The sequence below is a fragment of the Homalodisca vitripennis genome, chromosome 2, assembly GCF_021130785.1.
Source record: "Homalodisca vitripennis isolate AUS2020 chromosome 2, UT_GWSS_2.1, whole genome shotgun sequence".
Taxonomy (NCBI): Eukaryota; Metazoa; Arthropoda; class Insecta; order Hemiptera; family Cicadellidae; genus Homalodisca; species Homalodisca vitripennis.
The window spans coordinates 124,248,137-124,320,225 of NC_060208.1; the positions used below are offsets into that span (position 1 = coordinate 124,248,137).

The following is a 72,089-nucleotide window of genomic DNA, read 5'->3' on the forward strand; positions in this document are numbered from 1 at the left end:
ATAACTAATCAGTCACGTTCGTATGAATTGATAACTATCATTACTAGTTTAATAATTGAAGTGATGTTAATCCAAATAAGAAACCAAACATTGTTTAAATTATAAATGCTATTAGAATTTTACTTACAGGTAAAAAAATATTTTGGAACTTAATGTTATGCACCAGATAATAATTTGACTTTCAAATAAATTTGAAATTTTTTAATCTGAAACAATATAAAGTACTGGCTAACACAAAGCCAGTACAAATCTAGCTGAACTTTTTAATAGCTAAGAAGATATTTTTAAATTATACTAAAATTAAATAGAAACATTACCTGAGCGAAAGTGGAGCGAAAGTTATCAGTTTTGTCCTTGTTGTCGTAGACAGTCATGATGGCTCACTGAGGTGGCGGTTGACCGAGTCAGAGAAGGGGCACTGGCGAGCTCTGACTGCCAGTGAAGCTCACCTCACACCGAACTGATTAGATTATATATAGCGCAAGCAAAGTCACGGATTATACCAAGCAGTGATGACTTGCTACTTTCTGCAGAAACGCGATTAGAGTATAAGTGCTTCCAATCTACTAGAGATATTATATATATCTAAATCAGTTATTGCAGTTTAATCCAATACCTTACAAGATACACGAAGTTTACAAGTGATGCTGTCTCATCGTTCCTGCTATTACACTTCATGGAGCTGACGAGCCAGAAGTTTCAATGGTCCTCCTGTCATGAGTTTACTTATATCTGGTATTTGAGTTTTTAGGAATTGTTATCAATATTGAAGAATACTTCAATGTAGTGACTATTGAAGAAACAATGAACACTACATTTGAGGGAGTTTTTGAGTTCAAAGTTTGGTTTTCTAAGTACATTTCACTCTTCAGAGACATGAATGTTGAAAGGGATCGTTACAATCTTCTTTGTTACTACTAACTTTTAGACCTTTTAAGACGGACGTCGTTTTCAAATTTAAGAATTCAATTCTGCGATAGTGTTCGAATTCAGTCGCTTCATTAAGTGGAAAGTGAAATGGAGCTTAACGCAACATTCACATTTAACATATCCCTCCCACCATAACTTCCTTAGCCTTAGATATGTACCTTTGCCAAATAATTAAGTCAAATCCACGTTACGCGCGGCCAAATACATGCACAAATTGTAATGTGCCAAGGATCAACAATGCGAGGAGCATCGAACTTGTCAAAGACCTAGCAAATTAATAAACATACCAATTAGTGTTGGCTAATATTGCAATTCACTCGTATTTGGTAGTGAGCTGTAATATTCTGAACGATAAGTTTAGCAGCCTCCTAAAAATAAATGTGTACATAGCATTTCACCCTTAGTTGCGACTTGTGATATTTGTGACTTTATAATATATGACATATGATTATGAAATACTTGAAATTACTAGAAAAAACAGGACTAATTTAATAAATATTTGTTCACAAAAAGTACTTCCTACACTGGGACACGAATTTGTTACTCTGTCTTGCTGACAATATACACATCCATAATCTTTTTGATTACATCATTTTGTTATATGTAAATTACTAATAAAACATAACTAAACTAACCTTTTAGTTTGATATGTAAAAGAGCTTGCAATTTTCTTCTTTAGAAGTTCATTTTTTCAATACTTTGGTAATTATTATTACAAATTAGCCTAATAGTGATAATTTTTAATTATTATTCATTAATAAAAGATAAAAATTATGCTAATAACTACAAATGTTTATTATAACTAAATTTTAAGATTAAAAAATATAAAGGTAATACGATTACGCCTTTGATATTAGTATATAACGAAAATCTAACCTTATACCGAATTATACACTCAGTCATGTTTTATACTTAATTTGACAAATTCCGTTAAAGACCGTATGAAACACCTTTACTGGTACAAACTCCACTGGAATTACGAAACTTGACACTTTAAAATACGATACACATTTGTGCACATTATGGTAACTATCATCCACAAACCCAATGAAGGTTCGCCCCTGTCTGGTTTATACCTGCCAGTAGGAACGATTATGGAATACATAGCAAAACCAGAAGCATTTATTCTACATTTGGACATATCATTATATGTCCAGTAGCTCTAAGATTTTGCAACGTGAATAAGTTACCAAAATATAACATTGAGTACTACATGATTGTTTGCCATTTTGCCCTATTTCTTTTATAAGATTATATTTTGGAATTATTTCATTAGATGGGATATCAATATTTCACACATTAATTATGCTATTTTCTGTCGCATTACATATAAAATCACCATTCCTTTAGTTATTTTGCATGTATAAAAAAGTGGGACTTTTATACAGTTGGATTTGCTTCGAGTTCCTAAATGAATAATTTAAAACAATTAAAAAGTAAAATAATTTAAATTTTATTTTACATTAAAACGTTCTACAAATTATATTTCTCTTAAACTTTTCTATAACTTAATTCCTTTTTGCGTTACCAGCTGTAACATGGATTAGGCTGATAGTTTTGTATGGACTCCTAAGATACATTTGAGTAACCTAAAATAGTTTTTACTAGATGAAGTTTTACATTTACACAACATGTTTTATTTGCGTACGACTAGATTTGGAAAAGCATTGTTTGAAGTTAAAAAAATTATAAACCACTTTCTTGATGAAGTTTAACGACTTTAATGTATTTAATGCTTGAGGGTGGAAGAGTTAAATGTATTACGTAACAAAACGCAGGTATTACATACTGTGTTATAAGACAACAATATTCTTATATCTGATTACTCTGTTAAATTGAATTTTATAAGTATAATTGTTTTTAAGTCCTATTCAACAATATTCTTAAAGTAACATTTATTTTACTACCGTTATGAAGCTGAAAGTAGTTTTGTAGCAAAAGCTGGAATAGTGGCCCTTCATGTTCCTTAATGGATAATTATTACAGTAATTGTCAAAGACGTAGGTTCCTTTGTTCTCATTTTATTCATAACTTAAACACTGAGAGTAACACTTTTGCTTCGAGTTAATGCTCCACATTTGTTTTCTTCTTCTTCTTAAAATTATTAACGATACTTGATTTACAAGCATTTAAAAAGAATATGCTAAATAGTACTTTGATGTTTTAATATTGTGGTGTAATAGCTACACACGGCCTTGTACGCAACTTTTTTAAACATAATTACTTAGTCTTCTTAGTAAAATCATTTATGATGTAATATAATTGAATAATATAAATAGGTAGGCCTATGTATCTGAATACTTATTATTTCAGTGGACATGGTTAAGAAATTCAAAAGGTTTCCGATACAAATTTACAGGTTAATTGTTGTTCTGCGAATGTATAATGCAAACCATTCAGAGGTCTGTTCATTAAGGGTTAATAACAGAGTTGAAATAGTACTTATAACGCAGTAAGATTGTTTAAGTTTGTAAGTATTATAATTATTTTTAAATCTGCAAAATATTTTTGCATTTGAATATTGATTTCTGGATTGGTCTACCCATTCTCGACATTAGCGTTTGGCAGCACATTTTTATTTATAAGAAGATTAAAACATGATTAGCGAGACTTAAATTTTTAGTCCACTAAAATTTTACTATCCCTTTTATACTGATGTACTAAAACAATTTGCCTAACATAGATATGAGGCCCAGAAACAATGATCTTGCGGAACACAAAGCTGACTCTACCGTGCTCTGCCCTTAGCTCGGACAAAATCTCTTATATTTCTATTAATTACGAATTGAATTTACCATACAGTTACACTTACTTGTAATATTTCTCTCTACACATACTAAGCAGTTGTATGTTCATAAAAAAATTAATTTTTATGTTCTTCACTTTTGACGCAGCACTGCATGCAGGATATTCTGCCTATGTAGATAGCAGAATCAAGTTGATTCTAGAAGTTATTGAAATATTTTTGTTAAATTAAAACTATCTTATTTCTAATATTTGTATTCTGTTTTACTGTATCAAATATGATGTAATGCCACATGAAAAAAGAATAAGTTGACGTTTTTATTTATAATGAAGTTATATATATATATATATATATATATATATATATATATATATATATATATATATATATATTTAGTCTCTTAGAGCAGTTTCAAAAGAAAACTACAATTTTTTCATACATTATTTCGTTGTAATTAACAACTTTTTCAAGTACACTTTTAATACATACACAGAATAAAATAAACAAACAAAAGAAGTTTTGTTTTATGTATATATATATATATATATATATATATATATATATACACCATATATTTAATATTATATACACACCAGCTAGAATTATTTGTCGCTTACTAAACAATTTGGTTTTCTTTCTTCATCATATTTAATACGGTAATTCAAATAATACATAAAGCGGGGAAAATATATATCTCCGTAAATTTTTGAACACTTATAATCTGTAGGGTATCCTTCTGTTCGCAAAGGTAAAAGTTTAGATGAAGATATATTGAAAAGTGATAATTAAATATAAGAATAGCCAAATAATTCCTGAGGAAAACGTGTTGTGGATGTGATTTTAAAAACAGAGAATCATCCTTATGAACAAGGCTATTTAGCTTAATGTTTTGCTATTTATCTAACTCAACACAAAATGCTGCAAATAAAAGTTTTATTACAAATAGTTTATATGACAGTATACATTTAAGCATTAATTTTTATTGAGTGTTACTGCATTTAAACTGTCAGTGTGAACTGGGATTCCAACCCGGCTCTCTGTGGGAGATGCTTTAAAAAGAGAAATTCGTAGCATTCATCTCCTACTCATCCGTGACTTATAGTTAAATAGTAAAATTGAGGGTTACTGTGAGGAAAGTTTATTTTCTTTCCAGCTCATAATTTTTCAATGGTTACTGACCACAAATGTACTTGCTACCATCTCGGAAAAGTAAAAAATATCGATAATTAAAATATAACGTTATAAACGTAGCATTTATTTAAGTTTATAAATTACTTTTAAAAACAATATATATTTGCCTAGTAGTAAGAGTGTATCCAGGGACGGAACAAGTTTTAGTAAAAATGCAACTGTAAATAGTAGCAAAAATTAAGTATGCATTGCTTGATGATTGGTATAGTGTAGATACCAAAGAAACTTTTACAAATTTATACAATGTTATAAAACACATTTTATTTGATTGGAATGAAGCAAGCCTGTTAGAAAAGCTCAACATGGCACTTATCTCGGATCAACAGATTTCAATAACCAAATGACCCATAGCTGTTCAATTTGATATCTGATTCTCAGACATCAAATAGACAGACAGGCTTCTTAGACCTGTTTATGTGTATATAATCGGGGTATAAAGTCAAAGCCAAATTTCGTTCCAAAATAACATAGTCCCATTATGCTTTATATAATAAGACTATGTTATACTGTTAAGCTATGTTATGTTAGCTGATACTGGAAAGTTAATAACTTAGATTTTTTGCATCCTCTACAGTTTTAATTACTAAAGAACTATCTACCACAATATATTGGACTGAAGTTTGAGCTATGCCATTTTATTTGTAAACATATTTTCACTCTCCAACTTCAGGGCTAAAAATAGTGTTCTTAAACATAACTTTTAAATAATTAAGAATATTGGAATATGTTTCTGTCATTATCACCTAACCTAGAGTGTTTACAATGTAATTGTGAAAGAATATGCTTATGATGTCTGTTTTCCATCAGGTTTTTTCGTGCATATCGCAGGTAACTGATAGTATATAACAATTGGTAAACGGGTGAGGGATGCCACAAGAAGTTTGTAAGAAATTGTGATTTTAATGTTATACATCCTAAAGGAGGCAAAGTTAAAAAATAATGATATATTATAATGTATATACGTGCGTCTAGTTACGATATTAATTTTTTTTTATACACTCAGGACCGTGGTTATAACAATAGTCTCTGGTCTTAAATTTATCCTGGACCTCCAAATGTATCTTAGATATGACATAAGTTTTTGCTGTGCGCAGTGCACGTACAACTTGAAGCCATAAGTAGACCCTTTTTAGGAAAGGCATAATAATTTATTGGAAAGTATATTTTTATTTATAATGTATGCTTATTAAGTTCAAAATATTACAGCTGTATACCCGTACATGTTGGTTATAAACAAGAAATTTGACGTTAATATTTCCAATGGATAGGTTGATAAACTTATGTCTTTTTGTTTGTATATATATATATATATATATATATATATATATATATATATATATATGTATACATCGCAGTATGCGTATGTGCTTTCACAGACTGAAAAATATTTGTATGTGTACTAAACGCAGATCATCTGAGCGGGATGTTTTGTTAAAACATAACTTTTGTTCCTTGCAAATTTAGTTTAAAACTTATATATATATATATATATATATATATATATATATATATATATATATATATATATAATGGTATCAAATTACATGAAATATAATGTTAAATTCTTTTTATTTACTCCCGATTGACCTAACCAAGTATTTCTAGTCGATTCCGAGAAGGTATTATAAATTTGATACTGAATTTGAACTGCTGTTTTTTAAAAACGTTTATTTAAATAAGTATCAGTGTAGAAAGTTTTGAAAGAACTCCTTACGAAATAGTTTTACAAAAATATTTATATTTTATAGTTATTATTAAAAATAGGATCCCACATTAGTTAATTAAGTAATAAAACTAAGTCTTATTACAATATATTTAAGTTTTAATCGCGTACCCTTGTTTCTTCGTAATGGGTAAACAAATAGAATATTTCCGACTAAATAAGATACTTAGGTGTTGTAACTCGAAATATTGTATCCTAGGTAAATGTTATAAAATTAAAATCCATTATTTATTCGTATAACTGATATAAATTATTTTATTTGTGCATAAAATAAATTATAAAATATCGGAGTGCTAATTTTTGTACGTAAACAGAGCAATGATGCTTTACAAATTATTATGTTGTACGGTATGGTTAAAAAATATCAAACTTCTTTCATATCCATGGGTCTGACTGTATGTGCTTATTCTACTATTGCTTCTCCACTAATTTGTCTGGTATTGTATAGAGTTCCGCCTTCCTCTTATCTTCCGCTCGATCTCCTCTAAACTAATGCCCTCTGTTTCCGGCAAGTCCCAGTAGAAGTAGATAAACCCTAGGACTCCCACAGCACCGTAGAAGTAGCACGCCCCTGAGATCCCAACCAGATTCACCAGATTGTAATAGGTCTTAGTAGTTGTAAAGAAGATTCCGTGAGCGCAGGCGCCGCAAATTCCACTGGCCATTCCTCTCGCCCTGAGGAGTAACAAAAAAATATATGAACGTTACGACTCTCTCAGCATTGTAAAATTAGCACGTCGTTATGATGCCTGCAAAGGTTACCAGGCAGTAATAGGTACAAATGTTAAATTAGCTCTAGTTTACCTCCATCTTAACGCAGTGGTTTTATCCGACGTCACAAGTATAACTCCTGGAATTTGATGTCATGTTCATATAAAAAATAAAATAAACTGCTAATAAGATGCCCAAGTTTCTGTATAGTGTCGGTTTCCAGACACTGCAGTAAGAGGGAGGTGAGTTGAAGCTAAATTCAATCCTTCCCACAATAGTTACGTTATGTTTAGGTCTTGGTAGTTGTACAAAATATACGGTATTGAACGCACCAATGGTTCTGTTACCATATATTACTGCTTTGTAGTTCTTTAAATTAAAACTCACTTAATATATCTTCAGCAAGGTGCAACTCTGAACTTAAGTCTAGTTATTACACAAAAATGTGTGTTTCATGAACTTAGCAATACGTGCTAAAAATAAGGAATTCCTAATTGTGCAGCTGATAACACAATGAAAATACTTTCTCAGTAGATTACACTGGATAGCTACTGGGCAACCGAACTGTTTGTAGCCAACGTGCCTCTTTTATAGAATAAATGCAACGAGTTCGTATTCCCAAACGTCTTTGTCACTGAATGTTTCAGGATTTCTTCAGACAGACGTAGACTCCAGATTTTAGGAGCTAATATATAGCAATAAAACCCTTTATAACTAACTCTTCACAAAGAACAAAGAATAATATTAGGAACTGTGACGAACTTATCTTAATTCCTGCTTTTAAGAAGTTTCACTATCTAATAGAAGCCTAGTTATAAATTTTATTATTATTTTGTTACATAAATATACATACAAAATTCACCTGAGGGGAAACAATTCCATTATGAGGACAAAAGGTATTAAGCCAATACCCAAAGGACCTGCAAAATAAGAGAGGAAAAAAAGAGTGACAGGTATCCAAGGATAGTTTGGCTGGAACGTGAGATATCCACCGAGACCAAGGCACGAGACTGTGCTCAGCCCGAGGGAAAGGAAGGATAATCGACGTTTACCGATGAGTCTCATGCATATACCACAACATATCGCTCCAGCTGTTTGTAGACCTCCACATATTGCCTGTAAATAAAGCACATGAATAAACCCGCTTGCAGATAAACATTGACATTATGTCATAACTTTTTTAATGACAACCCTTTCAGTTCCAACGTTTTAAAAAACATGTGTAAAGTGCCGACGTCCGTGTAACCGTAGATTATATATATATATATATATATATATATATATAATTGCTATAAAAATGTAGGCGGCGTAAAAAAATACATATTTTTTTAAATTTGATATGAATTTGTGGACATGTTTTAAAGAAAGTGTTCTTTTAGTGTGCTTGACTTTATTGAGCATGAAACTACTTTTGGGTAATTATTTACGTGTCAAACTTACAAAAAAAAAAAAAAAAAAAAAAAAAAAAAAAAAAAAAAACGGTTGACATTTTATTGTTGTTAATTTTGTTTTGCAGTATAAGAATTTTGAGTATATTTAGTGTCAATATAAACATATTTGTACTAGAAAACAAATGCTATAGATATTCACCAATACATAAAAAGCCCTGAACTTTATTATAACCGTATGCAAATTCCCAAGAACTGTTCGGCACTTTTGGATAACACTTGCAAAAATACTTTTCGCATAATTGCCTAACATTCCAAAAAATGTCTGGAACTGAAAGGATTAAAATGTATTATTTATTTATTATAATACGTATGTATAAATAATTAAAATATGCTCAACAGCATTATATCATTACAAAATGGTCATCAGTAATAATGGATTCAAGCTGTACCGTATCACATTGGATACCTAAGGAAGAATTAATTACAAAGTATAATAATTCTATATTTTCAAAGTAGTAACTTGTAAATGATCGATCTATTAGTTTACCCTCAACGTACTCCTGACTCGACTACTTGTTTTTAAATCTAAAAAACTTATTATGGTAATTGAAATTCTACAAAAGTTGTAGTATATTAAATCATCTAGTCAGAGTAAAATTTAGTCTCTTACTTTGGCTGGGTTGGTACTGGAAGACAAAGCAAACTTTAGACCTTCGCACGATCTAACTGAGTGATAACTGGATACTGATCATATTGTGGAGAAAAGTATAGGTTTACCTCATCAGAGTTAATGCGGAGAATTCCCCAAAAAAACTATACAACGTCAATAACTTTGGCTGCTAAGGCACCATGGGCAACACACCTGTTCTATACACCTGGCTCCCTCATGAAAGTATAGACGAGCAATGTAGTCCTTACTCAATATGGTAAAGTTGTTTCGTCGTTATTTCGCCTGTTTAGGCACAGATTGACAGACGATTACTGTTGACACTGTATTATACCGTGCTCAGTTGAAGATCAAGAGCTTTCTTTATCTCTTCGAGTACCATCCCAGCCAGTGTAGAAGAGAGAAATCTACAACAAAAACTATACTTCACACTGAACTGAATCGTAGAAACATGTAACGTAAATAATCGTACATAACTTACTAGGACTGCGTGAGATCTTATAGGAGATCCAATCGTCTCTAAAATTTCAATGAAGAAAGGTTTCATTGCCAGGAGTGAGGCACAGGCCATGGTGATAAGGTACAGAACGATTATACGGAACGGCCTCGTCACTCCCGGGTCAGTTAGCAGCTGCAGGCGGTTCTTGACTACTGGGTATTTAGGATCCGCTGTAAAGTGGGTAAATAAATATTCACTATGTAAAAATGCATCATTTTAGTAACAGCTACATAATATGTACTTTAAAATATCCAAACACAAATTTTACAGAGAATCATAGGTCTCTCCTTAACCTGTTCAAGTATTACTCCAGGACAAAAGGCAATATAAAATATCGCATTAACAAGATGCAACCTTTTCTATCTTATTAGAATACCTATCCTTCAAGAATAAGGCAGAAGTGAAGGTGTTTAACTTTCGAAAACTAATTAATTTCAACTCAAACTGCAGTTTCTCACAATTTTTTTAAATTTAGGAATGGCTAGTTATTACATAGGTTAAAGTTAATACAGCTGATTTGTAGTGGCTTACTAGCAGTGATATCACATAATAGTTGTTACTTACTTTTATATGAATTCACTCCATACTTTATCAAATAAAACTCACTTGATGTCAGTGGATATCTTTTTAAAATGTCTAAATAAAACGTAACGTAACTGCACCATATGCCAATTTAAAGTTATTTCAGTCAAGTTTTAAAAAGGCAGCGAAAAGAAGCACATATGTTTTCTTTTCTGTAATAGATTTTGAATAATCAAGTAGAACGTTAGTTATACCAAATTGATTCTTTTTGCAATAGACCTTCCTAAATATAAAAATCAATAAGTGAAAATCTAGTGCTATCTTGTAGATATTTATCTAGTAATTGGTAGTTCTAATATTACATTCTAGTATGTATTTGGTAATAGAAAACACCCTATAAGGTGATTTTTATTTTATAGATACATTTTAGAGAGAATTATTAACATTCAGTGTTTAATTGAACCACTAATAAAGGATAGGTGCGCTGGATTGGAGGTTACGTTTAACGATGAAAATCTTCGACTAGTGGCTAGAATGCTATATGATAGTTTACTTAGATCAAAAATGCTTTTATACTAATGAACAATGTAAACTATCCTCTTGTAGTAATTGCAAACAAATCACATACGTATTAAAGTATATATATATATATATATATATATATATATATATATATATATATATATATATATATATATATTAAATAAATATTATAATAAAATAATTATACTAATGTGTGTGTGTTGGCTCAATTTTGAACTAAACTTTTAAGGAAAGTTGCACCATTAGTACCATTAGTCTTCACGGCCGGGTTTTCTGTGCTACGTGCGAATTTGGGGGTCTGTGTCGCTTTGACGTAGTCGACTATAGCGGCCAGTTCGTGCTTGACGTCCTCTGGCCGCACCCAACCTCTGAGCCACTGGTAGGCCTTCTCCGCGTCCCTCACTCTTCCCTTAGTCACCAGCCAAGCGGGTGAGTCGGGCACCTGTTAGTGGTTAGAATGTTAAAAATACTCATATATTATTTAAAATGATATAATGTATTAATTTTACTGGTAGACTAGTTCACAACTTTAAAAGTATTAAATTATGATTTACATAAACACAGTTTTTGCTTCACATAATCCTTTATATAAACCAAGTCTTGATGATAACAACAATTTACGTACCTGACAGATATTTGGCAATTTAAAAACTAATGCTGTAATTTTATCTATCACTTGTATATATTCTAGTGTTGCTAAGCGATAAAATAGTGGATATTATCCTGTCCACGTAACTAATTTAATAACGTACAATAGTATTTTTTCTTTTAAATACATAATTTATTTTAGCGTGATTATTTTTTAGTGATAAGTATAATATATTTATTACACAAATAAACTTCAACATTGCATCTTTCCGTTTTGATTATAAGACACATACACAGAAACAGCTTAGCAACTAAGACTGATACATTTCACAATAGTTTTAATAGTCATCAAAATAATTAATCTAAGATATATAAATCAATCGTGTGCAAATAAAAGGATGTATAATTTTTGTTCACAATTACATACAAAAATATTAACCTCCATACAAGCATGCGCGCCCTTCTATTTTAATTATAAACTATAACAATGGAATAGTTTATCTATTTCAAAAATCAATTTACAGTAACAAAAACTGTAACAAAATGTGTCTTCAAATATATACACAATTTCTACGTTTATTTTAACAATATTTCAGAAACTACTTACAAACGCCAACGTAGACAAAGCTACTAATGGACCAATCATGGCTGTACAAAACCACCGCTCGCCAGTCCATGATATTCGACATGGAAGTAATCACCATGACTCCCAAATTGAAGAAAATGCCTGAGAAACTAGTCAGTACACCTCGGAGTCTCGGCTGAGTAATCTCTCCGATATAGGACAGGACGGGGGCTTCCAAAAAACCCATGGCGATACCCATGATAGTCTGAGCTATAAAGAGATAAGCTGTTCTTGTTGCAAAATAGATGATAATCCAAGCGATCAGGTTTAAAATGTTGACGGCCATGAGGCACTTCTTTCTACCCAACACGTCTTGGAGGATGGCTGATGCACCACACCCTAGAGGCTGCACCACGTATGCCAGGCTTCCTGTACATACATTTAAAGATAAATTTCAACTTTTGAAGTATTAATGTTACAAACCATATGTGCTCATAAAGGAAGTGCTATACGAGTGCTCATTATAAACATCTAACGAAACTACAATGTAGTGAAGTTGCAGTTGAAAAATAGAATAAGAAGTAACTAATAGCTCCAAAATCCATCATTAAACCTACCTGTGGACTTTCTGAAGCATACCTTAAAGCAGTAACAACAGCTCCAACAGTCATCATTATGCCTATCTGTAGACTCTCTGAAGGATACCTGAAAGCAGTAACCGACAGCTCCAATAGTCTTCATTATACCTACTTGTGGACTTTTTGAAGGATACCTGAAAGCAGTAAAAACAGCTCCAACAGTCATCATTATACCTATCCGTAGACTCTCTGAAGGATACCTGAAAGCAGTAACCAACAGCTCCAATAGTCTTCATTATACCTACCTGTGGACTTTTTGAAGGATACCTGAAAGCAGTAAAAACAGCTCCAACAGTCATCATTATACCTATCCGTAGACTCTCTGAAGGATACCTGAAAGCAGTAACCAACAGCTCCAATAGTTTTCATTATACCTACCTGTGAACTTTTTGAAGGATACCTGAAAAATATAGAACTTTAGGAGTATTAAGAGTATTTAAGTACAGGAATCTGGGTTATTGTGAGTAGATCCGGCTTTTCGAGCTCTGTAATGAGGTTAAGATCCAAGGTCAGTTAAATAACGCCAACGATGTAGGGAAATTATAAGTCAAGAATATCTTATATTTTCAGATTATATGATCTACAAAAGTCCACATTTAAGAGGTATAATCCGTTGTTTAGATGTGGAGGGAGTGTGACATAGAAACAACATTTTTCACTTAAAAGTTAGATACTAGTTATGATAGTGTCCTTGGGTTACATACGTTTTATTGGCTTCGTAAAATTCTTTCCTGGTACTAAATTCTTTAACATTTTTAAAGGCTATGCTCAAAGTCTGTAAATACAAATAATTTTATACATTTCCAGAGTTGGTGAATATAAGGTTAGTACGAATACATCCATATAGGCAACTGAATCAGCTGTCCTTGATTCAGAACTTGATACCTGTGACGTGGTCACAATGGTAGGATAAAGGCGTTTATGAATATACAGGGTATTGTTTGATAAATGTTCAGTTTAAAACCAATCTGGGCAATAATATAGCTATTCTATAATATACAATAAATATTAAAAATACATAGAAGTTTCATAGATCAATTCTAACTAGTATAAAGCAGGTCTAACTAGTGAAATAGAACAGTATTGCTCTAGAGGACATCATTTGCCTCGCAAATAGCTAAGCTTAGAACTATGAGTTCTGGTAAGTATGTACTTAGACATTTAAGAGGTTAGGGTAAATTGTCGTTTCTGAATATTAACTGAACCAAATTGTCAACAGAGATGCATTGGCTCTAGGAATTATGAGAGTATTAGCCATTCTTCACATGTAATTCGGATTGATATTCATCTGTTTTATGGGTGCTAGAGCCCACTGTGTAATTCTTTGTTTGTTTAAATTCTGAACCCTTTCATTTTTTAATATAACATATAATAACATAAAATACTTCATTTAGAAAATACATTTTTGGAAAAGTGCCATTTTTATTGTACAATTTATTAGTTTAGGTAATAATTAACACTACATACGAGTAGTATATATTTTAAAAAATCAATAAAAACCTAATCTGTAAGTATAGCCACAATTTCGCAATTTTTTTGAATATGTATTAGAATACCTTTTGGGAATAAATTAAAGACCGAAACAGACAGCAACCGAATTTAAAATGGCTGCATTAATACGATTGTTTCAGCAAGTTTAATAACGTCACTGTGTGACAACACTGTTGCTAACAGAGCAAAACAAATTTCAAGATTGAAAACAGCTATTCTCTTTGTTTGAAATAGTATGTAAATTGTATTGTTTACTTATGTTTTATATGAACTTTCATAACTAGTGCATGTCTAATCGACCATTACAATGTCCATTTCCAGGTTTTTTTCAGGCAGTGCTAATAAAATATATGATTTGCTCATATCACTGAGTTGGAGAGAAATAGAAAATTTTAATATAAAGGTTAAACTTATTTCATGTCTTTTTTAGAAAGCATATAGCAGAATATGACACTTATAGGTTTGTGTTACGTACAATTGACCTTATGCGTAGTAAACAGAAACATACTTTAAGCGATTTTGTCGTTCTGATTTGTGACCGAAATAATTTTAACTAAATACAAAAAGTTCCTTGTTATTCTAGAGTCAACCCTAAAACTTTTTATCGGTGGAAATGTTATTTAATTGCTTATAGTATTATATTTCCTACTGTAGTAGATTGTATATATTGTAATGTAAATTTTATTTTGAAATTGATATTTATTAAAGAATAAGGAGATAAATATTTAACTATTTATATTTATTTGAAGTAATTAATCACTCTAGAAATAAACTTTAGAAGTCACACTGGTGAGGGCACCATAGCTCGTTCTCTTATTTACAACGTTAAAGTATTTTTATATGGAATAAAAAACTATAAGATAAAATAATTTTGCGTCATGATATTGAAAACACTAAATAAGAGCTCTTTAACGTACCGAACCAAGAGGCCTCGGTTTCGTTCATCCCAAGTGGTGAATGATCATTTCTCAGTGCACCAATGACAATGGTCGACATTCCTATGACAAATCCAATAGTGAAGGACAATAAGCTGAACGTCAAGGAGGCCAACACCTGTAAGATAACTCAACAGGTAAATTTAATATATAACTTATGCTAGTAATAGAGAAGCTGGAAAAACAATCATATTGTACTTCTAAGAGTTGCAACTTTATTTCAGTTTATATTTGTGGTAACGTATAAAAAATCTTTACTCTGCCTGTTGATACAATACGAATCAAATCAAGAATCATCTTTCTTTCAAGGACTCTCGGAAGTTTACAACAAAAATACAGATATATTATAGGTATCACAACATCTATTTGATTTTCATAAAAATTACACAAATTCAACTTAACGAGATATCTTCAGAATTACTGGTTTGTGAGTGAGGCAACTCAACAACAACCTAGCAGCTATCTGTTTTACATATCCGGTAGTATAACGCTATGTCAAATGCTAGGAATTACCCTCCGCTTTGCACGCTGATTCCTATTAAATTGAGTTACATAATAGGTAAATAATTTGTAATGGCATAATAAATGATCCTGAAAATAATTGATTATCAATGGAAGGTATTAGAATCTTTTTAGCAATAACTGAAATGTAAGTTTAAAGAGCAATATCTTGAGGTCATGCAGTTGGATTGAAACAAAATTATCAATACCAAAGAAAGACAACACTTTTTCTGCAACATTCCAATATATATGAATTAGTAAATCAAACAGTTTTAATAACACCTGAGAATTATTTCAGGTCATCTATATGAAAACTAAAAGTAGCAATATAGTGAATTACGTATGCAATATGATGAAGTTATACAAAAATAATTTATAATAGGAAGTAAAACCTTTTTATGGTACAATTTATATTACATAGTGTTAATTGTTAAAAGGCTAAAAATTCAAACAACAATTCCTCAAGTTCTTATATTAATGAGTGAAGGAGCTACAAAAAGATTATATGTAACACGCCGTAGTAGAGCTTTCCTCAAGATTAAAAATGTATATTTTATGTATGTAAATGTACACCTACTTTAACCAAACAGTGTACCTTTAGTCCTTGTAGTCTTCTATCGGTATATTATTATTCCCAGTAGCATGGTAGTGGTGGCATCGTTGCATTGATCAGGGAATTATACTCATATTAATGCTTTATGAAACACACACACACACACACAGGTTTGAAAGGACTTCGTCGGAGAAAACGAGCCTACTTTCGGTTAAAGTTATTTACAGCATCATGGTAGCGTTTGCGTTCGACTTATTGTCCCGATGAAAAGAGAATACACATAAATTGATATGAAACCACTTCGGCGAAACAACAAATTCCTGCAGACGATTCTTGAAGTTCTCAGATAGAAAATGCTCTTTTGCAAGTCAAGACCCTCAAGGATTTTGGAACCTCCCGACATCTAGAAATTCCAGCCTTTTAACTTTTACAGTCATTGAGATTTTGGGGTTGCTGTGAAATCGTGAGGAATGTTGATGAATGCTAATCATAAAGATATACCATTATGTAGAGGCCTCTAGATCATTCCAGCCTATTACATATATAGTCTAATCCTTTTAAATACTCGGTGCTTTCCGTTTCTAACCTTTCTATGCTCTATGGTAGGTCCTGCTTTTTCTCGAATATACCATTAAAACCTTGACTGTTGACTATGCAAGTTATGTATGAAAGGGGTTTTACATTTGCAATAATGCATATGCAATGGTAAGACTGAAAAAGCTCACGTGTATATATTAGGTATCAGTATTATCCCTTGCAATGTATCAAATTTAGTGTATAAAGTATAAACCAAAATAGGTTAGTGTAAACTGTTTCATTACATTTTGATTCCATTTGCAAAATATTGGAAATACATGGAATTTTAAATGAAGAATTTGCGACAACGAAACTATTCCAAGGGTTTTGGAGACTTTTTAACTTAATCGTAAATTTACAGATTCTTTCCATCCAGTACACTGCATAAAATGTACATTAAAATTAATGTTCAAGTTCTTAAAATAAATTAAAAATGTTGGTGTACTGTTCACAAAATCCTTATGTACTATGAGTTTTACCCTTCAGTTTATTGCATAGGTGTTTGAATAATACCTATAAAAAGTGCAGGATGGTCGTCAGGAAAATAGTTTAACCTTCAAGCTTTACCACTGGGATTTCATTATGTTTTTGATTATGCAAGTAAAACCTTTATCTTTCCTGTTAGTATCAAAGTGACTCACGAACAATGACGGGTTATCATTTGTTATGTATAATGTTGAAATCAAGTTTCTATCATATCATCTAATTCACAAGTTATAAGTTTTTGGAAATCACTTTATTTCTAAATCTCCGTTCCCAAAGCTGAAACGGCACTGATTATATTTAATCATCAATTACGTTACGCAAAGTTCAAATTTAGTTAAGCATTTGAATATTACGTAGTATATTCTGCACTTTCCACTGCCACTTTCCAGTCATTGAAACTTACCCTTCTATGAAGCACATAACTATGGCAAATAAAATAAAATAAAATAATATCTGTAAGCCTCTTATTTATTTATGTAATTCGTCGTCAGTAAAATTATTATAAGACCGCGTAATAATATACGTTCTAAATTTAAAGAGACACTTTTTTATTCCTTAAATAAAAAATGTTCTTATGTAGTTTTAATTGTGCTAAGTTAGGTAAAATAAATTTTAAATTAAATTTATTTTTAAATTCATGGAATAATTAATAATATTTGAAATCAAATCTTTTACTGTTAACTACTCATTCTACGTATTTATAAATTAAATATTATTTAACAAAGTGCTTTTTATTAGTTTTATTCCTGGCTGCCTAAAAATAGACATAAAGAATTTATTCACAAAAATTATGATAAAAACAACTGTATTTGACACGCCATTTATATTTCGAAATTTCTAGTTTAAAAAGGTAGGTTGAACATTTAATGCATTTTTTTCATGAGTTATAGGTTACAAAGGTCAAAGTTATTTAGCAGCTCAAAGTAAAAGCGTAGTTTTTCTATAAACTTCACTTTAAGTTTACATAGGCATTACTTTATAGATCAATAACAATTTTTTTTATTCACCGTATTTATTAAAAAGTAACGTAACACTTATCATTAACAGGTCCATTTGTACATTATAAGTGTGTACCAATAAGTGACAATCGTCTATATTAGTTGTGATAGTTTTAAGGAAGATAAATACAAAGCTTTTGTGTTTTTTTCTATACCATTCTCAACATTATAACTAAAGATGATAATAGCTAGAATTTTGCCAGAACAAATCAATAATTTATTTATGTTAGATCAGTTAGTTGATACGATCTTCGTCTCGGGTATGTAAAAATGGCTGTTAATAGTACTTTTTTATTGAGTTTACACTTCAAAAAGTTTACTTCACAGGCTGTAATTATAAAGTGAGCGGAACATTCTAAACTCTTAAAATAGCGTTCCTGTAGTTTACCATCCTCATATCAGCAGGGCTTTATATTTAAATGTTAGTGTGAATAGTGGATTTAAGCTTTGTAATATAAATCGTGAAACAGTTTAATTATGCAAATGCTTACCTGGTAGATCATTCCTAGTTACAAAGACTATCGCTTAAATTTTATTTTTACAGTCTAATTAATAATGACAAGACCCTGTTTGGTTACTAATATGAAGTCATCTCTACAAATAAGTGTAGCACTATGAAAAGTGTTATTAACATTACCTAAATCCGTAATACTTGGCGTAATGCTCTTCAGATAACTTATATCTTCCTATCGCACATTGCCATGGGATAAATGTGATAGAGCTAAAATTAATATTATAACATACAGCTCTGGCTTGGCTGGCTTGGAATCTTTAATGTTCACGTAAGAGCAAAGGCAATTCAAACCTAAACGTTTCACTGCGGTTAGTGACTGTATAGTTCTGGTTTTCAATGGTGTGAAGGGATTACGATGGTTTTAACGCATTATCGTACCAATGATTCCGAGACACGTCATGGAGTCGTGATTTCAACAGTATTCAAATGAGATTTTAATATTATATTTATTTTATATAAAAGTTTCAGAATTTATATTGTGTTATGAACTGCTTTATGTTAGATCAATAAAACCAACATCAAATCATGAGGTAATTTTTATTTTATTTATTATTTAACTAGAATATTATACGTAACCTCAATTCTTTACCTAATTGCTAAAACTTAACAAAAATAAATTAGTTTACTTGTCAAAAATTGTATGAATGATATAAAACAACATGAAAATAAAAGATTTAAATTTTGTGATTTTCATAAACACTCATACATACAATGTCCTGAACAATGAGTAACACTAAATTACCAGAATCATGTCGATACGATAGCTAAAATTTTGTTTTGTTACACCAATTTATAAATCACACAAAATTACATAAAAATGTAATAGTTCCAAGAGATAAATTTGCCTTACCTTCTTGAGAGTGTAATCCATATAATGTAATTTCTTATTAAGTTTTACCAATTCAACCTGTGTGGCATGTCTCAATATAGTTCGCTTAGTAGTGGATACTTAATTGAACACTATATTAATATGTTTATTATGATTATCTATTATTAATGGTAAGTAAGGTTAGGCTGGGTAAAAATATGTACCTGTAAACATGTGACATAATGAGGAACTATGTAGACTAAAAATAATTTTTGTTTTATTTACTTTACAAAATTTAAAAAAAATCATATCAGGAAACAAGGTACATTTATGGATAGCCATTTTCTTATCAATCACATTTAATATGAATAACTTCCTTCGAATGATTACCTCTTTTTATAATATTTACTAATCATAAGATTAGTTCATTCATTATAAAAATAGTTTCTATACTGAGAGCTTAAATAACAGTTTCATAAATAGCCTAAACTGTGTGATTTGGTAGTAATGTTTTGGTGTTAGATATGAAGTTTTTATCTAGTAGTCATGTTTAGCTTTATATTACCGGTTGATACGGGGTTTCACTGGGTTCTCTTTTTTGAGCGAAATTTTCATAAGTTATACTTATGATCTACCTTCTAGGGTTTGATACAAATCATTTTCAGTAATTATGTCTGGTGATCTGGCCCTATCAACTATAGAGAAATTATTCCTTCGGATTGAGACTGATACAATACGAGACTGTTTTAATTATAACTGGCCGAGCATCTTGCTCAGCACAGATTGAAAGGATTTTCATTAACATTAAATAATTAAAAAGTAAACATAATATTTAAAATAAGATGTTATTTCATATGAATTTCACAACTGTGGTTGTTCAAATTTCATAAGGGGCCATGTGTTAGTTTTGCGTTTCGTGTACCTCATATTTTAAACGTTATGAGGTAGGAAGAAAGATTACAAAGGTGGTTTGCAATGACTTAACGTTTACTTATATGAATTCAATAATTTTTCAAGGCATTTTATGGTGGAACTACTCAACTTATTATTAGTAATAAAAACATCTTCATTTGCTACAGGCGGAGACATCCAAGTAATTCTGTGAAATAGTTACAAAATAGAAAGGTTATAATCACGAATATGTGGTACAAATTACAGTACATACAAATACAAGTAAAACAGTAAAACAAGTTTATATTGAATTAGGTGTTGACAGATGAAGAGTTAGTAAATAAGACAATAATAAATATATACTTTATCAACATAAACTAATAACTTTTCAATGATAAAAGACTAATTTTATGGATTTGCATGCAAGTAGACAGCTGTGAAGTTATTAGGGAGCCAAAAAAGTTATATATTGTATAGTTTTATCAATAGTATTTACTACAATAAAGCTATTCATGTTACCTTTAAACTCTTCTAGCCAAATCTTTAATAACCTAGGGAATTAAATAATGCATTTTAAGGACAACAAACTAAAATATCTTTAAGATTTTGTTGATCATATAGCTGAGTCTGCGGATTTCCAAGTTAAATAATCATTGGAGGAAGAAAATGTGTCAATAATAAATTGATCACGTGTGACAAGCAGTGGTCTGAAATACTATGTAGGTTAGTTCCACATCATATTATAACAATTTTGTATTGCAGAATTAATAATTTGTTTTATGATAAATTTCTGTCCCATATTATAATTAATGTCATAGGATTACTATAAACTATACAATGACATTTTTAAATTCTAGCAATTATTTTTGTAAACATAAATATACAAAAATTAGAATAAAAATTAAATTTTCGCCGCATGGTGGCTTAGACCAAAAAATGGCTTAAGATAGAACAAAAAGCAGTTCACTGTCTTAGTTTGAGATTTTAAAAAATATCTACAGGCTAAAATAACTTCATCTGTTTTAGCTTAATGAGAAGCAATATTTATGAAAAAATTATATGCAATATGGAAAATAGTCTGGACGAATAAACATTTATATTGCATTTGTTATAAACCAAGGCAAACTTAAATTATCATTACAACGTTGGTATGAATATATTAAAAGTTATAAAAATATAATACGTGTATTACCTGAGCTAATGTGGAGCGAAAATTATTCGTATCATCCTTATTCTCAAGGATAGCCATGGTCTCTGTCAATTAAGCTGTAGTTATCCTAGAAACATGCTGAATAGGACTACTGTATGGCAACTAGCACTCTTTACAAAATTAAAAGATTAACTAATGTGTTCTAAGGTCATGTGAACAGTTAATTGTTATATGAATAGGTTGTATTAACTAAATCCACCTCTGTAAACAATGATACTTATCTTGCTGATAAAATGTAAAATGGCTTCTTTTTCATCCAAGTTCATTACAGATTTAACTTAGACCTTGTTAAAGTCAGGTTATTGTCTAAAGTCTAATTAGTTCTCTTTTTGTAAATGCACAATTATTCTCTTATATACTATTTATATATATATATATATATATATATATATATATATATATATATATATATATATATATATATATTATATTATATTAGTATTGTTCTCCGAACTACCTAAAAACTATATACCATAATAAAACATTGCAGCCTGTATTAGGGGGGCTTTCTCAAATGAGACTATATATAATGTATATTTCGAGCAAAGAATTTACGTAGCAGAGAGTCTGATTTGTCACATTATTTTAACACTCGAAAAATTAAAATTATCCCAACAAATTTGTAACAATGAAACAAATGAGCTAATCTATTTTAATTGTACAAAAACATTTCCTCTAGATGAACCTACCTTTACTAAAGAATTCCGCCTCCGACTTACCAAAAATAAACTCTATAACAAAAACTTTATAATATATTGTGAAATCGTCATAAAAAAATTAAGATATATATTCTTTATTACCTCGGGTCACCTTTAGAAAAGAAAAGATATTTAAAATATATTAGTCCAACTCAATCTTAAATCTTCCCATAAACCTGTATATAAAAAACCTATTGGTCTGAACATTCGTAAATGTCGAAACTTTGTTTTTATGAATCTTTGGCATTTCTGATAAAAAATAATGTGTGAGTATTTGTTCACGTATCCCATTTATAAAAAAATATTAATTTCTGCCATCGAAAATCATTTACCTTTAGTTTAAATACGTTTTCTTAGGTATAATAAAATATATTACAATAACTGCTTAGGTTGCTGTAAAACTTTATAAAATAAAACTTAGAAATTAATTCCCAAACTATTTAAAAACTTGTGTTTTGGGAATGAGTCTCTAGTAATATAAAGCACTGTTTCTTAATATTTTATTGTAGCTTAGTTGCAACAAAAAATAAATAGAATTACTGTAAAAATAATTAAAATTGCTGTAAAAATAAGTATATAAGTATTTAATAACAAAATTCAATTATTGATTATGTTTATAATAATTTGTAAGGAATATACTAAAGATTTGTTTGGTTACAAAGAAGAAGAATATGGCAGCTGCAACCCTCCTACCCCAATCACCCCACATAATAACTCGTACGTCCCCAGTCACTCGCACTCACATACACCCAATACACACTCACTCCACACATACGTTCCACTACATTCTATTACTCCACTTTATAAAATTGACTGTACGTACGTGCAATAGGCGATTCTAATTTTCTCTATATTTAAAAAGTGACTAATTTGTCTAAATGCATAATGAAATTTTGAAGTCTTTTATTTAAATAATCTATATGTTCTGTCCACCGTAACTTGCGATAAATAAAAACACCCAGATATTTATAGCTCGTCACACTTTCAATTTCCTCACATATACACCTTGTGTTATCGAAATTTCTACAACTATATAGTTTAATGTTTTGGATAGGTATGTATCCTCTGTCACTTAACGATATCGGCAGGAAGTTTGTTTTTGGATCATTAAGTGTAATATATAACGCTTCTATATATTTCGTGGTATTATACCCACATATTCAGGAAGCTAAATAAAAATATAAAGAAAAAGAAACACAAAAGTACAACATAGTTTTGTTTAGTTCATAATATGTAACAGTCCAAATGTAACGTGTAATTTTGTTACAGAGTTTAGAACTTTTACGGGAGTTACTCTTACTGGCTTACAATATTAATATAAATAATACTTCGAGAGATATTAGGACTACGTCTGTTCCTTGTAAGGACCCCATCAATACTTTGTCAGCATGGTGAATATTAAAACATTAACTTAATAGGGGTTTTAATGTTATCAAAACGTTTTTGGTTAGGTTAGGTTTTTCATCTCATTAGATCCGTTCTTTTATGAGCTCATTTATTTTAAAATTATTAACATTCCTCTACAAAGCACCTATTGTCAAAGTGCAAAATAATTTTTAATTAGTTATTAATATATGTGTGTGTGTGTGTGTGTGTGTGTGTGTGTGTGTGTGTGTGTGTGTGTGTGTGTGTGTGTGTGTGTGTGTGTGTGTGTGTGTGTGTGTGTGTGTGTGTGTGTGAAAAATTACAATGTTATGAAATTAACAAGAAAAAAACATAAATCATATAATATAGTAAAAAAAACATTTCTTACTCCCCTGAAGATATTGATCTCTAAAAAGCATATTTTGTGTTCTAATGGGAAAAATATATCACTTGAAACACTTTGAATTGGATAGAAATTTTATGAACCCTTCGAAGAAACATTTTAATTTATAAAAAAACTCAAAATATATAATTAAGAATTAGGAAAAGGTAAATACGTAGTAACGCCTTCATTTATCCTAGGCAAATTACACGTCGTTATTGTTTCTTTTGCGTTCTAAATTATAGTAGGCTGTGCAGTTTACTTGACTGTTTGAGGTTTGATGAAGCCTCATGCACCAGTTTCTGACGAACGTGATCTGACATCTTTCGCTTAGTACTAAGAAAAACTTTAGAGTGAATGTTCCTACATGGTAGAAACTCCGTCTCAATTACCAATTTATTAGTTCTAAACAGTGTAAACATCGGTACTTTTACAGTTTCATGTTCTGTCTGAAAACATTTACTCTATTTTATGTTTGGTCTTAAGGGTAAACATTTATGCAATGCTGAATAAAAATGCACAGTTAAAATATAAATAAAAAAGAGTTGTTAAATCTGTAATAAACATATCACATTTTAAGTAACATGAAATAAAGGTACTTTATTGAATTGGTTATGTTAATAAAAGCTAGATCACTACAAATGTATAACTAAAGATCACTACTAGATCACTACAGATGTATTACTAAAGATCACTACTAGATCACTACAATGTTATATTATCAGACAGTTCAATAAATGCTTATTCCACCTGATATTATTTGTTTCATTTTGTTATGATATGCTACCAATGTTCCATTATAAAATTCTTTATTCATGTAACAGTAATTCTTTTAGAAATATTACTGCTAATATTTCAATAAACGAACAATATTTTCATATTATTTGTGTACTGACAGATACACCATTATCGTTGTAATTTTCATCTCTCATATTCACTGTTCATTGTTGAATGGCTCTTTGTTGTTGAATAGTAGTGATGAGATAAACTGACCTTTCCTGTGATACTTCATTCTTTACAATGTATATCTCCAACATCTATCTATGTTCAAATGCGATGCAAAGTATGTTAGACAAAAAATATTTATTTTCAGAATTTTCATCATATTCTTTATTTATATTTAGAAATAGCAGTTACCCGCAGCTTTGCACACGGTTTCAATTTCAAATATAAGAATATTCTTTTAAAATAACATGCCAACAGTTATACAATAAGTGATAGTAACTGAAAGTTATTCCAAACTTACGACCAATTTTAGTTTATAGAAGGGATCCTAAGTTTGCACAGTAAAACCGTTTTTTTAATTACCTCGTAAATTTTAAGTATTCCTCACCAATATTACTTATTGCTTAATTTCTAAATATTCCTTTGTAATATTACTCATTTTTAAAGTTAGGTAAACACGTTACATATTTTATACTTCGTTTCAGAGTTAATACCATAATTATCTGATCTGTCCACGGTATTATATTTTGTAAATGAACCTTCAAATGTTAATTACATATGTTAGTCTAATATAGTTACGAAGTGTTAATCAACTTTGAAAAGTGATAAAATAACTAGGTTCTATGTTTAGCTTATTATGTAATTCAAAAAGCGTGTATCTAGTGTATACAAACATTATACCTTAATGCGTACAGGCATAATGATAGATATGGATCAAACAATGACAACACCTTTTAAACGGCAAGTCATTTGGATTAGTTATAAATATACGGTTATCTTTTATTGAGGTTTTATGATTGTAAGAGCGGCACATGCGACACAGATGATAGTTCATATACGCACTGTCTATTAGTATACACATTTCCTTGAATTATAGTATCACATTCCATTGCATAGTACTTAACGTATTTTAAACGTATCGGTACTTCACAATATAAATCAATGTGATATGATAAACAGGTCTCAAATGATATATACATTTGCTAATATACATTGTAATTCGTGCTTGAAGTTACCTATAACTGGGAACTATTATCAACGCTACGTAATGCTTTTTTAGATTTCATAAGTTAATTTCTTTGAATCGTCTAAATAGTATTTGATAGTAATAAATTAAAAGTGTATTAGTTAAAACGGTGTTTACGTCCGATAGGTTAAATTATTTGCAAATTGTAGCGTTTTAGAAGTTTCAGCAAGAATGCATTTTAAACTTCATACTGCTCTTTATCAAAGTGAACCAACGAAATTCGAAAAATTAGTAATTTTAACGAGAAGTGTTGTGTGGATTAAGGCTTATATATATGGTGAATCGAGTTGTATATTTTGTTTTGCCTTCTCGTGGCAATGTTGGAATGATTGTACTCCACACCATGGGCTTTGGACTTTTACGATGATGATTGTTCTTTTGTGCAGTATCAGTCACCTGTTATTTTCTATATATCTTTCTGTAGTTGACGAATGACAACTATTGAAGCTGATTGCGTATTAAAAGCCATCGATTGCGGTTTTAAATAATTAAAACTTCTTTTCATTGTAACTTACTTGTATTCCTCACAACGACATTGATCACAACGTTATTGATAGTTTGACATCTATGCTGATTATAAAATTATTACAAGCCTGCCTTACGCCTTCAGTAGATAATAAAGATGTCGCAGGTGTAGGATGACAGGTAGTAACTTCTCACTTCAGTGAGAATAGAGCAAGGTTATTATGGTTCACTATTGTGATTTCTAACAAACGTTCTATTACATTTCCATTCGTATATTTCCTCTTCACCTCCAATAACATTGGAGAAAAAAATAATAGAAGTGATTCGTGTAATGAGTTGGGTACAATCTATGTGGTTATATTCTTGGGTAAAATAAGAAATATGCACTAAGCTATTTTAAGATTTAGCATTTGCAATAAAGAAGTAAAATTTATAAATAAATATATATATATATACATATATATATTGTGTGTGTGTGTGTGTGTGTGTGTGTGTGTGTGTGTGTGTGTGTGTGTGTAACTGTGACGCTACTACAGCAATGAACATACCTGAAATCAGAAGTAGATTGCAAGGCCCAAAATTACACAATTTATAACTAAAGTGGGATTCTGAGGTCGAGTTTTTGTGCTAAATTTCTTATTGTGGAAATAAGCAACACTCTACTATGGTTTACAAAAGATTTTTTCTAACCAGAAGTGCTTGAAAATTTAAAGCTGCTTTAATTTGTCTAACTTTGAACCTCTTAACCGGTGGAAATCGAAATTTACAATATTTAACAATACATACTGCCGATTCAAAACTGTTGGAAGGTTCTATTTTATTAAATCATATTATCCTTAGTTTACAACAGGATTACCACATATACAGTATTCTTCTAATCTGGCCTAAAATATTTAAAGTGCTAATGAAAGTGTTGGAGCTATACATTTGAAATGCAGTGTTTTCGAGAAATGTCTGTACTTCATTTTTCAATCATAAATACTGTTTTTATATTCAAATTCATAGGCTCAAAACATTACCTTTTTAAACTATAAAATTGTTAAATAGATCAGAAGATTGAAGATATTCGTATCTTCTAATGATCATAATATATATCCAAGCGAGTCATTTATCACATTTAAAAATTATATGCTTATAATTATAAATAGGAAATCCCTTCGGGTACTAAGCTCCTGGTAACTGCTAGTAAAATTATAAAATAATATTTAAATAACCTTCATTCACTATAAAGATATCAATTTTCCCTAAAAAAACACTAAACATACGTACAGTAAAACATCAAGTCCTAAGCAAATTAGAAGTATATAGGAATTATTATTTATTTTGGCCTGACAAATCAACTGGTTGATTAAGAGAGAAAATTGTGGACACCATATATTTGATAGTACCTAAATTTATATTATAATGTATGTGTCGTGTACCAGGATATATTATATATTTTACGACCAACCTTAACATTACAACGAATCCAAAAATTGTTAGTTTTAGTATTGTCAAGAATTCTTCATTGACAAAGCTCTTAGAAGAGTATTGTTATTCACAGTTTTTATCGTTTGTCTTAGTTGCCTTGGCTCAAAACGTGTTTGCTATTAATTTTGGACAACACTCAATCTAAATAAAACTATTCACGCCAAATTTGGGGGATACTATCATATAACAAGACATACAAGCGAAATTATCTAACTGCCTCGTCCTTTGGCCTGGCACCCCCCCCCCACCAGTTTATTTTAATGTAGTTGCATCTCTATATTGGGGTCAATATCGCTAATTACTTAGGTAAGTTTCGATACTGTGTCTTGATATTAACTAGACAAGTATAGTCTTATAAACGGTGTAGGAGAAGAGATTTAATATAAAAAGAATATGCTTTTTTATATTAATTTACAAATTGTATGGTTTGTTAAATTTTCAGTAGTTTATTAAATATTTGCTATTGTTTAATGATATATAAAAATACTAGTACTAAACTCTTTTACAGAACTAACGTAGATGTTTGTGATATATTAAGAAGATACCGGAACACAGTATTGCCCATGATATAGAAAGCCCTAGCCAATTCAAGAAACATAATTTGTAGTAACATACAACTCATTATATGTAAAAAGATTTTATTGAAGCACAACTTATAATAATTAATAAATAAATATTCGTATAAACAATATGTACAGGTAAGTAAAAGTATCAAAGCTAATACCATGTTTCCATATTCTAGTTCTCGTTCCATGTTTTAAACTTCTCTATACAGTCCCCTCAGTGTACTCGAGACTATAGCTAAGGACTCCGGTACTGTTTAGAGTTCCGCCTCTCACCAAACTTCCTCTCTATCTCCTCCAAACTGACACCCTCTGTCTCTGGTAGGTCCCAGTAGAGGTAAATTAACCCTAGGACACCCACAGCACCGTAAAAGTAGCACGCCCCTGAGATATCCACGAGGTGTACGAGGCTGTAGTAGGTCTTAGTGGTGGTGAAGAAAAGTCCGTGAGCAACCGCACCACAGATACCTCCAGCCATTCCTCGGGCTCTGTATTACATCAAATATTGCAGGTTAATATTCTGTGCAGAACACATCAAAAAGTTTAAAAATAATTAAAAAGGAAAAATTTAAAGCCAAATGCTTTTAAATAAATGAAATTAGTTCCATAAGAATGTATAAAAAAATGTAAAAGTTTGTGTAAAAGCAAAACTAATTAAAATTTAAACATTTTGTTACCAATTTAAATTTTAAAGAAAACATTTATTGTCAACTTAAAATTATTATAAATGATGAGTTAAGCATATTGAGTGGATAAAATTATTTGATCAAAATTGAAACAATTTACACAAAATTATTTTTTAACTTAGTTTTTTAAGTTATGTATATAACAGTAAAACGTGATTAGGTACGCGTGTTAAATTTCATCAAATTAAGACATTTGGCAGTTATATAAAAACATATTTGTTATAGAGGTTTCAACCCTATTCATTACCTATTAGTGGTTCTTCTTCATAACAAAATCTTGTATTTACCTACTGAGAACATAAGACACGTTTGTGATTAATTTTATCGTTGTAGAACATCGTAGAGTTAAAAATAAAACACTGTTTTCCTTTGGTTTTAATCCATAAAAAATTAATCTTGAGACATCTGGCACCAAATATCATATATCTAGAACATTAGGAAGTATAAAAAACAAAAGTACGGTTAATATAAGTCTTTAGCCCATTGAAACCCCTGTATATGTTTGATTTTCATGAAATTTCTTTTGATTTTCTGTCTATGTAAGTCATGATGCACGTGTGTGTAAATTTTCATCTCCCTGAAAGATTTGTAAATTGGAAAAAATATAGTTCTTCTAGGGGTGGAAAACTTTAAGAATTATATTTACTTCTAGAACCTCCTTGGTCGGTTCAAAGCATAATCCACCTGTTTTTCGCATTTAAGATTTCTATGCCATCGAGAATTTGAGAAACGAAATATAATAGTCTAGATAATGAACTTTTACGAAAATAATTTAGATTTTCTATTTAAATCACGAAGTGTACTTGTTCTTAGTGATATCTGGCACATTGGAAAGTTGAAAAATTAGTCATGAGTGAGTTGGTCTTTGCCTTATACTTGTAGAGATTGAAGTAGGAATACTGAGTCCAGAGATTCTAATGAGACTAGCTTTTCCTTAGTACAGTATTCACTTTGGGAAATGAAGACTAAAATAATAACAATAATACATTTAAATTTAAACTTCATAAAATCTAAATTATATAAGGCAAGTATATAGCGAAAAAGTGTAAAATGTGAGTAAAACGTAGATAATATGAACTGATGAACTGAACTAAAATGAAACTGAAAATAAAATGATATATTAAAATGGTATACTTATTATTTAAACTATGTTATACGTTATCTTTATTAATATTGAAAATATTCTTTAAAGTTGGAGGAGGATTGTAAATGTCTAATTTATTACAAAAAACATGTTAGTATTTGTTTAGTAAATTAACAGTTCTTAGAACTTAATATGAGTGGTTGAATTTCTCTACTTATGCCTAATACAATAGAACAAAACCTTCAATAATTTTCAAATCTTTTGCATTGTAAATATCGAAGCATTTTACAAATAAAAATAAATAGAAAAATGTCTTGCGAAGCGCTAATATTGAGAACGGGTGCAGCAGTTTTTTTTATATTTATTAAAATCCGAGGAAAGTTTATGTTACGAGAAGTTTTAAATAAGAGTCAATGAATATTTTGGAATATCAAAAAATATTTTAGTATATTTGTTTAATCATACAAATTTAACTGACACTAAACAGCTGATGACACTTAGCTAAAGTTTAATAAATTTACTCTAACATCTGTTTACATTTATTTCTTATACAATTTTTAATATAAATTGATTAATCAGTAGGATAATTCAGATCGCAAATAAAAGACTTTCCTAATTAAAAACAGTATATTTTTGTATATATTATTTAAACACCGTTATAAAACTATATTTAAGGAACATAGCTGTGAATGTTTTCATATAAAGTATGCCAATCTGATGGTCTTTCTAGACATTGTGTCATGGCATGTTAACTGTGGCATAAGGAAAAACAGAGAAATAAACGCTACCATGCTTTAACGATCCATTTCCAGACCACAGATTACAGCAAGATTTTTATAACGCAATTCCTAATACACTTACTCCATAAAGAATGTCCACCTTATACCGGAAGAAGACAGGAAGTAGGAAGTATTTCTCCCCGCTATACTAGCCTCATCATTCAAACATATATATGTACATTTTCTTCTTTGCGACAACAAGGCACTGAAAATATTTGAGACCGGTAAGGTTGCAAGAGCCGACGTAGACGCTTCATCATCGTAGTATATTTTAAAGCTACACAAGTATATAGTTTTTTATCCTGGCAATAAGACAAACTATATTCTGTTACCGTAAGTTAATTATACGGCGTAAGTGTATTTGTATTTTATTGGTCGGGGTAATAAGGCAGACTCAGCTGTGCGTTGGAAATATAATTAATTTAAATCAGAATTGCTTCTATAGGGGAAAATTGACGTAACAATCAGGTTAAATTGTGACACTTTTAATTATGAAAACTTAAATGATATGGACTGGATGTATGCCTACTTATATTTCATACTACACCGTCATATTATATCGTAAGTGATTTTTGGTTATATTTATAAGTACTTCGATGTTGAAAATTGCGTGTGAGGCCACGGGTAACATCTAGTTTCCAATATATACATATATAAAGCTATTGTTTTACCAACAGTTACTAGTCATGCTATACAGTTTAGACGCAGCAATTACATAAAAAGTAGAACTGACCCATGACAACATTATCCCTATAATAATAATTACCTGAGTGGAAACAATTCCATAATAAGGATCCAAGGTATAACAAAGATGCCCAGAGGTCCTGCAAAGTAGGATAGACAGAAGAGGGCAACTGGTATCCAAGGGAATTCTGGCCGGTAGCTTAGATATAAGCCAAGAGTTAGGCAGCAAAACACGCTCAAACCCAGGGAAAGAAACGACAAACGACGTTTTCCCAGTATCCTCATGAGCACACCACCACAAATAGCTCCCACTAGTTGAAGAGCGTTGCACAATGCCTGTAAGTAGATTAATAAATAATTAATCTTTATTCAATTATATAATATTTTATTGATAGTTACAAACAGGGACAAAGCAGAAAAGAATTGATAAGGTATTAGTATCCAAATGGAAATATCTGTTTAATATGTACATCATTATCTTATTTGATATTTAGCAATAACAGTGAGACAAAATGCATGAGTGACAAGAGATAATTTTGAAGTGGCGTATCATTGATTTTTTTAGCATTGTTCCTCTGCTGTATATCTTCAGGGGACTTTGAAACACACAGTAATTTAATTTAGATACTTTGTAAAATTTATTTGAACAGATTTGTCCTAGAACTTACATCTCTACCGCCTTTATTATTAAGACATGGTATACCTAGCAATGACATACACTAAAATTATGGTGTGTGTGTGTGTGTGTGTGTGTGTGTGTGTGTGTGTGTGTGTGTGTGTGTGTGTGTGTGTGTGTGTGTGTGTGTGTGTGTGTGTGTGTGTGTGTGTGTGTGTGTGTAATTGGAACCCCTCCTCTATTTATCGTAGAGGTCTTTATAGGTTGGAGTTGCCTACAGATCAGGAGCTTTTACAAGTTAGAGGCATTATTATCTGACTTCCGGGAGCTTAAAAAACGCAGAATTACGAGGGAATATACATACTATATTGACTAGGATATTCTAGAAGCTCAAAGATGTCATTGGCATTCATTGCTAGACATTCGTTCTGCCCAAATCTTTTAGAAGCCAAGATATTCAAGAGGCCGTGAGTGATAAGGGTAAAGAAACTTCCAAACACACGGAGCTTCATTATTGGGAGGTTGAATACAGGAAATTTATAGTAGGTGAGAATGACCATACACGGAAATGTTTTAAAAGGTGGAATCCTCTAAAGGTATGAAATTTATAAAACTGGAATATTGAATTAAACGCTTAGCATTTAGATTCCGGTAGTTCTTAAAGACTAGTAGTTCATAGCGATAGGAAATTGCTATATACTAAAATATCAATAGACTTACTCTTAGAAGCTAAAGGATTTCAAGCTTTGAGCAATACTAAAGGCCTGTTGCTGAAAGTTTATAAACAATAAATCCCATAGACGCCAGTAAGTTCAAGACACCAGTGAGTCCACCAATCGGATAGTATAATATTTCGAAACATTTCATAGGCTAAAGACTTCCGGATATTGGGAATTCCACAGCTTCGAAATTTTCAGTAACAAAAGTTTTGACTAATTTGGGGATTGTTATTTGAAAAAACTATTTACCTCAAACGTACCCGTGTCTCATTTGCATGCCGAGACATCATGAAAGACCCTATCACTCAAACACCGGTTGCAAAGGGTTTTAGATTTTGAAAGAATTTTTTAAACTTTAGGATAATTTTGTAACTTCAAATCTGTCAAGACCGAAAGCTTTCATATATAAATATCCTTCAATGGTCATTACCTCCCACTGCCCTTTTACTCCCAATATAATCTATAGGATAGCATCTTCGAGACAGCTACCTAAATCCAAGAGAATACAACGCTTATGAACTCAAAATCCAGGTTGAATTTTCCAACGATTTTATATACATTAAGGAGCCATTACAGACATTCTAAAACAGTTTATTCTTTTGCGGATGTCAGTAGTTCAGGTCAATATAGACAAAAAGAGGACCTAGGGGATAAATAATTGTATTATTTACCATGACAGAGCTAGATGACCTTAGAGACCTGTCCGTCAGCTTCAAGAGTTCAATCTATATCAGGGATAAATAGTCGAGACAAAACCAAGGTCATGTGGTTCACTACCATTATATATATATATATATATATATATATATATATATATATATATATATATATATATATAAGTAGTAGAGTATAAATATATATTTCTTATACTAGAATGGAATTCTTATTATTGTGACGTGCTACCCAAATGTTATTAGATTTTAGATATAATACAATAGTTTTATTTTCAAAAAAACAAAGATAAAGAATAATTTTAATTATTTGTAACTAATACTTTTTCCACACTCTTTGGGCTAAAGCGATTACACAATTTACCATTGAGTTTATAATTTATCACCGTAAATGATTAAATATTTCCTGTATGGAAAGCTCAAACATATATAAATAGATTTCGTTTCGCCTAAAAATATGTTTAAATTTATTTATTAATTATACAATTAGCCTTAAATATTTAACAACTTTTTATAAGTTTTCAAAAGTTACAATTCTTAGAAAAGTCCTGATTATTAGTATAGAGCATGTTGTATTTAAATAATGATTCTCAAGTAAACAATTATAATATGGATAAATTATTCAACATTGTCATTACCAATGCAATATGAGGTCTTATAGGTGAACCAATGTCCTTGAGAATCTCAATGAAGTATGGTCTCATAGCCAGAAGCGCTGCACAGGCCATTATGGTAAAGTAGATGAACACAATTTGGAAAGCCTTTCTAACTCTGGGTTCCATCAATAGCTGTAGCCGTCCCTGGGGATTGGTTGTAACAGGGTTTTCTACAAATAATTACATTATATCAAGAGGTGGAAATCGAATAAATAGTTGAAATGTCAAAGTACATGTCGTTATATTATTAACATAATCGTATTAACTATAATATTACAAATTTTAATAAAACGTTATTAAATTTTTAGTGCCGTTATTTGAAATAAAGTTTTCGTATGTTAATAATACTCATGTTCAATCATCGATATTACGTATTCTTTATGAATTCTTTCTTTAAATGTATCTGTAAATCTGTGTTTTTTCTGATATGACATGAAAAGTGTTGTTACTTATATAATTCTTATTGTATATTCTTATTCTGTTTGTTATATCATATCAAACAGTTGTTTATAATATGTACATATCTATTTTTATTCATAATTTATGTTCGTTAAAAACAAAAGCTGCTGAAGGAATATATTGTCTTAAAAATTTATGTTTAGAAAAATTCAGTTCATGAAAGTATATTTTTAATATTTAAAATTAATTTAGGTTATCATGATCAATAATTAAGCGCGTAAGATAATAGGTATAAATAATTACTTTTTTATTGTTACAATAAAATATATTAGATAGTACACGATATAATAGACACCATATTAGACACGTTATTATACCTATTACATATCAACTTAAAAGCTTTTAGAAAATATAAAAGTTGGCAAGAGCTTATGATTAGATAGCTAAAATAATGAGTGCCCAATTTAAATAATTCAATTATCAAATTAAAACGTGATTAGTCCTAAACATTCTTCAATATTTTTTAATTTTTGTTATATAAAGATTCTCTAATGAATCCTTATAAATGATTGTCAAGAATAAGGTTTGTTTCACTTGCTCAGTAACAATATTACCTAAAAGCGGTTAATGGAACACCGCAAAATAAGTTAACCCATCTTGAATCCTTTTTATAGTGTTTAGTAGTTCATAATATTATGAAAGATATTTTGTTCTTTTACTTAATCAGTATACCTTTATTAGGAACGGCCTTGTACTCAATATTGTCTATAATCTTCAGGGATTGAGTCTCCTTCACGTAATTGACTATAGCAGCTAGCTCATGCTTTACGTCCTCTGGTCGTACCCATCCTCTCAGCCACTGGAAGGCTTTTTCTGCGTCACTCACTCTACCTTTACTCACGAGCCAGGCGGGAGAGTCGGGAACCTGGACAGGTTATTATAAAAATAATTAAGACAAAGCAAGAGAATTAAGCAGTAGTTTCTAATATTTCACCCTGGTAACTAAATAGTCTCATGTAAACCTAAAATATTTAATTTTCATAGGTAATTTTAGTTTTTGTACTTACAAATGCCAACGCAACTAAAGCCATCACTGGACCGCTCATGCTGATAAGAGCCAAGTTTCGCCAATCCATCACAGTTGCAAGGGAACTCAAAATCATCATTCCAATGGTGGAAAACACTCCGGAGAAACTAGTGAGAATGCCTCGCAGCCGTGGCTGCGTGATTTCTCCGACATAAGAAAGGATCGGGGCTTCAAGGAAACCCATCGCAATTCCTATGATTATGACAGCCATAAAGAGATGAACGGTTGATGTCGAGAAGTATATGATGGTCCAGGCAATTAAATTTGGAATGTTAACGGCCATGAGGCAAGTCTTCCTGCCCAAAATATCTTGCAGGAAGGCTGACACACCACTACCCATAGGTTGCATAACGAACATAACACTTCCTGTAAAACAAGATATTAAATAGTTTTACACAAAATAGATTCCAACATCTTATATTGACTAATATATTAAAACTAAACCTTACCAAACCAAGAAGCAGCAGTCTCTGACATGCCGAGAGGTGAGGTATCGTTTCTGAGAGCTCCTATTACGATGGTTGGCATCACTGCTACGAAACCAATACTGAACGACAGACAGCTTAATGCGAGCGTTGCTACAACCTAAAATCAATTATGAATATTTTGACTTATTTATGGCAACCTTTTAGTGATTTTTCTTTAAATGTAATATATCCTGTAAATATAGGAGAGTAAATAAAGATAATTTAATTTTTAGCAAAATTATATTTCTGATTAACCTACTTAGGCTAATAATGTATTGTATTGAATCGTTGTAATTAAATAATAGTTAGCGGACCCTATCGCTCTAAGGCTGGAAAAATTCGTTTCTATCTGTCTGCCTGTCTGTCGCGATATGTCGTAAACTAACTGACTAGTACACTTAAAATGGTTCATGAGGTTTCATTTCTTTATTAGGAACACTGAGTTTGATTGTAGTGTACGTAACGTCATGGGATTTACATGAGTGTGATAATAAATAAATGACTAAAGAAACTCCGAACACTCATAAGTGATTTTAACTAACGACATATCGACACATGCATTCTAACTATATTAACAGATACATCATAATTTTATGGTAACGTTACGCATAGTTTTTTATAATATGAATGCTGATACGAAACCCAGTATGATTAGCACAAATGTGAATGTGACAAATTTCATTCATACATAGTATAAATAAATATTATGAGCACAGGGTGTAATAGTACATATTATAATAAGTTTTAATCTATTCATCCCAGAAGATGCTTAAAACCATCATTCGGAGAATTTTGCCATACTAAGTTTTTTTTTATCAATGTTTCAAAAATATATCCTACCTGTAAGTATAAATAATAATTACGTACAAAATGATTTTCTTTATGTGGCTTCACGTCCTTTATTATGAATCAGCCTGTGGGGTGTACTTAGTTATTATTTTTTATGTACAAAATAAAGTAAATTTGAATTAAAATTCATCCAACTACAACGTAATCAGATTAATTGGACGTAGTATGTGTGAGGCCTAGGAATTCGCTTCCTCGCCTCAAATGGCGCAGATAAATTATCCATGATTAGTATTATCATACATAACGTATAAACTATTTATAGTTAAAACACATTCAACCGCACAGCGTTTATAATACATGTCAAAAAAGGGGTTTTGGTACGAAGGCTCCACCTCCGTAGGTTTAAAATCCGCTTATACCTTATATTAATTTACTATTGTTCATAATGACGATGGTAATATTAAGCATATGTATGTGTGTGTGTGTGTGTGTGTGTGTGTGTCCAAATACAGGATGTTTCCCATAAATTTGTGTAAAATGCATTTAACATTAGGGCTATGACCACTTATCTAAATAAACCTTCCGGAACACGCAAAAGTAAAAACACTTTTATAAGGTTTTGTTAATTTTTTAGATTTTGTCAAAATTCAATTTGTGAATATTAATGTTAACAAAAAATTGGCTTAATTTAAATGCATTCCAAATGGATAGTAAACAGAATAAACACATAAACATATAACTCCGTTTTAACTTTCTTGTTAGGCATCATCTCAAGAATTGCATGAGTTTGGCGCTGTGATAAGATAACTAAATAGCGCGAATTACCTCTGACACTGAGTAGGTGTTGTAAAGATAACATCAATAAAATCCGACATGACCTACATACACACGCTATTGCTGTAATCAGATTTGTTTACATTCTATATAGATAAATGATTTGCAGACTGATACTGGAAAAAATATTTAATTTTCACATATAATACGTTTTAGACTTTGATTACCTTTTAAGTAAGTATGATTCTTGACTTTCACAATGATTATGAAAATATAATCTTACATCTATAAAGTTATTCCCGAAAGGTTAATATACATAAATTAACCCTGTTAATATGAGAATTACCTATTATAATGCGCCAGAAACAAGGAATTTTCAAGGTTTTATTTATTTACATCTAGCTAGTGAGGACTGTTTTATCCCACTCCTTTTACCACCAACTCGATATCAAAAATTCATAAAAATATTAGTGCTTGTAGGATATCCAAAACAACACATTAACACTAATTAGATTTTAGGCTCAGAGTTTATGATCTGCAGTAATTGTGTGGAATTAGTGGTCACAAACATCAACTATGTTATTCTAGCTTTACGTAAATTCGATGCATTTTACCAGGCCAAAACAATTATTTATTTATATTGTTGGGTAAGACGTTTTTAAGAATTCATGAAAAATTTTAAAAGACTAACATCATGAGTATGTAATGGGATCTCAGAATGTTGGGTAAAATATAATTAGAAAAAATTGAATTAATGATCAAGAATATTAAATGGGTTTTATTTCAATTACTTGTAATGAAAAATAATAGTTTTTTCAATTTAAAATACTTAACATGAAGTAGAAAATTTAAAAATAAACTACAGTATAGTATCCAAAAACATAATTTATTGACAACGACCATATACGTGTGGATTAGTTTATTGCATTTTAATGCACAATAAAAATCAGTTTAACTTTGATGCTCTTGTGATTTGCAAAGGGGCCTCGCGAAAACCTTTAATGAAAAACCCAAAATTTAGATTATTTAAATGATTAACAACATACATGAGTGTATGAATAAAATTTTACGATTGATCAATATTGGAAAACAGATCAGAAAGGGAATATCACCAATATTGAATGTAACCTCCATTTCAATATCTTACGTGAATTTATAAAGGGTTACGGGAGCCCCCTTCATCGAGTAGGCTTACATTAAAAAGAAGATTTCTAAATCTTTTTCTGAAAAAGCAAGATATATTTCGTAAACCTTTACTATTTTTAACACATTTTATGAAAATGGAAATACAAACAACAAACACAAACCCCAATGTACACACAAACACATAAAGCATAACACATATAAACAAATGCAGTGTAAGTGTTCAATGATATTTTATTTATGTGATGGTTAGAATAATTTGTGGTAATTTTTCTACTGAGTACATAAAGTAGAAACCCTAGTTGTACTAAAAGTTACAAATTTATTTGATTAGATATAAAACAAATGTACTTCTGTTCTTCACATCATAGAAACTAGACAAGGAACGTGTTTTAGTGTCACTAAAAATCCATGCTATCTGGGAGATTTGTTTTTAATAATAGAGTTCCTGGAAAACATACTGACACTGTATTTTATTATTATTATTTAAAATATTTAGTCACCTGGGCAAGTGTTGAGCGAAAGTTGTCAGTGTTATCCTTATTCTCGTGGATAGACATTATACACGATCTCGTGAACCACAGAGTTCTCTTACTGTCACACCTTCAGGAACTAACGGGCTGAGACACAGTATAACCATTTAAATACACGCGCGGATTACCTATGTTTGGCGGTGACTGTTGGTTTCTGAAGCCATTTAGGGCTGTACGAGAAGGCGCGGCCAAACAGTGATACCATGCTTATCTTTGAGCAAGTCATTTTGATCTTATCACCAGTTCTCTTTCATACAATTTTGAGGTAATCATTGTAATTTTTTTATTTTGAAACAATTCTATCAAGAAAATATAATAACTACATTAGATAGACTTGAAAAATGTGTAAGATTTTGTAACTGAATTATTTTTTGTTACAGTGTTTAATCACAGACTATTTAATGTTAGTTTCAATTTATATGCCCTTATTACGTACTTTACTTTACATAAATTATATAATAAAGATTCATTTTGAAATAGCCCATATAATATAACATTAATTTTGTTAAACAATTTCAAACTATAATTCATATAATTCTACAGTAAAAATTTAATTTGTAACTACTACGAAAATAACAAATTAAGACCTATAAATCTATCAAATAAGTGAAAAAACAATACCAAGCTCTGTAATTATGTTCGGACCTTATCGTATAGTGTTTAAAGCAAATATGGAACTGGTTACTTAGATAATATTTATACTTTCCTTAATTGTAAAATGTTGGAAAGTTAGATGTTACTGGGATATTCCACTGTTGTATATTACTCAGTTGTATAGTTTGATGTAAATAGTACAGTGTTTAAATAATAAATTAAAGGTTTCGAATGGAATTAAATTTATTCCATTAAGTACCTTACGTATCACTTTAAAAATTAAGATAATAATTTTAACTGCTTCTCAAAAAACCCTAACTACATAAAAGTGTACTTAAGAAGTATTTTATTAAGATGCAATGGCATTATATCGTGTTGTTGTCAAAGTTTTGTAAGCTTTTTTTGTACTAAAGTCTTTTACTTCAACTTGCAGTGTAAATATAATAATAAATTTTCAAACTTTCAGTTAAATATCAGAAACTGGATTTCAATATGAACATTAAAGGACAGAAATCTACAGGCTTGACATATTTATTCTAGTCTGATACGAAGTCGTTATTACCTCAATTCTATGAACATGGAATGGAACCATTCATGAATAAACTTAATTTATTCAACAAAGGCTTAAAATACAAGGAAAATGTTCTGTAAACACATTATTGATAAAATACTCTATATTGATCAATGAAATGTGATACTTTAAAACTACTGAGTAATGAAAAGGTTGTAGTATAAAACATATTAGTTTTTAAAAGTCACTTATTATACGAGCCATTATTATTCCTTATCGTCAAAAATAGGATTTTGTGTCAATTTTTGGAACCATATTAATGTATGCATTCATTTACACTTGATTGTAAATTTCGGCATTATCATCTTTATTACTATTGGTTGAGATCACCCCCTGAAATCAACATGAGTTAAAGAGGCTGTTGGCTAAGTGTACGTTGACAACCCTTACGAACTCCTATACGGAGTCTCCTTTCTTACACAGTCTCCTCCTTCCACAGATTCCTTTCCTCAATACTGTGTGATAAATGAATAACTTATCATTTCATACAAGCCCTACACCGATAGAGCCTAGAAGGCTCCAACGATAAGACAAGAAATGAATATCATTATTGAGCTCCAACCTCATTCACAATATCATAATCTACCTACTAAAAGCATAGAGGTCAAAAAAGAAGGTTGGTTTTTATGAATCGTTTAATGTAACAAACTAGCTTTAGATGTCAGTAACACTACGTTTCGAGATCTGCAATCTGATCTCTTCTTCAGGTAAAGAACTAACCTAATACATAATTACAAACTAGGTTAAAATAACCAAATCTTCCCAAAGCGTCGTGGCACGCTGGTCAGTCGTAGGTGGTTAGTAGGCGAATGAAGACGTATTGTGACCTGTATTCCGTAGTTCAGTTTTAATGATTAGTGTGGTGTATAGTTTTTTATTGAGTGCATGTTTATTTTCAGTGAATTGACAATATTATGATTTATTGCAAAATGTTTTACTAATATAGAGGTTTTGTAAATTGCAATAAGACTTTCTGTAAGTTTAAATTTAGGAGATTTGGTTATTATTTTACTTCAGGTAAAGAACTGTTGTTAATACATAATATTTGGGTTTGTTAAACAGTTAGTGAAGTTGACAAAACAACATGGTGGTTGTAATTCCTGAATTAGGCGTGCCACGACGCTTTGGTAAGATTTTTTTATTTTAACCTAGTTTGTAATTATGTATTAGGTTAGTTCTTTACCTGAAGAAGAGATCCGATGGCAGATCTCGAAACGTAGTGTATATGATTTCTTGTTTCAATGAAGTATGGCAAATGTCCGGAAAAATTCTGTTTCCTTCACAATCCTTCCATCGTCATAAATAACCATCAAACAAAGAATTAGCTTTAGATGTTTAGATTTTATTAATTACATTATATAAAAAGAGTTATTTGGTACCGTAAATATAAAGCACAAATGATGTAAACTTAATTAATACAAAAACCCAAAACTGTTTAACAACAGTTATTGAAGTAAAATAATAACCAAATCTCCTAAATTTAAAAAATATACTTATTGCAATTTAAAAACCTCTATATTAGTAAAACATTAATAAATCATAATATTGAAAAATTCATGAAAACAAACATATTCGTAAAAAAAAGCAACTACATACCACATGTATCTCCTGAGACCTTGTTTAAATACGTGAAAGGATCATATAAGTCCACAAACTTTGAGGGTTCTTATCGTTCTTCCTTAATTTAAATTGGATAAATATTTCCTCCCTTAATAGTGGTCACATACAGTCATGTTTTTACTTGGCTCCCTCATATCACACATTGCACACCTTGTTTAATTATTGTACGAATACGTATTTTGTATCCGTATGGTCACAAAAATAAACAGTTGAGCTCCCAACGTAAGGTGTTATATTGTGTTGGAAGATTAAAAATTGTGTATCCTCCTTGATCACAAGAGAAAATAATAAGAGAAATAAGCGGAAACGCCTATCTCTTAAAAGTGAAGTCATAAATGAGCGAAGTACTTAGCGCCAAACCACTGCGGTATAGAAATGAGTAACTACGTACAGGTGGCTTTAAATTAATATTGGATTTATCGGGCTTAGGTACCTAGACATGAAACATACTAGCTCCCTGCAATTTTTAATAGTTTAACATGACTGTCACATCGGTTAATATAGTGAGCCGTTTATCGCAGCTTTTAATTTACATGTCGCTAAATAGATTGTATTTGACGACTGCTATAGGTAATCTTAAGTAATAATTTGCGAGGAACCGAAATGTAATGTAATACTAACATGTATTAAAAAAGAAGATACTTATATATCTGCACATTTGGAGAAGCAAAAACTTTTCTCTAGTCTGAATTAATTCATATGAATGATACGTAACTAGAAAAAATACGTTTGGGAAATAAAACACAAAAATATCAAGAAGTTATTATTTAATACCTAATGCAATATCTCTGTTATGTGAATTATCTTCAAGCGTAGGGACCAGGCAATAAACAGACTTAATTAGTGTATTAACCAGTTTCCAAGTTGAGAGTTAGCAACTGCGGTTGAGTTGGAGGAGCTGATGAAGTATCAGTGGTAGTAACTTCCTCAAATAAGTTTATAGTTAAACGGCTTGTTAGAGTGTTCTTGAGTAAACCACTGCACTGGTACTTGCAAGTTCCGTTACTCGACTTGACACCATATGCTGTACTGTTTTGCTCTTAAGAGCTAAATTCGATCTCGCCAATACACTTCAAATCAAATTATTTCCATAATAATTAAATGTTTATGTATTTCTTTTCGATAAAATTCTGCTGATATGAAATAGACTTGCTAGTCTAAATAAGTTTTTCTGCTTTATTATAAAAAAATTAAAATTAAAATTTGTGCAAGTTACATTCTTCCATCTGCATTAGTATGCATATAATACTTATTACACAGTTCCTTTCTATTTTCAAGAATTATTAAACAATAACTTAAAATAATTTAGCATGCAAAATCCAATTCCCTATAAAAGTCCGTGTCTACCGAATATTTTGTGATAAATATTGCTCGGAGTACAAGACATATTTTTTAAGACATTTGAGAAATATGATCGTTTGGTAGATAACAATGATATATAAAAGATTATTTAGAATATTAACGTCCAAAATGTATTATATGAAACTGATTATAAATATTCGATGATGTCCTACGACAGTGTACATCTGAAGAATAGTTATGTGGTCTGTGAAAGAAAACCAAATAATTTTATAAAACTCTATCCAATGCAAAATCCGACTCCAATAGTATAGGCTTAGCAATTAAACAAGAGAAAGAATGTCTTTATGCAGACAACGTGAGTACAGTGTTTAACTCTGTCGACCCATTATCTACTTTATGTCTGTAACTTTCGAGGTTATCTAGCTAGTTAGCTTTTAAACCCGTCAACAATGACAGAGCACGGAGTTGTGTGTGTGTCTAATGTTTGGCTGTCTAAGCACTATGTGTTGTCAAATAAAATAAATGAAAGTATATCTTAGTTTAAATTAATGCCAATTTTATGTTACCAGCACATCTTCTTATCAAAACATTTTAATTCCAAAATATATTGCTAAGCGATTAACTCGAGAACTACTTTACCAATTTAGCAAGTTCTTTTTGTAAAATATTCATTGAAATCTCAGGTAGAATTATAGGAAAAGAAAAGTTAGAATAGTTACAGAAATATTAGTGGCTTCTGATAAAACTGTAGTATTTATATTATTTCATAACCCAAATTTAACTAACACTAAACAGCTGTTGACCCTCTCAAATGAATTTCTACAAACTGGGTGAAATAGCTTTTTTAAATACGTTTAAATTTTATACAATATTGAATGCACAGTGCTTGATCAGTCGTGTAATACAGATAAAAAATGCCAAGTTAACATATTTCTTTCACTCCAGGTTTTAGATATTTAAAACAACAGTGATGGATATTTAAAATGTATAAATGCATTGTAAATTTTATTTAAACACTTCTATCAAACCTACCACGATAAACAAAGTTTGAATAAGTTCACATATGATACTCCAATTCCTTAACAACATTTTAACAGCGGCTAAGGAAAACAGATACGTGAACACTAACAAGCCACAAAGATCCATTCTTTCTCAGAGTAAATGTGAAAAACAAGACTTCACAACGCTAAACTTACTATGGAAAGTTGGATGATAAGTTAATTAATATTAAGTATAAGGATTTTCTACCTATACCAAATATAGAAGAAAGTATGTATTTATCCCCTTTTATGGTAACAGGCTTCTCAGTCCTATGTCTGTATTTATATTTTCTTCTTTGGGAAACAAGTTAAACATATCTGTGGCACCGTGATTCTATACGGTTGGAACTACAAACAATTTAACCGTAGTAGGACTTTTAGACCTAGTATGTACTTATTTTATTGTCACGACAATAAAGCAAACTCTACTATTGTACTTGAAATATTTTAATATCAGAATACATGGTTAGGGCTAGAAGTAAATGCTTTTGGCCGAAGTACAATTCCGAAACCTATGTATGTGTATTAAAAAAAAAACAAGACAGCAAGGCAGATCCAACTGTGGAGTTGGTTATTAAGGTTACTGAAATAATATATATCTTATTTAGCCTACTTACGTTTGAAACATATCATACTTATACAACTACATCAGAAGTTTTTTTTCCTAAGTATTATAAGGACTTTAATTTAGAAAATGTGTGAAGCTGCGGATAACAACTAGTGTTTTGTGTGTGTGTGTGTGTGTGTGTGTGTGTGTGTGTGTGTGTGTGTGTGTGACTGCGCTCGCGTCTATAGTACCTAATAATCTTATTTCTAGAGTGGAAATGTAAATTTGGATTTAACTACAGAATAGTAATAATATAACAATATATTGTTGAGAGTTGTAGCAGACGGTAAATACTTTTTGGACTACAATCTTAAACAGAATGAATGTCTCAAATAATCAGTATCAAATTAAAATTATACTATTATACGCATCTGAGATAAAACCTTTACATAACTAAATCTAACCAAAACTGTCAACATGTGTTGCACAAGAAACTTCACTTATGTGGCATAGACAATTTATAGTGTTTAGTTTATTACAGTCCTGATATCTCTTTTAGACAGATGCTCAATTGAACAGAAACGTATCTTTCAAATTCCCCCGGGAGAAAAAATATAAGTTGTGCTGATCTACTACAGTATACGGTCCCATGATGCTCAACAAACTCTACTCCATGGCATGTCCTTTATAGAACTCATTCTTGTCTAGATGAAATGGGATGGATTGAAATGGCAGATATCTTAAACCGGATGTAGATTAAAAGAGACGGTACGTGTCTGTTGACACAAGTAGGTTGTAGCTGGTATACATTGTAGATTGGTTCAGTAGAAAAACTCAACTATGGCACTTTAATACGTTAAGTACGTAGAAATTACACTTAAACATACGGATCTTGACAAGGAAGACCTACATTTTTTCATATGAAAATCTTTAAGCAGAAACATATAGAGAATATCAGATACATAGGTATTTTGTACACACACTATTACATGATTGTTTACAATTAAGAGCCATTATTATGGATATTTATACTAGAAAAATACACAATTTTTCTACTTCAAACTACTGGTTTGGTTCTTAAAAAAAGTTGACCATATTATCAGTTGATAGTATCAGCTAGGATTTTGAAGATGGCAATAACAAAATGTGGTGTAAACCCTCCCCTCCTTCCAAAAACAAAATAATGATCTCAATAATAAACAATGTATTTAAAATAAAAATTAGCAAAACTCATTCTACCCAAATAATATTTTATTTAATTCACAGGGATATTGTAGTACTATGGAAAAACGAAAAGGAAGGATTTTGTGAAAGTAGGACACTTGTGCTTTTGGCAGATGCTAGAAAAGTGGCAGCATTTAATCAACGAAAAAGTCAGCAGTAGTAAAACACGGTTTATGGTTTTGTTTACAACTACGGTCAGACATATTTGATTGCATGTTATATTTGACTCCTGCTGTGGAACACTTTTGTATTAAGTTGTACTGGACACATCGAAGTATAATTTCTTTTATTTCTTTGTTTTTAATAAAATATTGGGCCTTACCATTAAGTTAAGAATTTAGTTGTTTTATCAATTATATATCGTTTCACTTGGCATTAAATTGTCTCCTGTCTTCATAAGTCCTCTGAAGTAAGAAATACTTCTAAGCAAACAAATTAATTAAATTTAAATTAAAAAAGATTATATAATAAGGAAAATAATAGGCATAACATTGTTTTGTAATAATGTTACAACAATATTTAAAATAATTTTTCAGTAGCTATTTAATTTGTAATTTCTTGAGTTAAAAATAAAAAAATACCGAAATATATACTTTTTATTTTAAATTCAATTTTACAGCAAGGCCATATTAGTTTTAGGCTTCAGTCAATTAATTTTAAATTAAGTTATATTTACAAATTAAATAATCAGTATATGTTCCATATTTAATAATATTATTTGGGTTACGTTGAAGCTTATACTTTCCAATATATAAGAATTAAATTAATTCAGAGATTTGGGTACAAGGTTGTTTATTTTTATTAACATTGAATGCATCAAAACTATAAATTTATGTGAATTAATAAAATAAAAAGTTTTTAATTTTATTGTAAAAGTAAAGTTCTAGAAATGTGTGAGCATTTTCTAGATTTACTCATTACTTTCTCACATCTTATTTAGTTAGGTAAATTCAGAAGGGTGTAGTGTATAAAGGAACAGTTAAACATATTTTGGAGATGCACATTTTGAAAAGACTTGTACTGTATATGCAGGTTGTATAAGTTAGGTAGGGCTATGGAGCACCATGGTATTTTTCCAAATAGAACTTATACTTAGATTTATATCGGGTTCATATTATTTAAATATCCACTCGTCGGTCTCGGAAACTTTTTTTAAATATTTAAAATTCATGGTTAACAAAGTTCACTGTAAATTATCTTAAGTATTTCTACTATTAGTAATTTAGATTATGATATATTTACAAGACTGAGTATTGTACATTTGTATATTTAGATTAAAAGTTAATATATTTACATGATTAATTTGTGTAAAATACATTTCGGTTTTTTAGCCAAAAGAGTGCTTAGCTTGTTAATATGCTTCTTTTACGTTGTGTATAGATGTGTTAAGATTCTTAATGGCTTCATTTCCGTAAGTAGACATTAAATATGCGCATTTTATACGTATAGCGGGAAATACAGTTAGATAATAAAATGCCGTATTCAACTCATAATCAGTAATTCGTACAGATTAATGGAAAATGTAATATTCCTTTCTTTAATATTTCCTAACATTTAAATACTCTTATCAATAGTAATAAAAATATTTAGTTACTGAATTCATTCATACGGAAGATAATTATTTTTTAGTGGAATGAAATGAACCTATGTAAATGAATAGTAAAAAGGAACATATTGGTACCTATGAATAAAATATATCAATTATCCCAACAGTTTTTAATTTTCTTTTATGTATTACATTATATATCTGTAAAATATATTATAAAATTAATTTCAATAACTTTACTGCAACTTGAAAGAAAATCCGTAATTTTAAATTAATAGAGTTCAATAGTTTGGGATTCGAATTATTAAATTTTTAAGTAAGTAACACTTTTCATTCATCCTCATTTTAATTGCAACACATACTGCTTTTTTTCTAAAGGGATAGTATATGTTTATGTCGAATACTTACTACCATATAATTGTATATAGTTAATTTAAATTTAAACTTGTAACATGGAAACTTATACTTGTAATGCTTATATAAATAATTAAGTCTATATTTTAACAGCTGTATTTGCGATGAAGTTCTAATAATAGCTATGGATGAGGATTGGTATTGAGGTTCTAATACTTTAATCTGTACCAATCTATGAGCAATTGAGACAAGATTACTAATAATACTAAAATATTTATGTGGCTTAAAAATAGGTATATAATAATTCATAATATAAAAAGTATAATGTAATTTGTATGCAAGACAATTGAACATAGAAAGATAAAATATTATATGATCTGGAATCTAACAAAGTAAAATTATACTAGTGAACTATTTATTACATTTAAGTAATACATCACATTGTTATATATACTGCAAAAAGTGAGTATTCAAATAGCAAACCTCTTTCACAAACAATGAGCCTTAGATTATTCATCAATTTTTCTTTACAGTCCTCAGATTTCATAGTACGTTTAAACATCCCAGTGGTTCATTGTTAACTTTACACCTCTAGAAAAGTACACTCTTATCAAAAGGCTTATCCATTTACCAAAAGGCTTTTGAGGCGAACTGAATTGATTGAAATATTTATACTTTATAAATGAAGATTTTACTTTGGTCGGAAGTCTTCAGATAATGAGGGCTGTCGTTTGACAGTGTGGAAGAAAGTCTCTGGGACGTAGTTGATTACAAAGGGCCGGGCCTAAAAGCATTCCAAGTTGTTAAACGTTCAGGGGTTCACTTTGAACAGCCGACGCAGATTATGGCTGCGATTACATTTTATCGATAAACGTATTGAAATAAATTTTTATTTTGTGTTCATTAAGGAGTTCCAAGAATTGAACATACAAGCGAAATGTTACATACAAAAGTTTACAATAAAAGCATACACGGACTACACGTTTTTGCGGCTGCCTATATTTTATGCTACTTCCGCATACAATTATAAAGCATAAATAGTGTATATTCAAAAGCCTTATAGTTTTCCATGATATTTCGTCTTATTAACAAGAAACTAAGTCTAGTAGTAGGAATAACATTTACATATTTTATAGGAATACTGGTGCTAAACTTTTAGTACGGATCTTTGTTAATATATATATATATATATATATATATATATATATATATATATATTAGAGTAAAGTAATAATAATATGGTTTTTACGTATATATATTATTTATGTTTATTAAATTTGTCTTTACTAAATATTTTTTACCATATTGCATGAATAGTTTTCCTTCTGCCATTAACAATGAGATATTTATAAGCATAAACAGAAATAACTTGCAGAGTTTTGAATGTAACTCTAGACTTAGCATTCGCTTTGTGGCTCATGAAATGGGCTTGATTTATGAGCAATGTCTGACATTCATCTGTGTAGAGAGGAAAAGGTGATGGTGTCCTGTATACGTACAGCCTGACGCTAGTGCCTTTAAAGTTGCAGCCGTGGACCACGATGATGGAGACATAGATAAACCTCGAGCTAATACCTATCAATGAAAGATCAAATTCTAGAGGGTCTGATCACGAATATTGTAAATTTACCTATCCCTTCCTATTATCTTGCAAGAAATGTAGTGCACTCCTTATGTTCTTCAATTCATTATTTATGATTAAAACACATAAAAACCCCCTAAAACCTTATAATGTTTTGTTCATGAGAGCGATTGCAATAGATTAATAACGGGAATCTCATTACCAGTGTGATAAAAATAAAACATAGAAATTTAACTAAACTTTGACCTAAAAAATTGTGTACAAAATATAAGTTTAATAAATTTACAAAAGTAACGAAACCATAACTTCGTAATTTAGAATGTACTTATTAATTACTTACATATAACTTGGTAACTTCTTCACATACAATGGATTATTAGAATAACAAACGATTACACGACGAACTCATACTGTCACTCACAAAAATAGAATGACCAATTAAAAGGGAATAACCTAATTTTATTGCCCAATATTCTCACTGTTCACGTAACACAGAATAAAACCCGATCATAACTAACTAAACTAATGTACGGTATTAGAGTTATGGACGCCATAGTTATATATGAGGTAAGGAAGGCACAAGACAGTTGGCTGTCCTGACCACCCAACACTCATATCAGCTATCGGGAGAGGTAACGCAGAAAATAATAGGCAACAAGAAGCACAGTACGCAATATATCAACAAAGTACATTTACGTTTCGAGTATTAAAACATAGTTATATGTGATTTGCACCCCCTAAAACCATATATATTATATTGGTGTACACAAGTATATGTAATGCAAAGTCCAGGAGGGCAGAGTATGTTAAATAATAATCTATAATAATAAAGTTTTGTTTGGTTACTTCGGCCGTTCTTCTAAACTTAACTTATTATGTAACTATTGACGCAACTTATTATTATTTTTACGTATTTGTTATGTATATGTTATGTATTAAAAAAGGTTGATGCTTTTTAATATTTAAAGTTCATTATTTGTACACAAAATACTAATCTAACCTTAATATTAAGTACTGGTATATTGTACTAGAGCTCAATTACATGTAAAGCGATAAATATTAGGAGAATATAGGGGAATTAGAAGAGGGGCAGAAATATTTTACAGCCGAATACACTTTTCATTCCGGTTAAAGGTCAAAATAGATAGTATAGTAGTTTAATTTTAATCATCGTTTTTTTAGATGATTTTCATATGTTCAAAAACTAAATATCACTACAAAAACTGTCTTTGAAGATCATTTTCACTTGAATAACTGATTTTGATGAATATTATTATAGCTGAGATTATAACTAAAATATAATTATAGTGTTATTTCTTCTTATAATATATTGTCACGTAGCAATGTACATGTACATAAATTCTAAAAATGAAACAAAGTGTTATATTATAATTTATTTTTAAAAGGTAATGAAACAATTATTATTTCACTAGTGGAATATAATTAAGACCTTAAAAGCATTCAAATCGTTATTTATATATCAATCTACATCCTCTAGGAATCTATAATATTGTAAACGTTTGCAGTGAAGGGAAGCAGTTCTAAAACTACTTTTTTATTCCATTTCAAACGCTTGTGAAGAGATACATGGTATGGTGCTATCCGATCACAACAATCTACCCCATTTTAGCACCAATATAATTTAGCACAAGTTTGAATTGAAGATTGTTTGCTTTTAGTTTTCTTTCCAGTATCAGTGAGGTCAATAGCAGTTGATTTCATGGTGAAATATCGTTTATCTTTCAATTTTATAACTTTGGTTAGCGAAAGACGGCGGATAGCAGAACTCATACGAAGCTCAGTTCATGGGTAAACGCTAACGTCAACAAACAGTTTAACTTACTGAGAGCCACACAGAAATTCTTGTTGAAGAGTATGTAAAAACCACCAGTGTAGTTGAAGATAAAAGTTCTGACTGGGTATTAAAAAGATCAAGAGCACACGGTTTAGACATAAAGTATTATCGTAAAAATATTTCAACACTATTGACTAAATTATTTCAGAATTTTCTTATTATATATTACATATTATAATTTCGTTATGATATTTTCGAATTAGAATAAAATATTTTGAGAGTATAATGTATGTAATTAACACTGCTATTATTTTAAAATTTACTAGCAGAAATAAAATTTGTATTACCTAGAAAACCAAGTTATGGTGTCAGTAAACCAGCAGAGACCACTAATATCAGGTAAATTCCTGTGTGAGGGGCATGATAAGGCTATAGGGCTGTCCTATGTGTGCATGGTTTGTTTGTTCTCTCTGTAAATTTGACACCAGACCTCAGCAAACGTGCCGGTATTATCTCCTGTAGGGCTTAGCAAGATTACCAGTTTGTGTGAGTGTGGGGTATAAACATACTCGGGTGTAGATTTCTGAGTATAAGAAAACTAACATTCTATTAAAATACATATTAGTCAGTAATGACCCAAAATTAGCTATCACTAAGTAAATGCAAATAATTTAAACCAAAACATGATATTTAACCATGTAAATTTATTTCTTGGCAAATTATCTATTTAGTGTTTTAAGGTATTTCACAGATTTCTATACGGAAGAGCAATGTTTATGTTTGTATTTTTCAATCTTTATTTTATTATAACTTTAAGATAAAAAAAAAATTAGAACAGCTTACCTTTTGTAGTTAAATTATACTCTGTAACAATTTTTATGATACAGTGGATTCCATTGTACAATTAAATTCAAATTATTTCAAACCTCTTAGAATTGACAAAACATATTTTTACAAATACCTGAAAATAATAAGTTGATTAACTTACAGCAAAATAAGTAGAACAAAGTTATAAATGATTAGAGTCCTTACAGTTGCAAGTCCATACAATCTGTACTTTTAAAAAAATTAATTTTTTGACAAAAAATCTTTAATGATTGGTAAACCGTCTTAAGCTAAAATTTTTTTTTAGTATTTAGTAACATATACTCTACACACACACACACACACACACACACACACACACACACACACACACACACACACACACACACACACACACACACACACACACACACACACACACATATATATATATATATATATATATATATATATATATTATATATATATTAAATTCAACTGTATAATATTGCTGTACAATAACTTTAAAGCTTTAGAGTAATATAGTGTTTTATATCTTTCTCATTAAAAGTATCTATCAACATAATTTATATAATAAGAGTCCCAGGCTTTTAAAAGTGTTTAACCAGTAATTATTTTCAAATATTCATTAAGTTTGTGGCCGTTACTTGTCATCTTAAAATAATAATAGACTTATATTTTACGTTATATCTTTGGCACAAGACAAACTGGACTATTCCTTAAGAGACCAAATCAATTCAAAACTCCTGATAAACGTTTCTTTACAGGAAAAATTAAGTATAATATATAATCGAGTTGAATATTTGTGTATTTTTTATAATTTTTATGGTTATACTGCTCATTAAAACAGATATTTATTTATATAAATCAACAAGCAAATCCTGTTTCAGAGAAAAGAAAATCTTTAAGGGAAACCTTAGATGCTCTCAAGTTCAGCTATATCATGGATATAATTAAATTCATGACTCATAATATTTCAAGAAATGAAATTCCAAAAGCTCAATACACTGTTCCCCTAAGAGTGCACCTCAAGAATGAATCAATAAAATCCGTAGCCAATATCAGACCGAAACCCATATTGAGGCAATATTTCATCTCAGCTCTGAAACATAGGTTCAGTTCCTCTTGGCCACTATGTTTGTATTATTTTGCTATTACACACGGTTATAAATTGCGTTTCCAACTCACACTATAGTATTGCATACGTGTAAATTAACTTGATATTATCCTTCGGCAGCTTATGATTTGATACGTATAACCTTTTTATTGCAGTATTGGCAATTTGATACAAACAAGGAGTTTAAGCAACTAATATTTTGTTAAGTGCACATAAATAAATACAAAAAACTACTATATTTATCAAAGACAATTGTCAAAAATATTTTAGTTAATTTAAGTAAATTAAAACTATTAAAGCTGGTTTTAAACGTTTTAATGTAATTTTTAGAATGTTTTTGTGGAAAAAGGAAAAGCGTCAAGATTTATATAGCTTGCTTATATTATGTATCTTTTTTCCTTTCCTTTATATTAAGTTGGGTGAAGTTGTAAATTTTAATGAAATAAATTCTTATCAATAACACTTTTCATCAAGTCTGATTTCTTTCCACCAAAGGTATATACATTATTTAATACTGGACAATTAAATTTCAAGTATGTAATTACATGTTTGATGTTTTTGAGGCGTTCGATTACAAAATGTATAGTTTATAATACCGAACAAATTATTACTTATCTTTTAGATTTTCCTTATTTAAACAGTATTTTCTCGGGTTATAAGCATAAACCATTGAATCCTAATTTGGTCTTAAATAAAGAAATGCAAAATTATTCTGAATGAAACTGAGTAGTTGCAAAGTCGCAATATCTCCCGTTCGATATAATATGACCTGGAACACTTGTTTAAGTATACTTTAATTTAATTTTATAACTTTTTGCATCTTTGATAAACGAGGAAAGTATATTAAAATAATGCATGGATTAAAACAGAGGATTAACTACGTAATAAACATTTTATATTAGTGGCAGGTCCAAAAAATCACCAGACATATTATATATAAAAACTAGGTAAATATAACCTAAACATAGGTAATAAACATCTTTAATCATGTTTAGGAATGATCTGATTATACATTTTAGTCGTTTTAAAATCCATTCTACTTCTTTTTTACTTTTACTAATATATAAATTTTCACTTTATTTAAAATGAATTATTCTTAAAATTAAATGTATCAATATCAACAATATTACACACTAAGTGTAGCTTTGTAGTCGTGTATACGTTACGCTATATAGTAATAAAGATTGTTAAAATAATTTAGAGATGAAAATTCACAGATGTATTTCATTTATGTACGAGATTACCAAAACAATATCAGTATCTTATAGTCCTCCCGAATAAACTTCTGATTTTTTTTAGATAGAAATATATAACAATTTGTATGATATAGTTAAAATATATAAAATGAAACGTACAGTATCTGACCATACCGTGCTGTTTTTAAAACAATAATATTAAATTGTTCTATAAAGATTATTTCTCTATAATGAGTCAGTTTGAGCTCCAAGTAGGGTCGTATGATTTAAAAAAAGTTTGATAACAATTTATCAAATTCTGCAAAAACACAAACTGTATGTGCGTCCCCTCACATAAAATATGACAATGAAAACCACGAAACGAAATAAAGTAAACAACAGCTTACAGTTAAGCTACCTAACCGTAGTTTTTCAAACAAAAACATAGACTTAACACATATCAAGGTATACCACGTAACACACATGTATATTCATATATATATAAATATATATATATATATATATATATATATATATATATATATAAGTAGATAGTAATATGGGGTTCCTGGCGCACTTTCGGAGCCAACCGAAAAGAAATGTAAAAATACTGTTCAATGTACCATAAAAGGAAGCTGAGAAATAACACAGCAAATCTCAATGAAAAATTAACCGAATCTACAGTCGTTCGTCTCCAAAAGCGATCGGTACATTACTATCTACTCTGTGGAATGAAAAATTAACCAAATCTGAGCTTCTACTTTCTTAAGCTGTGCTTTGTAAAAATGTTGTCAAATCTGCTACGAATAAAGGAAAAATCTTAATAAAATTTAATCAATTTAAAACATTTTTACTAAAAACATACTTTAATAAAAAACTTTTCTACTAAATAAACAACATGAACTCACCAAGCTCTCTTCAGTTTCTAGCATTTCAAAAACTCAACGAATTACCTATCAAAAACAGTACTATGACGTGGGGAGGGACTGCAAGTTTTAGAGTTAAGACTTTATTCTACAAAGTTAATTGTTATAATTTCTTTATCTTTTATAGTCTTCTTTCCAGTAACAATCAAGTGTAATTTTTCATTTTTGTTTAATTCTTTAATCTTTTTCTCATCCAAAACAGTCAAAAATCTGTTCGGCAAGTGTACTTTTACAATCTTCCAACTCGGCAATTATTGTAAACCCGAATTTATCTTTCATTTTCTCCAAATTCAAGATTCTATGTTTCTTCCTTTCTTCCAATTCATTTAACTTCTTATACTCTTTAAACTTACATTCTCCAATATCATTTAACTCTTTCAAGAACTCCATTTAAATAGAAAAAATTTAAAGACGGAAAAAATTAAATTTGCTAACAATCACTCGAGAAGTCGGGGAGAATGTGAGTAAAACCGCATTCTTTTCAAGAGGTTCTTCGTTTAATTTCTCCAAATGTACTATAAAATCATCGAGGATTTCTGGTTCAAAATCATAAACAAATTCAACATCCAGATAATGAAAAAATACAGGTAATATCTTTTCATAATAAACGTGTGTATCGATACCTACAAACCTAATGTATTCTTTGAAAAGGAAAATAATTTTGTCAATGGTTCCAAGAGATAAGTAAAAATTTTTATTCTGTTTTCTAAATTCTGTAACAAATTTTGTTTGCTTCTTGTCTCCATATTGCAATTTTGTAAGCAGGTTATTCAAATGTGTTAATTTATTTCGAAATTTCTTAGGTTTAGGTCTTTCTAACAAAATTAAATTACAACCTCTACAAACTAAATATCTTTTATCGATAATTTCTCCTCTATTAGAACACTTGTAACAGTTGGCATTATACTCTTCCATTTAAACAAAAAGATTTTTTTATAAATGGAGATTATGGAACTAAGTCTACCGAGATATAAATTTTTCAGCGCAAATGTTTATGTTTATATTTCAACTACCGAGATAAAGAGAAATGATTTTATTTTATTATTCAACTATTTAGGATATTTTGTATATGATTACAAAGATTATTCCGGAAGAAATCGAGATTTTTCATCAGCGAAAGAGTATATTTTTGAAGTTTTAGAAGGAATGAAAGAGAATAATATGAATTTAGCAAATTATTTTTCTTAAATAAAAAACTTTTCTACTAAATAGTCACCAAACAACATGAACTCTCCAAAATCACTTCAGTTTCTAGCATTTAAAGAACTTACCACAGGAAATAGTTATAAAGACTTCTTTGAATTACCTAAATATGTTAAACAAATGTTGATATTTTCCTTAAGTGAAAACGAATCCTTAAATGAAAACGAATTCAGAGAACTTTTAAGTACTAAAAAGTGTTCAATGCAATTTATTACAGACAACTTAGATAGTATAAATATGTTAAATGTAATAGGAGATTTTAAATTAAATAATAGAAAAATAAGAAAAATATTCCGATTTTTACAAAATAAACTAAAACACCAACAATCTGACATTTTTCATCGCTTTTTATGCTAAAATTTCATTGTTTATTTGTTGAAATGTTGAGAAGACAATATCCATACTGGCCAAGGAATATGCATACAGCTAGTTTTTTAACAAGTCTTTGTAAACAACAAGATTTATATCAAAAGGAATTTATAAGAGATCACGCTTTTGTTGTAGATTGGGATAAAATTATATGGAAAAAACATTTACGAAACAGATATATTGTGTGTGTGTGATTCTGACGAAGAAAAGAGAAACGTTTGTCATTCAGCAATTCAATACGATATAATGAAAGACATACAAAATGAGTGTTGTTAGTGTGCGTGTTTTTGCGATATCTACTTAACTTCTAAGAAATTGGGAATGGGAGAAGAAGAAAGGTATCATATGTTTTATTTCAATCAACTCTAGATTTGTGACGTCTGCTGTGAGCGTTTGTACCACTAACGCTTGACCTCGAATCTCATTTTATTGAAACATGTGAGAGGCGTTTGTGTCACTAACGCTTGACCTTGCTTTGCACACGCCGTGTGTGGTACAAGGACAGTAGTGACACCAAACAATGACCTTGCTTTTCTCACGCCGTGTGAGACAATGAAATCACTGTAAAAAACACTTAATTCTGTATTACAAATGAACACTTTACATCACTATTTTCACACAATGTTTTATCACAGTTTAGAATGTCTACACAAATTCACAATCTTCTTGTAACGTCTTTCTTCGAGTCCCAAATATAAAAGTAACTTATAAAATATAATAACACTATGAATGGCAACGCCCAGTGGAACACTTCACTTCACTTTTAACAAGAAACACAGATCTTCACAGCAATCTTCTTACTTTATAAAGTCCATATCTTCTTTCTTCAACTTGCAAATACATTAGAATCTTCTAAATAATGATATATCTTGTTAAATTTCGTTAAAATAGAGGAGGATCAAGCATGACTGACTATACGTGGCCAACGCCCATGATGAAAATTTTTTCCGTGCGATAAACGATTATGAATATCGAAGTTTTATCGATAATAAAAATCGATGGTTACAATCGATATTAGAACTGTTATAGTTTCCAATGTATATTAAATAAGTGAATATCAATATTTATTTCAAACCTTGTTGTTAAAAAACCACTCAACCGATTTTAATGAAATTTGGTACACATATAGTAAATACTTAACTCTTTCGACTTAACTTATCCATAAGGGTGAAATCATCCCCTATTTCTTAATATTCAAAGAAAAATAAAAAATTTTATCGGAAAAAATCTGAAACTTCAAAAACAAGCGAGTTCAACTTAAAATTTCATGAAAATAACAAAATTTTCAAAATCTACCCCAATCATCCCTTATCTTTAAACTCTTATATCTCGAGAACTATTGGAGCTTTTTTGATGAAATTTGGTATATAGGATCAGTAAATATTAAAGTATTTTTTAAAATCACCACTTTCCGGTCCATGACCTTGAAATAGTTTTTTTCCTAATATCATCCCTATTTTTCAAAATTTTTTAATGCAATTTAAAATGTAAACTTTTATCAATGTCTTTAACAATTCTGTAAAGTTTTAAAACTATCCGACGAATAACGCGATTTTTACTGAATTTCTCTAATATCGTTCTTAATCACATCATAGGCTAAAAATTTCTCAGAGACAACAACAACATAACAAATCGCGTTTTGTAACAGCTTTTTGAAAATCCATATTGATAATTATATCGTTCTTTGAACCAGAAATATTTGTCAAACTCTTTGTTGTATCAATGACATAAATAGGTCTATTCGCTAAAAATTCTTTAGGATTGTAATACATTTCCTTATTATTACAGTAAACTTTCTTAAAATCTTGATACATCTGATACATGATTCTGAAAAGACCTCCGGAAATGTTTAAATTTTGTAATTCATCTGGATAATAAGAACCGTTCAATTTTACTCTGATATTTTTTACATCCAAACTATCAAACTTTGAAGGATTTTTTTCTTGATTATTCTGTCTACCTGTTTGAAAACCTATAATAACGAACTTGGGATTGAAGATATTTCTATAAATATTTGTGATATCGAACGAATAAGTTGTTCCGGAAATACCTTTTTGTTCAATACATTGCCAATCTAGAAAAATTAAACATAATGTTTTGACTTTTTGTAATTTCATCAATCAACCTTATTTTACTCGTGATTTTATAATCAATCATTGGAACTCTAATAAAAAAATCTGTAATTGTTATTTTTCCATCAACAGGCATAACATTTCCAGTTGCAGTCTTCAGAATCACATCATCGTCTTCTGCTCTTATAAAACTTAGATAAAATCCTCCTTTATAGATCGGAATAGTAACATTTTCAAAAAATCCTAATCCAAAATGAGATAAATTTCCAGCTGCTTCAAAAACACCAAATTTAAAATCTGATTCAAAGCCATTAGAAGTTTGAGAAATAACATCACTTTTTGAATACGAAATAGTTCCTTTAATTGTGCTTAATTGGCCACAGTTTTCGACTTCTTCTATCAATTTATTGTGTTTTCTTACTTCAATCTTAGAAAATAAAAACGGTATAAAATTATCGATTATCAGTTCCAAGATATGCTTGACCATCTTGTTTTGTTAAAGTTCCAGAAATATAAAACTGGAAGTTAGACGAGCAAAAGTTATCTCCAAAATCAATATTAAACTCAGTTCTTTTATTCGGTTCATTCAAATGTTGTTTACTAATTGGATAGAAATTTTTAAACTCCGCCCTTTCAATATCACTAGCATATTTTCTGTAGTCCGCCATTTAATAAGAGAAAATTTAGAAATTTTAAACATCGTGTATCATTTTTTCATCGATCTAATGTACGTTTTTATAAGAAAAGATATAAATTTTAGTAAAATAATTAAAAAGATTAGAGTCATTTTTAATGATCTACTTCGTCATATTCAGGATTCTCTTCCTTAAATTTTTGCGAAACATCTCGGTCACATATTTCAATAAAATTTGCACAGGATTGTAACCGCTATCTATAATATTGTTCCAATCAACTGTATCTTTATTTTCATCCAAAAACTTTATACTCAAGTGTTGATAGAGACCAAAGAACAGACATATGATCTTTTAATTGATAATGTATATTTTCTTGAATGAACTCTGATGATAAAGTTTGATATTTAGCAATGTTATACCAATTCAATTTGTTTACGTATAATCTCATCATATCTTCGGATAATTCATATTTTTGAGAAATGTCATCCCAATGTTCTTTTTTTCAAATCTCTTTCGTGTTGCATGATAAAAAGATCGAAAGCACTGTAATGTCCCGCCATCTCTATTTATTAAGAAAAAATTCAAAATCAAGTTTTTATAAATTGGCTCTTTTTTGAGTTACATTCAGCACATTTTCCAGAAATTCTCTTAACTCCGTTAATGTTTGCATAGTATTTTATATCGTTTGTGGCAGTTTTCTCTTTACATCTCACACAATATATGAGCGCCATTTATATAAGGAAAATTAGTCATCGTAACCACCTACTCCATTAAATCTGTTGTCGATGTTTTCAAAAGTTTTATCGACATCTTCTTTAAATTTATTAAAGTTTTCTTCTAGTTTATTTACTTTATCGAGATATAAAGAGTATCGATCATCTATACTTTTAAGTAATTCATTATTATGTGTTATTTGCTCATTTAAACGTGTACCAAAATCTTCAAAAAAGTTTATTTTCTCATTGAAATGTGTATCAAAATCTTCCAGAATTTTGTTAATTACTTCACCAACTAATACATTAACACTATTTTTATATGTATTAAAGTTTTCTTCTAGTTTATTTACTTTATCAAGTAATTCACCAACATCGTCTACTGATCTTCTATTTCTGGCTTCTAACTTGTCATAGACTTCTGTTGTAAAATCTTTAACATGCTGTTTATGATTCTCATAATTTTGTTTTAGTTCATTAAACATTTTAATAGGATCTTCTAATTGAATCATTACAACAACATCAAATGGATTAATTCCTTTACTAACACCGCTAATTCTTTTTCCTTTAAAATCTAAGGCATTTTAACATTCGGATCATGTAAATCAACAATATCGATGTTTTCTGATAATTTTAGAGGTTTTCAAAATTTGTTCTTTAACAACAACATCATGTTTGTCAATACCAGGTCGAACACCGACAATTCTTTTCTTATTAGCCAAACTAACATAATTCTTTTCAACTTTGATCGCTTCAGTAATTTCATCAGCTTTTTCGATATGAGACATTAAATTGGTAAATAATTTTTTTACACCATCATCAACTTCTTTTTCCAATGTTTTTATTTTATCAGCAACTTCATTTGAACTCATGAAATTTGCAAGTTTGTTATCATATTCTGCTTTAAAATCTTCAATCTCGACAGCAAACATATCTGAATCTGGAAGGTTTTGTAATAAATTTTCTAACTTGTTATCAAACTCATTTCTCAAACTATCAAAATTCAAACTATTATCTACATTTTGAATAATTTGTGTTCCAAATACGTCAAAAATATTTTGTGAATCCATATTTATTAAGCAATAATTTGTTAACAACTTCTTTAAAATCTTTACCATTACTCAGTTCATTCAAAACAAAAACACATAAATGGCCACAAATTGGGCGATCTTTATAGTCTTGAATCTGAGAATCATTGTAGTAGACGCTTGATTTTTTCAAATATTTGATCAATTCTATAGGTGGTTTGTCCTCAATTCTTCCATACGAATCAAAATAACATGCATTCTTATCATTTTTATAATAACAAATCCAATGCGTTCCACTTCCCATAATCGAGTCTAAATTCACAATTCCACATTCAAATTTCTTAACTTTTTCAGGTAATGTATCTCTCATGAAGATTCCTCTAAAATGTTTAAAATTTTTGCAGATTTCTTCCAATTCCCCGAATGTTAAAGGTTTTAAATTTTTTTTTCAATGTTTGATTTCACGTAATTCAAAGTTTTTTCATCTAATCCAGATCCTGTAACATCTTCCAACTCTTTATCTAACCAATTTAAAATGTTTCGAACAATAGGAATCACATCTTTTTTAACGATTGGAGCAGCTTTACGAACATAAGGAACAACATTTTTAACAACTGGAATATTTTCTCCAAAATCTAATAAATCTTTCAAAAGTCCACCATTTTTAAGTTCTTTCAACTGATTATAAGAAAATTCTATTCTGGTTCCTTTATTGTTTTTCTTATGTTTTTCGAGTTTATTGTATTGTCTATTTGTTAAAAATATCTTATCTTCGCCATTTTTTAGTTGATCTATTTTAAATTGAATACTAACGGGTATTTTCTTCTTAAAAGCGGATTTTATTTTTTCTTTCTGATTTTTGCTGAAATTTACATTCACCTCCATTTATATAGTTAAAATTTCAAGTTCTCTTCGATTCCCATTCCTAGTTTTCTCTTCAAAAACATTGCTCCAGCTGTTGGAAGTGCAACAAATCTTTCACCTAATCCAGCATCTTTTGATAAAAATCTATCCATTGCTTTATCTTGCAAAACTTTATCTGCTATATGTCTGGAATTTGTGTCTCTATGTTTTGCATAAAAAATATCGTGTTCCATAGCAGCTTGATCTAATTTATTTATACCAGGATCTCCTCTTTTTAGTCTTTTTTCGAGTTTTGTGCCAGGCCCCAGATACTGATAAGTTGGTACGTGTAATTCAAAAGGTAAATTGTTGATAAAATCATTCAAAAGTCCACTACCCTCAATCATAGATGAACTTATTGCCGGCAAAACTCGTTTTAAATATTTAATTCCATCAGGTTTTTCAATCATTTCATCAAGTTTGTTCGAAATAAAGTCTTTAATCGCTTTCTTTTCGTTCAAAAAATTGTTGTTTCCAGCCTTTTCTTGAGCATAAATATAATTAATAATTCCATCGAGTTTTGTCAAATCGTCGATATATCTGTATTCAATCTTATTATCACTGTATTTTCTCACACCTGATCCTTCGATTCTTTTTTCCCAAATTGGTTTAATCAAATTGAGATATTTTTTACCTTTACTTGACTTTGGTTTCTTAGTTGATGGATCATTATTTTTGTAAATTGAATCAGATTTCCATAAAATTTCTGTATACTTTTTCAAGTCTTCTTCAGAATATAAACCGTCTTTTGGAACATCAGTGCCTGTTAATAATCTCCATAAACCTTGAGTTCCTTCATATGTTTTTTTCATTAATAATGATATCATTATGCTCAAAATTCACGGGCAAATTTCCAATCATAAAACTTTTCTTTTTTCTGTCCCAATACAAACCAAATTTATCATCCTTTGCTCTAGGAAGAAATTTTTTTACCAATTTCACCAATTATTATATCCGTTGTTCCAGGACTTATTGGTTCAACTATAGTAGAGTCTTCAATGATTCGAGGTCTAAATGGTGTTGAAGATGGTAATTTTGGCAATTCAAACTCAGATTCTGGTATCGAAATATCAGCAAATTGTCGTACAACTGGAACCAAATTCATCAAATTTTGATTATCGCTTAAAACATTTTCAATTTTGCCCTCAACATTTTTTATTGCAGAAGTTACAGGTTGATTAATTTTTTGAATAAGTTCTTGTTCTTCTTCATCCATTCGAATCTGTTCTTTAAATTCTTTGATTAATTTCTTTTCGATTTGATCAAGTTTTTTCGCTTCTTCAGAAGTTACGTTCGCCATTTATTTAGGAAAATTTTGAAACGTAAACGTGGAACGTGGAAACGTGAACACGAAACGTGAACACGAAACGTGAACACGGAACGTAAAACGTGAACGTGGAACGTGAAACACGAACGTGAAACATGAACGTGAAACGTAAACACGAACGTGAAACATGAACGTGAAACATGAACGTGGAACGTAAAAACGAGAACACGAAACGTGAACGTGAACGTAAAATCATGAAAACAACTAGATTATCACACGTTTATATTGGAAAATTTATTCAAATATTTACCATTTTTAGGCTTCAAAGTTAGATTAATAGTTAAAAATCCATAGTCTTCTTTCCAAATTTTATCACACAATTCATTAAAGTGGTTAAAACTCATATCAGATCCCACATAATTGTTGTAAATCTTTCTCGAATAGTGATCGTCTTGCTTAAAAACACACAACATATTCAAATTATTTCTAATAACTTGTTTATCAACCTTTGAAAAGCATTGAGAATGATAGATACAAGATATGTTTTTGTGACGAGACATTACGAAATATTCCTTAATAACGTCCTGATTTTCCAAAATACAATCATCAAAAACGATTAACGAATTGGGTTTACATTCGCTTAACGGAACTATGTCCTCAGAAGCATTATAAAAATATGATATTTTCTTACTTAAGTTCTTCTCAATATTTTCAAATCTTTCTTGTAATTTTTTATAGGCGTCTTGTTCTAAAGATTTACTAAAAACATACAAATTGGAATAAGGAATCAACCTATTGTAGATAAAATTCAATAATAAAGTTGTTTTTCCACATCCACTTGAACCAACAATTAACAATCTGATTGGTTGATCTTTCTTATTTTCTTCCAAACGTTTGAAGTTTTATCTGATCTTTTTGCTTTAAAAATTTCTCCATTTAAATAGAAGATTTTCATCTTGAAGCAACGCTTGCGAAAATGAAGCTGTTCAAGTTGACTTCAGAAAGCTCTCAATTATTTTTGGAACATCCTATACACTTAGAGGAAGAATCAAATTATTTTATCGGTTTAAGCGGTTTTTATTCTGACAATTTTGTAATAAATATTAGTGAAAGTTCTCCTTATTGCATAGGATTTAGTGAGAAGAACATAACAAAATACTATGGTTTAAACAAAGGATATTATACTTTCGATCAAATAAAAAAATTCCCTTAAAAATATTTAAGACAATATACAATATATTTAAGATTGAAAAAGGAATAAAAATGAGTTGATGATGATGACAAAATTCAATATTTTTACTTAAAAAAACAAGAGTCTATGCCATAGACCCTTTCAAAATCTTCATCCTGACACTGTTTTTATCAATGAATCTGGCCTTCATTCTCAAAATAAAAATTACTAGTTAAATTTCTTTTCTATCTAAATGGAGTCAGTTGTAGACCTACTCAATAATCAACTTAGATTTAAAAGCAAACATATCTTTACAATTGTTGACGAAAATAATGAATTTTGGTTTAAGGCTAAAGATGTTGCAGAAATATTGGAATTTAAAAATACGAGACAAGCTATCATAGATCATGTTAAAGAAAAATACAAAAAAAGCTTTGAAAACATAGATTCTGACAAGGTATCGAATCGCGACTCTTACAAAAATTACATCCAGACACTATTTTCATCAATGAACCAGGACTTTATACTCAAAATAAAAATTGCTTGTTAAATTTTATTTCTATCTAAATGGAGTCAGTTGTAGACCTACTCAATAATCAACTAAAATTCAATAACAAACATATCTTTACGATTGTTGACGAAAACAATGTGATCTGGTTTAAGGCTAAAGACGTAGCAAAAATTCTAGAATATGAAAATACTATGCAAACGATCAGAATAAACGTTGACGAAGATGATAAAAACTTCTATTTTAATCTAAATATAAGGGGGGCTATAAATAGCTTACCTTCAAACTTCCAAAATAACACTGTTTTCGTTAATGAATCTGGACTTTATTCTTTAATTTTGAGATCGCATAAACCAGAAGCGAAATTGTTTTAAAAATTGGGTTACGAAAGAAGTATTACCTTCCATTAGAAAATATGGTGAGTACAAACTCAAAAACGAAAATAAGCAGTTAAAAGATGAAATAAAACAGTTACAAATTTCAGGTCAAATGAAATCCTTGAAAATAGAGAATCAAGAATTGCGAATGGAATTAATGAAGAGAGATATGGTATGTAAAGATTTTGATAAGAAAAAAACACCATGTTTTTGTGTTAATTAAGAAGAATCACATGTGGGAATGGCCTTATTACGTTATCAGAGCTCAGAAACGAGAAATACCAAACCGATTAAAACATCTAAAAATAAATTATCCCTGAATTAGAGATTTTGTTCATTGATGACGAACCAAATTCTATCAATCTGTATAACCAAATGAAAGAATCTTTGAATATTTTATACAACGGAAATCATTTTACTACAAATATGGCAGAATCTCGACTGATTTATAGAATATCTAAATTACACGATGAAAATGTTTCTAAATTTTACTAAAAACTCTCGATTTATTATATTTTGTTTGTAAATGTTTTAGCATAACTAGGTAACCATTGTAAAATCTTTTTTTCATATTCACAAGGCATTTCGTTTTTATAACTTTCGCTGAAAATTTTTTTAGCACAATCTTTGCAAAAAGCATCTTTTCTATCTTTACTATACTGCCAGTTATTAAATTCAGAAATATTTTTTAATTTCTTTACAAAAGTAACACTTTTTTCTCTTCTAAAGTTAATTTGTTCATTTTATCATATAATTCCTTACAATAACAGTCTTTTCTATTCTCTTCTTGACACATTGTACTTTTCTTTTGAGACTCCATTTAAATAGAAAAAATTATTACACAATGAAAATGTTTAAACTCTTAACTTATGATATTTGGTTTGTAAATGTTTTTGATAATTATTTAACCATTTTATAGTTCTTTCCACATTCACATTGAGTATCTTCATAATATAATCTATGGTGATTCTTCTTTACACAATCTTTACAATATGAGTCTTTCTTATCTCTACTATAGTGATCACTATTAAACTCTGAAATTTTTTTAGTTTCTTTACATTTAAGACATTCTTTATCTTCCAAAGTTAATTTTTCTATTTTATCATATAATTCTTTATGATATTCCCTTTCACAATCTTTGCAATTATAATGCATTCCATCTTTCCTATTTTTATCTTTATAAAATTCATTTTAAATCTTTAAATTCTTTGCACTTTGTACATTTCTTTTGATGCGCCATTTATATATAGAAAATTTATATTACAGTTTTGACTTCTTCAATTCATATTCATAAAACTTTCCGGTTATTTCTTCATTATTTAAATCTTTTATACTATAAGTTACAGGATCTGTGTTATTAATTTGATAAATCACAAAGATTTCTCTTGACCAATTGTTCTTATATTTGTTCGAAAATGTTTGTTTTTTACTAACAATTCTTACATGATCATTGACTTTAAATTTAGTTTTCGTGTGAATTTCAGGTGGAACATACTTGAAAACGGTCTCTAATAACTCCTTTTCTGCATCCTTATCTACGTCTTTCGGTTTCATTTTGATTGTGGTGTGAACTGTATCGTTTATAATTGTTTACGATTTTTTGAAGAATATCGATCCATTTAAAGTTTTTATTAATCTCAAAAATTACTTTCATTCTCTCATTTTGAGTTCTGTTATATCTCTCTACAATACTTGATTTCTCTTCGTTTTCAGTATGATAAATCTTAATGTTGTATTTCCTCAAAACATCGTTAAATTCTTTATTTTTAAACTCTAAACCCTTATCTGTATGAAGTAGGTTAGGAGGTTTGTGATTGATCCTTATGGCATCTTTTACTATATCTTCGAAAGCTTTTGAAATATCCTTGCCGTTTTTTCTTTTGATAGCTCTTGACCAAGCATATTTTGAGAAAGTATCAATAACATTTAACATATACTTGAATCCATCATTTTGATCCGAATAGTTAGACATTATAACTAAATCTGCTGCCCATAAATCGTCAATTCCTAATGTTATAATTTTTCTCTTTTTAAACTTCTTTCGTACCGGTGCATGAATTTCTCTAGCTTCAATCTCGATTTCTTCCTTATTCTTAGATTCTTTCTTTACTTGTTTTTTCATAAGGATTCTTTATAAATTTACTCTTATTTGTCTTACATTTTGAACATTTTGCTGCAATTCTATACAATCCGTTTTGAGTTTGAACGATTTTTGAATCTATATTTTTCGTTTTCTTTTTACAACTTGTGACAGTGAATTAAATCATCTTCCATTTACATATCAAAGTTTCCAAGTTTATTTAATTCGTCTAATATATCAGATTTTGCTTCATTTTTTATAGCCATACGGTACTGTATCGATCTTATTTTCTAGGACAATTCTCTTATCATCTTTAGCGTTTCAGTGCCAGCTTGTTTATGGTAACAGTGTACAACTCATGTTTATAACTTTTGATGACTGTCATCTCCCTAAATTCTTCTTTATCTTCGAACAAACATCTCTTCAAGTTTTTCGATATTTATTGTTTTATTTACAACGCTTCTCTTAATTCCTTTACACCTAACTGGGTTTTTATCTAGATATTTGTACGAGTACATCTTAGACCTTAAACCACAAAATTCTTCTAAAACTTCGCTATTTAACTCATCTTTGAATTTCCCTATTACCTTCTTATTTTTAGTAGTGAAACATTCATGATCTTTTGGATAATCACTTGTATCAAAGTCATCTATATTTTCTTTAATAATTTTAAAAGGATCTCGTTTCAATTCTAGAAAATAACTGTCTGTATCCATGTAACACAGATTCAAATCTGGATCAAACTTCTTTAATTTGTTGTAATAAAACTCGTACATTAGCAATTTTGAGAGGTCGAGAACTGAAAATCCTATGTAAATCGGTTTGTTAAATTTAACCTTTTGTTTGTACATGTGACTCGCTATACAGTTGTCGTCAAAGATGTTAAAGCATTTGAAATTTGTTTTCTTAGCTTGTTTCATTGAAAATTCTTCATTTCCAAGCTTAATATCACATCTGTTTCTCACATTTTCCCATAGATTTTCCAAAAACTGAGTTGTTCATCAGCTTATAAAAGTCCTTTTCAAAGTCGCTTGTAGCTTTTGTTCTCATGTTTGTGTTAAAATCAATGTATTCTTTCATAAAAGGCTTCTGATCGAATGCAATAATTCTATTCACATGTTTCAAAATCATACCTTGTTTCCAAATAGAACTTCAAATTTCTCGAATGAACAACGTATTCAGTTTTATCCAGTAGAGTTGTGCAAAGTTTGTTTTTAAAATGTTCTGGAGCAAGAGGTAAATCCTTGTGATGTTCGTGTAAATTTTGTTGGATATCGAAGATCGACTTCGAGAATATAGCCATAATCTTCGTCGCCAGTGAGTTCTAAAATTGTTTCTTGCCACTCTTCTTTTGTATACGTTTTAGGATCCATCCACTTGATATCACTAAACGGCAGTTTTTGCATAAGACCATACCCATAAAGGTTGTTTGCATCGAGATAGAGTAAATAGTTTTCGGGCTTTGTCTTATCAAAATCTTTTAAATATTTGTTATTTGCTTTCACATATCGTTTTAATACACTGAGAAATGCCCCCGCGAATGCCTTTTTCAATCATCAAATACATATTATAATCGTTAATTAGCTGAAGCTCAATTTTCGTTAATTTTAACATTGCGTCCCATGCGAGACTGGGAGCTGTTAGATAGTGTGCCGGATCGAGTTTATAACAATTAAGGCAAATGTTTCTGAAATTTTCGAATATATCAGCAAGCAATAAAACATCTTGGATATTGTACAAATCAGAGTAATTTCCAAGATTTTTCTCTTTTAATTTGTTCCGAACATTTAAGTAGTGTTGAAAATCTTTCTCAGATATGCTCTCATCTGTCAAAAGTGAATAGAAATCTTGAATTCTCAATTCTTCTGTGTAATCAAGTTTTTCAATACTGTCGATAAATTCATAGGGAAATATTCCTTTTCCAGATAGAATTTTAAAAATCTCGTCGTCGTCATTTGGCTGTCTTTCTATTATCTCATTCAATATTCTTCCATCTTGTATAAAATGATTTGTATGTTTGAAGTCTTCTCTCTTTAGATTTTTAGCTAACTTTTCTATAGACGAGGCCATGAATCTGAACGTGTCTACAAACGAAAACTTGATGAATTTTCTTGGCTTATCACCTTCGAATTCATAGCCATATCCAGAATTTACAGAATAATTTATATATTTTTCATCGTGTTTGCAATCAAATCAACATTTCCATATTGTTTAGCCAATTCTTTTATGTACAAATGAGTATCGTAATTTGACATATTGTGGCAGAAAACGGGAATATTCTGAGGAAATTTCAAATTTAGATTGCAACATGCATGAGCTGCGCCTCGAAACTTGCCGGTTAAATGACAATGATCTCTCACTTTATTATAACTCTTATCTTTCCAACTATCAGGAGTAAAACCATACTGAATTGACCCAACATCATAAGCAGACCATTCACAGATATGACAAACGTTTGAATTTTGATACGAAATTTCTTCTTCTTCTGTCAATTTCATAGGTTTCATGTTCTTAGAATTATATTTTTTCGCTATGTATTTCGATAATTTATTGAGTTCTTCAAACAATTTTGTCGGGACGTTTTTCAAATCTTCTTCATTTTTGGCACGATAACATATCGGTTTGTACATGCGATTGGTCACATTCGACACTAAATATAGAGTAAAACCATAAGGAATGTGCCTCTGAATCTTGGTTGTAGTCGATCTTTGTGGATTGTTCTTGCATGTCGGAATTTTTTCTAATATGCTCTCAAAGTCCATATAAATTACGTACGGATGGTTAAATTTCTTTTGATAATTAGTAAATTTAGTTGTTTGACCTGGAAATGGCATAATTGGCTTACAAACTTCATGATTTTTACAAATTTCTAAAGTGATCTGTTAAATCTCCAGATTTGTAAAAATGGCTTAAACATCTTCTACACAAAAATTTTCTTTCTTTATGTTTAGACAACTGCGAAGAAACAAGCTTATTTAAATCGGTTATCAAAACATAATGAGATTTATCATCTTGTTTAACATACAATAAATCAATGTTTGTTTCAGCGTCATATTTTTCAGAAATTTGTAACGGAACAATGTTAATATTTTCATCAAAACTGTAGACATTGATAGACATTGTTGGATACTTATACTTGGATTTGTAGCTTCGTTTTTCAAATATTTGTATATCTTTCAGAGACATTGGATACTCAAAACCTGAAAATATTTCGTCATTCACAAATTTTTCGTATTGCTTTACACGTTCACAGTCTCTTTCTGGTTTTTCAATAGCACATCTTATTGAGTAAATAAAGCAAAAATCATCTCTATTTTTTATATTTATACAAGCTTTTTTATCTTTGATATTCTTTGGTAAATCGATGTATGATCCTGCATTCATCATTTCGTGTTTGTTAAGGCTCAAAACTAGTTGTTTACAACTTTTAAATATCCATCCGGAACCTTTATTTGGATTATTCGTTTGTTCTCGATGTGTTAATTTATTAAATTGCTTAGTAATAAAGTCGTTTACGTTAAAGATTTCGTCTGCTTTGATAGTAAAATACATTAGACATGTTTGCGGTTCACCATTCACTAAAGTTCGTTCGTATTCACATTCCAAAGAGAGATAGCCCTTCATATTTTTAACATTTTCTTGAAATTTCTCGATTAAACTTTTAATTTCTGACCGCATAATTGAAAGATATTTGTAAATTGACATGGAATTGTCGTTCAAGTTTGTTAAAATGTATTGCTTGAAAAGACCGTGTATTGAGGATAAAACTTCTACATCAATGATATTTTCGGATTTTACTTTAAGAGTTTTATCAATTTCTTCGATCATTTCAGACTTGGTTTTATCGTTAGTACCGATAGCCAACT

At 29.9% G+C, this 72,089-nt stretch overlaps 3 protein-coding genes across 3 annotated transcripts in view; all 3 read right to left on the bottom strand.

The window, feature by feature from the left end:
- LOC124354674 (facilitated trehalose transporter Tret1-like) overlaps window positions 1-474 on the bottom strand; it is a 9,394-nt gene extending 8,920 nt beyond the window's left edge. The window contains exon 1 of the mRNA XM_046805305.1: window positions 318-474. Within this exon, the coding sequence (XP_046661261.1) occupies window positions 318-374 (57 nt within the window). The 5' untranslated portion in view covers window positions 375-474. The remainder of the gene's footprint in view (window positions 1-317) is intronic.
- Window positions 475-6,817: 6,343 nt separating this feature from the next.
- On the bottom strand, window positions 6,818-21,806 carry LOC124355796 (facilitated trehalose transporter Tret1-like). Its single transcript, XM_046806949.1, has 8 exons — window positions 21,660-21,806; window positions 15,123-15,258; window positions 12,119-12,505; window positions 11,549-11,619; window positions 11,173-11,365; window positions 9,841-10,028; window positions 8,164-8,417; window positions 6,818-7,265 (listed from the first exon to the last, which is right to left on the bottom strand). The coding sequence occupies exons 1-8, from the start codon at window positions 21,714-21,716 to the stop codon at window positions 7,016-7,018; spliced, it is 1,536 nt and encodes a 511-aa protein (XP_046662905.1). The 5' UTR covers window positions 21,717-21,806; the 3' UTR covers window positions 6,818-7,015.
- A 6,844-nt stretch (window positions 21,807-28,650) lies between these two features.
- Window positions 28,651-39,823, bottom strand: LOC124354675 (facilitated trehalose transporter Tret1-like). Its single transcript, XM_046805306.1, has 7 exons — window positions 39,650-39,823; window positions 36,423-36,558; window positions 35,954-36,339; window positions 35,619-35,811; window positions 34,470-34,657; window positions 31,908-32,161; window positions 28,651-29,080 (listed from the first exon to the last, which is right to left on the bottom strand). Exons 1-7 carry the CDS (start codon window positions 39,704-39,706, stop codon window positions 28,831-28,833), a joined length of 1,464 nt encoding a protein of 487 aa, XP_046661262.1. The 5' UTR covers window positions 39,707-39,823; the 3' UTR covers window positions 28,651-28,830.
- Window positions 39,824-72,089: the final 32,266 nt, after the last annotated feature.

Coding starts and splice junctions, on each gene's coding strand:
- LOC124355796 (XM_046806949.1), bottom strand. CDS start 21,716: ATGGCTATCCTTGAGAATAAGGATGATACGAATAATTTTCGCTCCACA. Junction 15,259..21,659: donor TTCGCTCCACATTAGCTCAG/GTAATACACGTA, acceptor GTTATCTTACAG/GTGTTGGCCTCCTTGACGTT. Junction 12,506..15,122: donor AACCGAGGCCTCTTGGTTCG/GTACGTTAAAGA, acceptor ATGTATGTACAG/GAAGCCTGGCATACGTGGTG.
- LOC124354675 (XM_046805306.1), bottom strand. CDS start 39,706: ATGTCTATCCACGAGAATAAGGATAACACTGACAACTTTCGCTCAACA. Junction 36,559..39,649: donor TTCGCTCAACACTTGCCCAG/GTGACTAAATAT, acceptor AATTGATTTTAG/GTTGTAGCAACGCTCGCATT. Junction 34,658..35,618: donor CAAGGCCGTTCCTAATAAAG/GTATACTGATTA, acceptor AATTATTTGTAG/AAAACCCTGTTACAACCAAT.